Below are 72089 nucleotides of genomic sequence, written 5' to 3'. Positions count from 1 at the left end.
CTGGACTTCACTGAATGAAGGTAACTGTCGAATCGATGGATTATGCGTGACTCTCCTCCGTCTTGTAACTGGGGGTAGTGAAGCAAACATTGGTTGTCCTCTTACAAGATCCCCAAATCGGTAAAGTCGCCTTACTCGGGTCCAGAGTGCTTGGAGGGTAACAGACTCGTCTGAAGTAATAGTGAAAGACTACTTTGCAAAAAGAAAAGCAAAAGAAACAAAAATCATAAACCACACAACACCTTGGCTCAGACAGAAACAACATGCAGTTGCAATCACAAGCTGGAGAACTGTACTCAAACACTGATTTCTGCTCCAAAACTGATACCCTCAAACTGACATCCAGACTTGCAACTAATACATACACTCCTGCAGAGTTTCACTCTAAAAGCACGTATCAAGCAAATGAGAGCCAAAACACCCCCATGATGGGGTAGGGTTACCTTGTCCTAATTCCGTTAGGAACTAGGGGTTTACTACGCAAACAAGTGGTTTCATACAATCCTACACTCGGGTGAGCAACCTATCCTAGTTTAGAACAATCTTTACGGCTTCTGATATGTAACTAGGTCAATTGGTCAAAAAGGGTACCTCAGCAAGACTACCTAATATACCTCTCACACTTGACACGGAGAAGTGAAAGGAGGATCAAACGGTACAGCGGTAGTCCAGATCCAAGGGTTGTGTTTCCATCGTGGCAGAGCCTGCAGCCGGTTAGCCTTTTGGCCAGCTTTTCCAAGCAAGCTTCCGGCAAACTGCTCAGGAATAGTAGATGGCAAACACTACGACTTAAATGCACCGATGCAAATGTAAATGCAAAGAAACACATAAGTGTAGATAAAATAACATTTCATGAGTTCGAGTCAAGTTCTCTAAATCCCCAGCAGAGTCGCCAGAAACTGTGGACTCGCCTTTTTCCGCGCCCCACCTTTCAGAAAGGGTTTGAAAAGAAGGCCTCACAGATCGGACTCCCGTGGTTCTGAATCCAGTTTCACAAGTGCAATGTGAAACTAATAAACACCAAAGAGTCCAAATCTGGTAAACCTTTTTAGAAAATCAATTTTAAATCAAATAATGCCAGAATTGGACTGCTTTGACAGATACAGAGTCGCCATCTAAATATTTTATTTTGAGAAATTTTAGGAAATCCTGTCTCATGCCAAAGGCCACGTGTCCGTCATTACCAAAGTTGCGTCGACTCGGGAACTTAGGTACAAAAGGGGAAGGTCATGAAATGAGCACCCCCGCTCGCCCGATCAAAGGATCGGCATCTACTAATCATGATATGATGTTTTATAAACATTATGTGTTCTTATTCCGGTTAGTGAACTAGTTTTACTATGTGACGCACACAAGCAAGTATAGACTAGTCGCAAGACTTGGAACAATTCAACTCATGTTTGTTTTCGAAAATGGTTTGAATTTGCCACTCTCAAGTGGGCTTAAAAATGCGGATTTGCCACAATAAAGTGGGCTTAAAACGCACATTTGTTGAATCGATCCAATTCAAGTAACAATCCTACATCCACAGGCATTCATGCAACTTAGCAAGTAAGCACATAGCCTCATGGCAAACATACGAAACATGGTAATATGCAATCACACTCATGCAAGTATGCTAAAGCATAAAACTTACCGAGTACTCCAAGCCAAAACAGAAACTAGTTAGAAAGATGTATGATCCTAACTATATAAGATGTCAAATGCAACACATACAATATACAATTAATAGGCTTGGCTACTAATATGGCATATGATTCAATTTGAACAACATGCGATTTAAATACGTATTCAAAGAAGATATTGAAATGGCAATGCAGTTTGAATGATGCGCCGAGCCTCGATGCATGCAAGACAAATGAATAGATGCAAATATGCAAGCATAAGGTATGCTAATTGAAACATGCCCCTAATTTAACAATCAAAAGCGATTAAATAAAAGGGAGAAAGACGTGGGGTTGGAAGACATACACACACGCTCACACACTTATTACAACATTACGCCCTCGTGAAGGAGGGTCCAAATGAATAAGCGCTAACTAACTAGCTACGCTAATTAAGCTAACCAATACAACACTTGAAATGAATTAACTAACTATTTTAAGCTAATTAATTATTACAAATCGAAATCGAATAACTAGTTACACTAACTAATTAATTACAACACTTGAATTAACTAGCTATTCTAAGCTAACTAAAGCAATTAAATGATTAACCATCTAAGCTAATTAATAATTACAACACTTGCATGAATTAGCAACCACTAATCAGCTAAGCAAAGCAACTAAATGGCCTCGGGGGCAAAGGACATATGCATGCTCGGTTGGTTTCCATCCGAAAATGCCACTACCTCACTGCTGTAAGACTCTGTTTGCACACTTGAACACCAAAGAAGCTACCAACTTCCAGAACACCTCTGCTCCCCATTTCCATCACATTGAGCAATTTTCTTCATTGATGGCAGGTCGGCTACCAATAGTGGCCGTCGGCTACCGCTGTCCAAAACTTCCCCTTTTGTTGCAACAAAGAGCAAATAGAGGCAAAGAAGTGTATTCTCAATGAGTGTTTATACTGCTACCCTCCTTATCATCACACAAGCTCAAATGAGTGTAACTCTTGGCCCTCAAACCATCAACCAAGCAATTTCTATGCATGATGGCTAAGGAACCAAGTTTGTACAAACTTAATGAATGAAAAAAAAAGACCGAAAAGCCCACCACCCTATCATGCATGATCAAGGATGATGGTGACCAAGGAAAGTGGCACATTTCTTTACTTTGAGTATGAATATCTCATTTTCCTCGTGTTCGAATTAACGTCCGATTCGAACACTTGCAATGTAGCACAAAAGGTGCTTATCATGCCTTTTTTACTTGTTCATTTTGTTTATTCATTTACATTACCGATTCATTCTTTAATCTATTAAGTCCAAAAGTGAGTGTCCTCTAACGGAAAGAGGGCTTAAACCAAAGGTGCCTTGGGCATGAAAGAGACCTTATGCCGTTGGTAATGAACCCCCAAAGTGATTAAACCATTAAGCATAAATGTCTCAATTTCACTCTTAAGCAAACAAGGCGTTCAAAACCACTTTCAAAGCAAACAAAAGGGTGAAGACTTGAGGGAGATTGCAAAGATTAAAGTGCTGAAATTAAGTGCAAAACAATACTAAAATATGCTATCAACTCAAAGCCATGATGAATAAAGCACTAAAACATCAAGTTAGTGAAGGAAATTGCACTACAACTGTGCCATAAAGGGCTCAAATGACTTAACTAGCCCAAAACAGAGCTAAAATAGGTCAAAACAAAAGCAAAAACATGCTGGACTAGAGCTAGGTTAAGCTAGAAAAACATGCTAACATGTGAAGCTAACTAGACATGCAAACAAGACACAAGGAGGGGAGGTTAACCCCTCCAATTTTGGACTTCAAAAGTTGATTTTTACCGCTGAAAAACCTCTGAGATTTAGTGGTTAAAAGGTCCAAAAAAATTGATTTGAAAGTGAGGAAAAATAACACAAAAAGCTTAACAAGCAAATGAGCCAAAGGGGTAGACAATCCCCTAACTCAAAAAGGCTCAAACCACCATTTTTAGGTCACAAAAATAGAGTTTTTTACACTTCAAAAATAGCCTTAAAATGGTTGAAAAGGATACGAAAGTAAGTATGCACAATAAGCTTAAAATAAGGTAAGTGCTCTACCATTGAAACAAAGCACAATTTAGGCACAAATCCAAGCTCAAACCTCCTTCCAAAGATCAAACAAGACTCCAAGGGACCTTAGCTCAATGGTGGTCAAGTTTGGTTAAGGTTGGTGTGCAAAAGTGTGGAGAAACTAGGCAATCAAGCACAAAATATCAAGTGAGAGAGAGAAAGCTAGAGAAAGAGAGAGACATTTTTGGTTTAAAATCTTCTAACCCTCAAAATGGGGGAGGAACCACCCTATTTATAGAAAAAAGAAGTCTTGAGCTTGTGAACATCTCACCATACACGTGTATGAAAATGCAGCTTAGTGAGCAACAGTTAGCACAATTGGCAACAAATATCTAGAAAATGAGACGAATGGTCGTCAACTACCACTGGTAGCCGACAAGCACAAGCCATGGCTGACAAATTCTAAAGCTGGCCAACAGGTCACCCTCTCTTCCAGGCTAGAGGCAACAAGCACTTGGTCCAAAAACACGCACAAAACAGATAAGGTTTAGAGGCTCAAAGACAAGGCGTTCCAACAAGGACTTCGGGCACTCAAAATGAACACAAAGAAGCACAATCATCAAGTGCACAAACGATGACGTCCAAGTGTTAAGGACGGTCCATAATGGGGTGTTTGCACTCGGTTTTTGGCCCGAATAGACCTCCGTTTTGCTCTCGAAAGCCTCTGTTTGCAGGGTTGAGCATATCCAGAACCTTCCTGCTCCATCTTACCAAATCTTTGTTGAGATTTACATCAGTGGCCTGTTGGCCATGGAGGGATGCTGCCGACCAAAGAGGTGTCCACCCGGCTAGAAACAATGCACTGCAGGCCATGGATGGTGGCCTGCCGGTCACTGATGCATTGGATCACTATGCTGCAATAGAGCACAAACAGAGCAAAAAGGGGGTTTTTTTTCTAAGGGTTGTCTGCACAATTCACCTCTCTTTTTCATGGACAAATCCAAGGAATTGTGAACTTAAATCACAAACCACCAATCAAAGCAATTTCATTGCATGATTGCTTGTGCTTCAAGGTGTGCAAGCTTAATAAATGCAAAGCCAAACACTCAAGAACTATTACTCTATCATGCATGATCAAGGGCAATGGAGACCTAGGAAAATGGCACATTTCATCACTTTTTAGTATGAAATGTCCCATTTTCCTTGTGCTTAAACTAACGTTCGATTTGAGCATATGCAATGCAACACAAAGAGATGCATATTTTGCCTCTTTTACTTGTCAACTTTGTTTACACATTTTAATTACCAAATCATTCTTTAATCAGTTTGTCCATTGGTGAGTATCCTCTAAGATGAAGGAAGTGTCAACCAAAGGATAGTGTAAGGCAAGAGAGAGATCATGCATTTGATAATGAACTCTCAAAGAGGATTACACCATTGAGCATGACCTCAATCTCAAGGTTAAAGGATCCCAAGTTTGAAACAACCTTCAAAAGCAAATGAAAGAGTGAAGCAAAGAGGGAGGTTGTAGAGATTTAGGTGCTAAAATTGAGTGATAAAAGCACTAAAAACATGCAACCAAGTCACACTAATGATGTTTAAAGCCTTGAAACAACAAGCTAGTACAAGGATTTACACTACAACTACACAAAACAAAGTTCAAATGAACCAAACAGCCCAAAATAGAGTTAAAGCGGGCTATTTCAGAGACTAAAACATGCTGGACTTAAGCTAAGTTAAGCTAGAAAAACATGCTAACATGTAAGGCTAACTAAGCATGCAAACAAGACACAAGGAAAGGAGGCTAACCCTTCCAATTTTGGACTTCAAAATGAGATTTTTTGCCACTGAAAAACCTCTAAAATTCAGTGGTTAAAAGGCCAAAAAAGGTTGGTTTGAAAGTGATGGATAAAGGCACAAAACTTTATAAACTAAGAAGTAAGAAGGGTGAATCACCCCCTAACTAAAAAAAGGCTCAAACCACTATTTTTAAACCACAAAAATAGAGCTTTTAGGCCCCGTTTGTTTTGGGTGAAAGAGAGGGTAATGGGATTGCTAATACCAAGGTATTAGTAATAGCCTTGTTTGTTTTGGGAGAAGGCCATGGGACTATTAGTCCCTTGGTATTACTAATACCCTTGGAGAGGGGATTCGTAAGGAGGAGGTAGAGATGGCATTAGAAAAATAGTGAGGGGATTAGAAATTTTTTTATTTTTTTTTATTTTTTATATATGGGAAATTTTTTTTAAATATAATTTTTAATTTTTTATATTTTTTTATTTGTTTTATTATTTTATATAAAAATAATTTAACAATTCCTCACTACTAATCCCCTCACTATCAATCCCCTCATTAATAATCCCCTCACTATTAATCCCCTCACTATCAATCCCCTCTATTCTATCTCCCAAAACAAACGGGGCCATATAGTTCAAAACTAGCCCCAAAAACAATTGAAAAAGATAGAAAAACAAGTATTGAAAACAAGATAACAAGACTAGTATTCTACATCTTGAAGCAAAGAACACTTTAGGCACAAGTTCAAGCCAAAACCACCTTCAAGAGCTCCAAGAAGGCCCCAAGGAACCTCAGCTCAAAGGTGAGAGGATTGGGTTTAGGAGAAGTAGGCAAAAGTGTAGAGAAATTAGGCAAACACACACAATTTTGCAAGAGAGAGAGAGAAATCTAGAGAGAGAAAAATTTTATGTCTCAAATTTTTCTAACCCCCACACATGAGAGAGAGGGGTCCTATATATAGAAAATAAAAATTTTCCTCACAAACATCCAGCCATACACGTGTAGGAAGATGCATGAATTTGTGCAAAAAGCTGGCACAAAATATCACAAAATATCTACAGCATACAACGGTGGCCGGCAAGGCTTCATTGATGATAGGCAATGCACATCAATGGCCGGCAAAGGAGAAGTGGTGGCCAGCAACCTTCAAGGATGGCCGGCAGGCCATTAGGAACATCAGGCTGAATAGACCTAGGCATGGTCCAAAGATGAGACAAAATAGATGCGGGGTTTGAAATGCTCAAAGTTGTGGCATTCCGCTAGAGACTTCGAGCGTTCGGCAATCAAACAGACTCATAATCGGATGTACCTACAAGAACATCCAAGTCTTAAAGGGCCATAAAAAATGGGGTGTCTATAGGTCGCTCGAGCGGTCCGTAAACATTTGCAAAAGTGCTGGTTGCTTGATTTTTTCACTCGACGCTCGCTCAACACTCGCTCAAGCGTGAGAGACATGCCCTCGTTCGAGCGCAACTTTTGTCGCTCGAGTGGCCTGCAAAACATAAGAACTTCTGCGAGCATGCATTTCACGCTCAAGTGGACTTCTGGTCGCTCGAGCAGAAGTGCACGCACTTAGAGTGGTCGCTCGAGCGTAGATTCCTTCGCTCGAGCGTAAGAGCAGAATTCTAGAATATCCAGATTTGCTCAAAACTCAATTTCAAAACCTTCAAAACACATCCTTTTAGACCAAAACTTTGTAAAATATTGAGAAACTCATAGTACATGATGAATTACAAGCTATTTTGCAAAATAAAGCCCAAAAGCTATGCCAATTGTAGTAAACAAAACTTGAAACTTAGATCACATAACTTATATGTAATGTCATGAATTCCAATCTTCCAAAACATGATCAAATGAGTCATTAAGCTAAAAAACAAGTTGAATTTTTTGAACAAAACTAAGATATGAACATGCATGTGAGGATTCTTGTAAAAACAACTTCAAAACTTCATGATATGCATATACATGTATGATTTGAGTTACAATTCTTCAATCCTAGCTCATTCTCATGTTAGTTCACCTCCTTTATTTGAATTCTTAGAAAAACTAACTCAATTAGACAACTAAGGGTTAGATTTCTTACCTAGGCTTGTCAAGATGAGAGCTAGATGCTTAATTCTTGAGTTTCTAAGCCAAACTTCCAAGTTCTCTTAATTTCTTCAATCCTCTAGTTGAATCCAATCTTCTTTCTCTCTCTCTCTCTCTCTCTCTCTCTCTCTCTCTCTCTCTCTCTCTCTCTCTCTTCTCTCTCACATTGAGCTTAAAAGATGAGGGAATGAGGGTGTAAATTGTGTATAAGAGATGTTAAGGGGTGGCCTTATATAGGTTTGTTTAAGGAATTAATTAAACTTGCATTAATCTAAGCAATGACTACAATTTATTGTAATTAATTCGTTCCGAACCGAATTTCAATTAAATCTACCATAAAATTCTAAAAAACCCAAATAACACATAAATCAAGTCAATTTCTGAATTGGATGCCGATAAGGTCTTTAATTCGCAAACCGAAACAAAAACATGAACAAATCTTTCTACGTTAAACAGATATAAACACATATAAGGTAACACATGATGCAAGATTTCATTTTAATTACTTATTAGGCATAATTAAGCATGGATTAACGTTAATCAAAAGTCGGGGTTGTTATAAACGCTCATGCAGATTTGGCAACCGCTCGAGCGGAATCAAATAGGGGTTTTCTAGGCAAAACTGCTCGTGCGGATTTGGCAACCACTCTAGCGGATTTTGGTAATAATTTATGGGTCTTCTCTGGAGCAAACTGCTCGTAGAGCATCAGATCTGCTAGTGTGGATTTGGAATTCCCCTTGTGCGGAATTTGAACCGCTTGTGCAGATTTCGGTTCATCTGTCTCGAATTTTGAGCCATTTTTCTCAAAACTAATGCCAGAAACGTGTTTGAGACACTTTTTCACGCCTCACTTTCTCTCTCTCTATATATATATATATATCCATCTTTTATCTTCCTTCTCTCTACAAACACACCCAAATCCAAACTTCTCTCTAAGATTTAGCAAAAATCTTCAAAAAACTGAGAGGGCCTTTTACACCAAATCGAAGAAGGCGATAAGGGCTACATTTATACTGATTGAATCGAGTTTTCATCAACGTTGAGTTCTAGGGTTTTTCATCTTCTTTCTCTTCCAAGCTTAAGGTAAGGACATTTTTAGAGTTATATATATGTTTTTGCAAGTTTGTCCTTCTTTGGGGTTTTTCTTACATGTTTGGACTATGTTTTTGGGTTAATGAACCCTAGATGATTGTGAAAGTGGATTTTCTCTATTTTTCCCAAAACATTTTGAGAAAATGAGCTATGTTCTAAATTGTGGGTGTTGTTTTGAAAAATTCTTTTCAAAAAAGGAACAAATTCCTTGTCACGCCCCAAAATTCATGATTGTAAAAAAAAAAAGGGTACAAAATACAACTCAAACAGGATAGATAACCAAACCATCTTAATATACGCATACAAGCAGAGTTAATACCATAGTTAATTCATTTGTGTTCCGCAATAAGATTACAAAACATTGTCACGCTAAAAGTCAAAGAAAAAATAAAAAACTGCTAGTCTAAGTTTTCAAGTGAACCACGGCTCCAACACTTCATCTTGGTTGCCTTTGGGATAACCTTCACCGTCGTAAACTGCTTCCCCATCTGGCATGACATGCCATGAGCTTGGAATGCCCAGTAAAAACACACACACTCTCATACCTTCTATCAATCAATCAACCATACACAAAACAAACTAGGTAACATAGCATACAACAATACAATTAGGTTCTGTGAATTAGTAGTTAGTCTAGACATATAGAATCCCCCAAAGAGATCCTTCTACTCAACCACAAGGTTGAACACTGGACTATTCAGAACTCCCCCTTTTGCTTCTTTGCAGACCTTACCACCTATGCCCATCTCCCGGTTATTTATCGGTCAGTGACATTGTTAGATCTCAAAAGGGATGGCCAACAAGCGGGCTCACTTACACCCAAATCGTGCTTAGGGCTCGCTTACACCCTGCACATACCATACCAAAGGGCTCACTTACACATTGAAACCACTATGTAGAGTCTGAATACATTCGTGTCATCTTAGGGGTTCGCTTAGACTGCTTGCGCAAGACTTAACTCATTTGGTATTAATCCCATCATAATTCATGTCATTCATATGTATAAATTATTCCGAAACACTAATGTGAACGTCACCCGTTGCCAACCCCTTATCATTTCCCGTTTATTAGCTCTTTTGATAAATAAGTTAATCACATTCGGTAATATAAAAGAGCATGAGCCAACATAAGAAAGGAAATATAACCCATGATAAGCATACATAAGTATGGTAAAGCAAGCAAACAACATTAGGAATGCTTTGAAACACTTAGAGAAAAATAACACAATAAAACACCATTTCCAGCACCGTTCAGTTCTGCAGGGCTAACAATAATGCTTTGGTAAAAATACTTCTAGGTCTAATTAGGGGCTGAAATGGCACAAAAAACAATCATCAACCTGTCTAGTTTTAGTTCCAATTCTTAGAATTCGCATAGAACCTCCAGAAAATTCATTTATAAGCTCTATTCGAAAACCTGTCCAGATTTGTCACCCGTTGGGAAAACTAGCTTTCCTCTCAATCTACCCGATGATTTTTACCCAAATAAATTCTGTTGGAAAGAGGACTCAAAATTATAAATTTTGACAGAAGAACCAACAAGAGATGATTTTTCTAGAAGTTTATAAAATTGCAAGAAGTGGACTGTTTTTCAAAAATTTAGGACCAAATTTTTAAACAAATTATCCAAGCCCTAAAAACACACAATGAGGGGCTAATAAAATTATAACAAGCTCTAAACACACCAAATATCCTACATTAAATTCATATTTGAGATATAAATGGATTTGGTATTTCTTTTAAATTAGAGAAGTTGCAGCAGTGCATAATTTGACAAATTTGTAAGGCAAAGTCACTAAATCATACCCACACTTTCATACACATCAAAAACCCTATTTACCATTAACATGCAACACAAGAGGACATCTAGACAATAGGATAAGATGGGTGAAAGAATTGGAGAAGGCAAGGGAGAGGTGTGTTCTTACCTTGACTTAAGAAGGCACCCTTTTCTTCCTTTTCTTTTTTTCTTCTTCTCTACTTCCCTCTAATCACACTCTCCTTCTCTCACCCTCTCCTTGGTTGCTGATATGTGTGTGTGTGGAATTGAGACAAGGCTCTCAATTTATAGGAAATAAGCTTGAGTACTAGCTTAATGACTAAGGAAGGAATAAATATCTAGATATTTTATTTTTATTTTTTTTCAACCAATTTTCCACCAAAATATTTTTTTTTATAATACCTATGTACATATCCAAATAAATAATGATATTCAATTCAAATAAATATTAAATATTCAAATAAATAATAAATGAAAGAATAACAAAACAAAAATAGAAATAAAAATAAAATGTATGAATTAATTTATAAACTAGGAGGTAAATAAATAAAAACCAAGTTTTAGGGCATTTTCAATTATAAAGTAGTGTTCTAGGATTTAATTATGATAATATGTAGGAAAATTATTCTTTATTGGGCCATTTTGTAGACTTTTACAGAACTAGGGGCTAAAATGCTATTAATCTAAGGCTCAGGGTTTCGTGTGTAATTACCAAAAGTTAGGATCTCTACATTCCTAGTTTTGGTGAAAACCCTAGAAATTTGGAGATTTTGGGAAAGATGTTAAGATATTGTGATATTTATGCTTGATAAATTATTATGTGAATAAATGATGGCAGAAATTTCTATAGTTGTACCAAATAACGAAATTTCATGAGAAAATGGGAATTGTTGATTTGGGAACCTTGAGGAGTAACTTATTGTTGTTTGTCTTGGAAAGACCAAATTTTAAAAATGATGCTTAATATGTGGAAAATGCGTGAATGATGATATTGTTATATCATCTCTTGTGAAATATATTATGATGTTGCATTAATGAAAGATGTGAAAATTTGATCACAATGGAGGATTGTGTTGTAGAATTAAAAACGGAACTACATTAATGCATTGTTATATTTTGTATTGCCATTTCATTTTATCATTGTCGCAATTCATTTTGAATCTTGCATTGGAAAATTATTGCTTTGAGAAAGGAATTGTTTTGTGAAACATGATCATTTTGATTTGTTTTGGGGTAAATATACTGGTAAGTCCGGATAGGGGGTGTAGTTGGTATTGGTTAAGCTAGTCTGAGTGTTCATGGTGAAAAATCAAAACACACGCGGATGAGGTACCATGTGCCTTTTGGTTAACAACGGGTAAAGTGGTGATTGGCAATTCTTGGTATGCCAACTTGCAAACACTAACCTAGAGATTACCTGAATCGTATTTACTACTCCTTGAACTACATTGAAATTATTAAATTGTTGTGTTTTCAAATTGCATTGAGCAAAAGATTTTCAAAAGATAGAGATATATGTTTTGAGCAAGACATGTTATATGCATTCATCTTAGGAGATTATATAAAATGTAAATACTTTGTTAAGATCTTTCTATTAGGCTTTGTGCTCACCCTATGGGATTTTGTGCAGGAAAGAATGTGGTGATCCCGCTGAGTTAATGATGTGGAATGTATTTTGAGAGCACAAGGCTCTATTATTTTGTTATAATTATTTTTGATAAGCCAAGGGCTTTATATGTATGGATTCAAAAATCATTTTTGTGTAACCGGGTATAAACCTTGGAATTTGTAGCCCTTGATGACATTAATTTATACTTGACTTATTGTGCCACATGCTATGGATTCATATTCTAGGAATGTTGAATGTATAATCGCCTATGGAATATTTTTTATAAATCTCTAGAGTTTTATGATTACAAATGTTAGAGATTGGTGATAATGTTAATGATGAGGCCTTATATTCCGTATACTTTAAGCAATGGAAGTTATTAATTTGAAAAACAAGATTATGTTGTTGGAAAATAAAGATTCTATTTGTGTTAATTTCTTTGGGGCGTTTCAAGGCCCTAGTCCAAGCTCGTTGGCTTGGCTAGCCAGCCCGTCCGAGGATCGAATACCCCATGGGCCTAGGCTCAGGCTTGATTTTCTAACCCGTAGGCCAGACCATACCGAAATTTTACGGGAGCCTACGCAGCCCGAAATGGGCCGGCCCGAATTTACACCCCTACCCACAAATATGATGTTCGATTACTTTAAATTGGACCAAATGTAAAGAACTTCAAAACAAACTATTCACCAAACATACATTTGCTCATAAAAATTCTTACAGTAATAATACAATTCCAAATTTAACTATTCAAAAATTATTCAGAATTATTATCTTGTGATTTAGATTTATTCAACATATAGACACCACACTACACAAATTTAATCTCTATCACACAACCATCCACCAAAAAAAAAATCTAAATAGATAAATCTAGGACAGTAAACGGTCCCGTTGAAAGGCACAAGGATTATTGTGCCCATCATTAGGGTTTATTAAAAATATATTTTCATAATTCAAACTGTTTATTTTTTATTTTTTATTTTTAGAGTCTATATCGAATATTATTTATATAAAAAATTAAATTGATTGAATTTTGCTACTCACATGAACAAATCACACTTGACTTTAAAAAAATGATCAATTGATTCTCCAAATTATGTGTACCATTCATTTTTTAAAGATAAATATAATTTGATCATCCAATTATTAATGTTTGATATTAATTTTTCACATAGATGGTCTATTCTATCGAATTTGTAAGATAAACAATTTGAATCATAAAGATGAGTAACAATCGTAACCGGGATCCCCTGCTCGAAATGGACAGTTTATTCGAGTCTTTGAAGACAAATACATCCCAAGGATTGATATGCCTCTCAATTCCTTCCTACCTTCTATGTTTTGGATAACAGGACTTTTGAGAGGAATGAGATTCACTCTCTTTTGTTCAGAATTTTTAAACACAGTTTTTGACGTTTTTATTTTTTGTGTTTTGTTATATTTAATGATTTTTTTTTAATTACAACAAATTTTTTATTTTTATTTCTTAAATGGACCTAAAACTTAAATGAATTTTAAAAGTAATGCTCTCATACTATGATAAAAAAAAAAAAAAAAGGAGACATAAATTTGTCATCCCTATGGTACTTGCGACTAGTAGACATCTTACCTCTAAGATACAACAATCACCAATTTGAAACTTGGGATTTATATATACAGAAGTTCTCCTAGTTTTCCTATGTGGGACAAGAGTTAAACCCCAACTCGTAGGAAGTTTACTAAACAAATATCATGTTCATGAAATTCATCTTGGCGTCAATTTCTCATTTACTTACAAATAATTTTGAACAACCAATCACATATGAAAAAGAACACACCACCATTCGGACCAACCCAAATGGATGCATTAGTCCCACTTAATTTCAATTTTTTGAAAAATCATAATTTAAAACTATTTCCCCTAACAATCATCTAAACGCTTAAGTCATTTGAAATAAATATACCTTTATTATTTATGTACTCAATATTTATCATATCAAGCCAAAAAAATATGAAAAGACAGAAATTTTTGCTTGCAAATTGATCAAAGAGAGTTTCGGAGTTCCAATCTATAAAAGGTGCCCTTGATAAGTGTATGGATAATTCTATTTTCACACACCATTTGCTTTACGTGCACAGATTTAATGAATTAAATTTTTATTATGATTTTATCATTAAATAAAATGACCAATATAGACATTAATGCACACCCAAACATTTTTTGAAGATGAAAATTCTTAGAAGATATCTTCTTTTCAAAAAAAAAACACACACATTCGATCGAAAATATGTAAACAGAGAGGATAAAAGAAGAAGAAGAAGAAGAAGAAGAAGAAGATGATGAAGATGAAAAAAAAAACTCATTTGGAAATATATAACCGAAAATATGTAATAGTTTAGAACTACATAGCTGAAAAAATATAAATTTAATTTAGAATTATAGAACCCAACACTTTTCATTTGTTCAATAATTGTATGTTGAAAATTTATATTTATTCAGAAATACAGAATAAAAAATTTATTGTTTTATTTAGCTGTTGATTGCCGAATGTTTAAAATTTATTCGGATAACCGGTATCAATGGTTTTCATTCTCCTTCCTAGCCAATTCAGAACGAATAAGAAAAATAATAAAATAATATCCTAGTTTTACAGAATAATAGTAAAATAATAATTGAAAGTTGTTGATTTTTGAAAATCGTTTGCCTTTGCTTCAAATGCATTTTTATTTTTTTTTAATTCGTTGGAGTATTGCAGGAGAATGTCGAAAAATGCCATAGGATTATGTTTAGGGATGTGGTGTGGATTTATGTTTTTTTGTGATGTGTGTACATAATATGTTGGGTTTTGCGTTGATGTGTGCACACATTATGCCTTGGATATATATTTGAAACATTAATTTAGTGTATGAAATGAGTAAAATAAAAGATAAGTAAATTTATAAGTGTGTACTGAGAAATGATGTTCATATAAAGTAAATTGTGTGTAAAAATAAAATTATACAAGAACATCAAAAATGAAAAAATTCTTCAGTAGCTCAAGGGTACCACATGTTCATACTCTCAATCAATTACCAATTGTTATACCGCTTGCAATTCCCAAATCACTAACATAATTCAATGGGTCTCATTTATTTTTCACTAATCATATTCGAGTTGAGACACCACATGACCATATCCGGGACATTGAATAACTTTTTCTAGAATTGAGCAATAGAGCTCCAAAAATAGAAGCAATGGCTGTTTTTCGTTTTTCTTCATCTCCACCAAGCATATGAACTCTCAAATTGTATTTGAATTATGAATTTAAATAAAAATTTAAATATATAACAAAAAAGATAGATAAAATATAATTCCATTTTATTTTTTTTTTCTTTCCGTTCAAATTCATCCCAAAATCTATGACCTAAACATAGGCCCCGTTTGGTAGAGTTATGAGAAAGCGATTATAGATTATACCTTAACAGATTATAACTTATAGCTGTGAACATAAACTAGTAACCTGTTTGGTGCAACTGTGGGATTATGGATTTAAACAGCAGAGTAGTGTTTGGTAAATAAGCTGTAAAAATAACTTTTTACTATGTAATTGTCATTTTTGCCCTTATGAACATTAAAATTGTAATTCTTTTTCTACTTATTTTCTTTTCGCTTCTTTCTTTTTCTTTTTTTTCTTCTCTTCTTTCTATTTGTTGACTATGATTCTGTTTTCATTAATTTTTTTTCATTACAATTAATAATATAACAATTGTCATTACAATTAGTATTAATTAGTATTAATTAATATAAAAATTGAGACATTTGATAAAATTATTTCATTATAAATTAATTAGTGCCAATTAATGCCTTATTTTTATTTTTTCATTATAAATTATTTTTTTCATTTTTTCATTATAAATCAATTAATATAAAATTATTTCATTATAAATTAATTAGTGTCAATTAATGGCTTATTTTTATTTTTTCATTATAAATCAATTAATATAAAATTATTTCATTATAAATTAATTAGTGTCAATTAATGGCTTATTTTCATTTGTTCATTATAAATTATTATTTTCATTTTTTCATTATAAATCTATTAGTATAAAATTATTTCATTATAAATTAATTAGTGGCAATTAATGACTTTTTGTAATCAATTAACACTAAAATTATTAATTAGTATTAATTAATATAAAAATACTGAAATTAATGCTAAAATACTAATAATACTGAAATTACTAAAATAATTAATACTAAAATCAATCAATTTTAATAATTAATACTAAAATTTTTAATAATAATGGCTTAATTATTATTATTATTATTTTATTAAAAAAATACTAAAAACCTCTAGGAAAATAAAAAAGTGAAAACCCTAGCCACAGAGAGAGAGAGAGAGAGAGAGAGAGAGAGAGAGAGAGAGAGAGAGAGAGAGAGAGAGAGAGAGAGAGAGAGATCTAATCGGCGATCGCGACGTGGGGCACGACGACGAAGGTACAGCGGTGACGTGGCGATTGCGATCTGCCACGAACAACGCCAGAGAGACAGAGAACTGCTGTGATCTCGAAGAAAGAGAAAGAGAGATTTGCTGTGATCTATCGAAAATCGCCACGTACGCGAGATAGACGACGAAAAACCCGAGGTACGGCACCATGGATGTAGCAGAGAGAGAGATGGAGAGACAGAGAAGAGAGAGATCTCTGTTTCATCGCCGGAGCGAGGGAGACATCGCTGGAAATCGCTAGGCATTGCCGGAAATCGCCAGACAACTTCATTAAAGAGACAAAAATGAGATTTTTTAATTTTTATACATGGTACACTTGTAATTATTTGAAATTGTGAGGGACATTTAAGTCATTTTGCCCTTCAAATTGTAGCTGCCCAGTTAAGCTGTTTTGGGAAGCACCTCCTCCCCCACTCAAACAAAAGCTCAATTTTCACTTATAAAAAGTTATAATCTACCCCCCATAAATCACACCAAACACTCCAAAATTACTTATTTTAAATTATAAGTGGATTTACGTTGAACAAAAACTATGCCAAAAAGAGTCATAGTCGAGGAGAATTTGAAACCTTCTGAGAGCAGTCATTCATATAGAGAATAAAGAGTTTGGTGCTTTGGTCTTTTGTTGGACCCCAAAAAAAATTAAAAATAAAAATAAAAATTGGAGATGCAGATTCCTTATTATCAAATCCTAGGTCAACGTGCAAGAATTTATGCTTGCGTCGAATTGACTATACATGGTGTTTGAGAGTATATAATATAAATAATAAAATTATTCTTATTTTAATAGTTTAAATTTCTAAATCAATTGATGATCAATAATTTAATATAGTAATATATTTGAATTTTACCGTCTACCCAATAATAACAAATAACAAAAAATAAGAAGTAAAAAAATATTAACTAATCCCTACAATATTATTATTATTTTTTTAGAAATATGTAGGGTTGAGTATGATCAATATTGGTTCGGTTTAGGATAAAATCAGAACCAATTCATTGTCTATAGTTCTATAAAAATTAGAACCAAATCATTCTATTTAAATCATGCAACCAATCTGAGAAACCATTTAAGCACGGTTTGCTCAGTTTAGCACCACAGTTTTACATAATCTGTTCATAAGAAAAATTATATAACATTATAAATAAATAAAAAATTCAACCTATTGTAAATTTTAAAAATAATAAAACATACCCACCAAACAAAACATAGCATTAAGCAAACATTGTTCAACATTAATTTATGATTTTTATTATTACATTAATCTGAAATGTTATGAATTAGGGTTTAGTTTTATATATAAGAGGGCAAGATTGTATACATCAGGGTGTATGGTATGTATATAGTTTAAGTTATACATGGTCAAATTCGGTTCTAATTCGGAATTGTGAACTTAAATCTGGAACCGATCTGCAAAGACTGGTTCTCCAATTTTCCAAACCAAAATCGAACCACGGATTCAAAAAATCAAATCAAACCTACCGAATTGGACTGGATCAGTTCGGTTTGTGAATATTTTGATTTTCTTGCTCAACTCTAGAAATATGTAGCGGGTAGTCATTGTAAACCTTCCTTTTATTGATGGATGGCGTGGTTTTTAGAGAAACAAATAAAATTAAATTAAACTAAAAAGTAATCTATACTATTATATAAAGTAAAGACCTCATTTGGTATCTTAAAATCTTTGTTTCTCTTTCTTGTATGCCAAATGTCTCATTTCTCTATCTAAAACAAAAAATTCTTTATACGTGTCTCATTTCTCAATCTAAAACAAAAAATTAAGTAAAGAAAATGGTGGGAGGACTCAAGTCTAAGAATTTAGATGTGGCAAAGAATGTTCTTATTATTTGAATAACACTATAATGATTCTGGTTTAGATCCGACCAATCCCATTTCTTACTTTTGAATCCAAGAACCCATGTACCTTACTGTTGTTCATCTCATTTCCATCTTGTTGTTAGTTGAGTTTGGCTATTGGGAGTGTTGGTTGCATTTGAAACATGTTGGGAAGTTAGTTTTTCAATGAGTTATTACCTAGATTTTTGCATGTTCGCTCGAGCGGTTTTTCTTGTGCTCAAGCGGTCTTTTACAATCTGCAAAACTACTAGAAATTTGATATCTTAGATACTAATTGGATCTACAAGTTTCAAGAAGTCATGTTAAAAGAACACTTGATCACTGCTATTTCTAACTAGAACTCTGGTAATGTCGCGGGACAGTCACTATCTAAAAAGGAAGTTCGTTTGTGTTTACGTGATTAGGTGCCTATGTAGAGTGAATTATTTTGTTGTCCACCATATTAGGACATGAGTGAATTACCTTGGATACATTTGTAAATGTGCTAACCTGTTGTGTTACCTTTATTGGATGCCAGGATATGGAAGTGACGGTGGTAGGTGTGGTTGGCCTTAGCGGCAATAGGTGCCGTTACCGGATAATTTTCCGATGCAAGAGGAGGGAGTTGGTCATGCCAATGTGGCCGAGCCAGCAAGTCAGCAAGCTATGGGTGTGTTGGCCAATGAAATGATTGGTGCTTTACGGGAATCCATGAACATTCTCAAGGTTGGGAATCAAGTCCAGGCCCATGCTGTCGAAATATGGTCGTCCTTTCTGAAGAGGGAGTTCTTCCGGTCAAATCTGGATGAGCTTTTAGGGGATCCTAAATAGCCACTAAAGGTAGATGAGTGGCTTAAGCAGATGCTGAAGACATTTGAGATGTTTGGAATTAAGAAGGATGGTTTGAGGGTGACCTTGGCATCTTTTTAACTGAAGGAAGATGCGGGTCAATGGTGGAAGCATGCACGTGGGTGCATTAGAGTGACTTGGGAGGCCTTTGTCAGGACAAGTTCTCGCCTTCCACTGCTAGGGAGAAGTTGAGGGATCAGTTCTTGAAGCTTAAATAGCTGAACACACCTATAACAGAGTTTGAGGCTACTTTTACTAGCCTCTCTAGGTTTGCACCGGAACTTGTGACGACAGAGGAATGCCGTTGTATGGGGTTTGAGAAGAGACTGAGGATCGAGCTCCTTTTGAAGGTGGTCGGGTCTATGATTAGGGATTACAATCGTCTTGTGGAGGCGACGGCTCATTTTGAGACCATGATTCAAGCGGATGATGAGAGGATAAGGAGCTCCAAGTAGAGGAGTCAGGAGGTCCAAGGAAGAGACTCAAGACAACAAGAGGTAAACCCTACAATAGTCCCATGCTGCAAAGTTCAGATCCACTTTTCCTGTATCGAATCCTGGTTCAAGGAGAGGTAATCATGGTGGGATCACTTGCTTTAAGTGTGGTCAGCTGGGCCACAAGTCTTCAGTTTGCCTACAGAGAGGATGTGGGCAACAGTTTGCACCATCTTCAGCTTGTCTCAAAGCCAGAGTCAAAGGAGAGGGCAGCCGCCTACCTGTTATCAGTGTGGGAAGTTGGGTCACTTGAAAAGGTTTTGCCCTCAGACAGGTGGCACATGTGGTGTGTCTGGTTCGAGGCAAACATAGGGCCATCAACCGACCTAGTTAACACAGGTCTCGAGGGCCACTCAAGGAGCCTCTTCGGCTCAATCAGTTTATCAGTCTTATACTTCGAGGAATGAGTAAGTGAAGCAGAGACCTATGGCCGTGTGTATGATATTACCACTCCAGATCTATTACTAGCACCCTTTGTTTTGAGAGGTAATTGTATGCTGTTAAATTATATTACCAATATGTTAATTGATACTGGTGCATCTCATTCCTTCATTTCATCTACATTCGCATTAGTTTTGGGGTTACAAGTGGCTCAGTTAGCATCTCCACTTAGGGTAGGGTCACCAATTGAGGGTAAGGTTGACTTGGATCGAGGGTGTCGCGGTTGTGAGATTGATGTTATCAGTCACCGAATTCCTTTTGCTTTTGTATTGTTAGACATGTCGGGTTTCAACATCATTCTGGGCATGGATTGGTTGTCTTCGTACCATACTGTTATAAATTGTTATCGTTAGAGAGTTACGGTGTGCACCTCAAGTAGTAACAGTTTTTATTTTCTGGGGACTGAGTTGATAGAGTCTCGTCGCCAGCTTATGACTTGCGTGGTCAAGGTAAGCTTAGTTGTCTTCTTGCAGCTTTCTTGGGTAGTGAGAGTGATGTGGTCGATGTTGAATTGCCGAGGGTAGTTTGTGAATGCCCGGACGTCTTCCTGAATATCTTACTAGTTTGCCACCCCACCGAGAGATAGAGTTCTCCATTGACTTAGTGCCTGGCACGACACCGATTTCCATGGCACCGTATGGATTTTCACCTGTCTAGTTGTATGAGTTGAAGATTCAACTCCAAGAGTTGTTAGATAATGGTTTCATTTGCCCCAGTATATTGCCTTAGGGAGCACTGACCCGCTTTGCTAAAAAGAATGATGACACTTTACGACTGTGCATTGATTATCGGAAGTTGAACCGGGTAACTGTTAAGAACAAGTACTCACTATTTTGTATAGATGATTTGTTTGACCAGTTGAAGGATTCTTGTTACTTTTCTAATATTGACTTGAGATCGGGGTTATCACTAGTTGAGGGTAAAGGAGGAGAATATTTAGAAAACGACATTCCGTATGCAGTATGACCACTATGAGTTCTTAGTGATACCTGTTGGGCTAACCAATGCACTAGCTTCATTTATGGATTTCATGAATCGAGTCTTCCGTGAGCTCTTAGACCGTTTTATGGTTGTCGTTGTTGGCAACATCTTGATCTACTCACCCTCTGAGGCGGAACACGAGGAACACTTGCAAATTGTACTTGAGTTTCATCGAGCCCAATGTTTATATACTAAGTTCAAGAAGTGCGAGTTCTGGTTAAAAGAAGTTAAGTTCTTAGGTCATATGGTATCCCAGAAAGGGGTAACTGTAGACTCTTCTAAGATAGAGGCAGTGCAAGATTGGGAACAACCTAAGAATGCCTTTGAGATCAGGAGTGTCACGACCCAAACCGCCCCTGTAGGCTTAGCGTCGTAACCGGCCAGTAATCTAAGATTACCAAAGGCCTGCTTAACAGTAAACAGTAATAGGGGCTGACGGAAGCCAATAATAAAATAAAATCGTCAAATGAGCTGTGAGACTTACTTGGAACAAAACAACATTATATACTATAGACAGATATTCACATAAGCCAACTCATACATGAGTACAAAAAGATTTACATAACCTAGGGAATTAATCCTCATTAACAACATTAAACAAGATAAAAGTTCTAAAACCAAAACTTCATAACAATGACCACAATGCAAAAGGGTAAACTCAAAAGCCTTGACACATAACAGCTTGGAACCTCGTAGTGAGGCACAAAAGTTAGCTTGACAAAATAAGGCTCGGGTCAACGCCGCTAAGTTCATTCCAGTGCTTGATCACCTACATTTATATAGTAAAACAACGAGCTAGAGCCTAGTGAATAACAATTATGTAAAGGGGTTTATGAATGATGTCTTACAGTATTTAAAATAGTGAGTTTTAGTAGTGAATCAGTTCAAAAAGCAGTATTTCATGCATTTAAGAGTCATAATGAAATCATAGCAGTCATACGTGGTACATCCAATAGCAGAACAGTACAGTGGGTCTTAAAGACTAAACAACCATTTGATGACCATCAATACAGTAACCAGTAGTTCTCAGAATTGGAACTGGTAGAGATCACTGTAATAGTAATAATAAACAGTAACAGTAACATATGCTATAGATGACACGAATACAGTTCATAAAACATGACAAAATCAGTAAACATTATAGTTTGAGAAACCGAACTTCATAATATCATTCAAAAAATAATTAGAACTTGAACATAGCTTTACAACATTGTTACTCACAGCTGGTTCCTTGGAACATGTGGTTAGGACCCGGCGGTTGACCTATACAGACGCATGCAAGCACAATATTTGTCATAACCTATTCGGTCTATTTGCTACTTAGTCACTAATATTTTCTTTTCATTAATTTCCATCGTGTTCATGAGATGCATATGCACGTGAAAAATACTTGAAAACCGTGCAAATAGAGTCCTGGAAGTCAGAAAAACAAGAAGAAAAAAAAAACTGAGCCCGCGATGTTGACTGTACGTGCGGTGGCCTGGGCTACTCGTGCGGTGGCCCAGGCCCTTCGAGCGGTCTGGGTTAAAACCTAGTCCAAAAGTCTGCTAAAAATGGAAATTTTTTCCTTTGCAAAAACCAACTTGAATTTGATGAAAATCAAGGCTCAAAACTCTCAAAAACATCATCAATTTCATAACTCTAACTTCAAACAAAATCATTACTTTAAAACAAAACTCATTTTACCACCCTCAAGATCAAAAGCTTGAATTTGAAAAGAAAGTCAAAAATTATGCATATGGTGAGTTCCGAGTTCAAAATCCATGGATATTTCCTTCTCAAATCTCTAAAGTCATGCAAGAAGCAAGTGGTTGAACAAGAAGAATGCCATGTACGACACAATCTTTAACTATTTCTTACAATTCCTCCCTTTAGGGTTTTGACATCAACTTACACCACCTAATTCCTTAATTCAACCTAGTTTCTATGATTTCATGGTTAATACAACTTCAATTCATGAGATTAAAGGAAAATTCTTACCTTCAATGGTTGATTTGGTGAAGTTTTGCTCAAATCCCCTTTCTTCGTCTTCTTGCTCTAGGGTTCTTTATTAGTCTCTAGAACACTCTCAATTCTCTACAAAACCTACTTAGTCTCTCTTTTAGTTTCCCCTTTTCTTTATTCAAATTGATGAGTAGGAAAATAAGTCACTACTAATTATTCAAAATTAGATGAACTCATTAATTCCAAGTTTAGATTGATAAATCAAGTTTACTTCATTAATTCTGTTCTCATCTCAAATCACATAAAATTAACTTTATCATACTACTGTGAATCAGGCTCTAATTTCCTATTCCAAATATTTAACTTTCACCTTATAATCTACTGATTCAAACAAGTTTATTTCTTATTCTCCATACATCTGTTCATATCATCACAAGACAAATAACACATGGTAATTACTGAACAGATAAACACATAATTAAGGCAAATCACATCATTAGCAGTTAACTATGGAGGTGGTTGTTACACAGAGTTTCTTGGGCTTAATTGGGTATTATCAACGTTTTGTGAAAGACTTCTCTAGATTGGCCTCACCATTGACTAGATTGACGAGGAAGAGGGTGAAGTTTGTGTGCAGTGAGACTTGTGAAAAGTCATTCCAGGAGCTTAAGGTTAGACTCATTACTACTCCAGTATTGATTATTTTGGAGAGGAGTTTGAGTTATTTAGTTTATGGTGATACGTCTCGAGAGAGGTTGGGTTGTGTATTGATGCAAGAGGAAAAAGTTGTACCATACAGTTCGCGGTAGTTAAAAGCACATGAGAGAAATTATCATACTCGTAACCTAGAGCTAGCGGCGGTGATTTTTACCTTAAAAATCTAGAGGCATTACTTATATGGTGAGAGATTCGAGGTGTTTTCCGATCACAAGAGTTTGAAGTATCTATTTTCACAGAAAGATTTGAATTTGAGACAAAGGAGGTGGATAGAGTTTATGGAGGATTATGATTTTGAGTTGCACTATCATCCCGGGAAGGCCAATGTAATGGTCGATGCCTTGAGTAGGAAGTCAGTAAGCAGTGCAGTTAGTATTGCCATCTGGGAATGGGAGATGTTGGGTGGCATTGGTGAGTTCAACTTGTATTTTAGCGAGTTTGTTGAGTCAGTCGTGTTGTTCACTATAGTTGCACAACCTACACTAGTGAGCTGAGTTAAAGAAACGCAGAGCGGAAATCACGAAATAGAGGTTATTAGAGGGAAGATAGCCAGTGGAATGGTGAAGAAGGGCCTGAACGTGTATTCTAACTTGAGTGTGAGGTATTTGGGCCATTTTTTCGTGCCAAAATTATGTAGAGAGCAAGTACTCCGAGAGTTCTACCATTCACGCCTTGCGGTACACCCGAGAGGCACAAAGATGTACCATGAACTTAGTAGCTAGTTTTGGTGGAGCGGGATGAAGAGAGATATGGCCTTGTTTATTTCGAAGTGCCTTAATTGTCAATAAGTAAAGGTCGAGCACCAATGAATAGCGAGTTTGTTACAACCCTTACCCATAGCCGAGTGGAAGTGGGAACATGTCACGATGGATTTCATTGTGAGTCTTCCACGGACTCAACGGGATAATGATGTCGTGTGAGTGATAATCGACCGATTAACCTAATCAGCACACTTTGTACCTATGCACAGAAGTGACTCGGTAAATTATCTTGCCGACTTTTATGTTGGGAACATAGTTCGACTTCATGGTGTCCCTATGACTATCGTTTCAAATAGAGATCCTCGTTTCACGGCTCGGTTGTGGCAAAGCCTACTGTAGACGCACCCGTGGGCCTCACTACAGTTCGGACTCGATTTGTGTCATGGTTCTTAATTTGAACCAAAGAGTCCAAATCCTTCAAATCGTTTTGAGAAACAAATTTTTGAAAAGAAGTGCCAAACATGGACTGCTTTGCCAGATACAGAGTCGCCACCTAAATATTTTTTATGGGAGAATTTAGGAAACCCTGACTTGGTGCCAAAGGCCACGTGTCCGACATCCCCAAAGTTGCCTCGGCTCGGGAGCTTGGGTACGATTGGGGAAGGTCAGCTATGAGCACCCCCTCTCGCTCAATCCGAAGATCGGCCTCTACTAACCGTGATATCCGTTTTTGAAAACGTTATGTGTTCTTATTCCAATTATTAGCTTAGAATTACTATGTTGTGCGCACAGCAAACAAGTATAGACCAAGTCGCCTAAATTGGAACAAAACATTGCATGTTCGTTTTGAAGATGGTTTGCTACTCGCAAGGCTAAAATGCAGGTTTTGCCACCCTCGTGTGGGCTTTTAGAAAAGATGGTTTTGCCACTATCGGGTGGGCTTAAAACTCGCAGTTTTAATGAATTATCTCAATTTAGGCAATTCGACCTTCATCCACAGGCATTCAAGTAGTTATATCACATAAGCAGCTAGCCTCATGGTAATCATGCAATTATGGCAACACTCACACGCATGCGGCATGCTAAAGCATGAAAGCTCACCTAGTACTCCAAGCTAAAACAGAAACCAGTTAGTAATCACATGCATGATCCTAGTTCATATTTGAAATGGCCAATGTAACACATGCAAAGATGCAATCTAAATAGGCTCGGCTATCCTAAGCATGGCATGTGAAATGCTGCAACTAACAAATACTCAACTTGGAATTGAAATACGAGTGCAGTTAGCATGATGTACCGAGCCTGGTGCATGCAAGACAAATGTATGAATGCACGCATGCATAGTATAAGGTATGCTAATTTAAATGTGCCCTAGTCTACCATCATAAGCGGGTAAATAAAAGGGAAGAAAGACGTGGGGTTGGAAGACATGCACACACGCACCCACACTTATTACAAATTTGCCCTCGCTCGGAGGGACCGAAAGAATAATACAGTCCGAATAACAAATCAACTATCCTAGCTAATTAATTATTACAGACCCTTAATTAATTAACCAAATAAATGCAGACAGAAGGTGGCCGCAGCCGTGCCTCGGAATGCGCGAATGATGCATGCTCGGTCCATTTTGCCAGGAAACCCATACCATGCCACTGCTGCCTCTGTTAATGCTGTCCTGCTCCTCTGAAAATTGCCAAAGGCTCAGGGTATCTTCAATGAGAACTGCATAACACCACCGGCTAAGTGAAATGACCACCGGCCATGGGAAATTTCCACCAGCTTCTTTCAAGTCCATCGGCCTCATATCCTTTGCCGGTCGGCATTCTTCAGTGCCGGTCGGCAGAAACTTCCTGCAGAAGCTGGTTTTTGACAGCAACAAGGACAGACAGTGCATGGCATAGAATTTCAAGCAAATGTATGCACCAACCACACTCCCTATCATGCAAGGGACTCAAGGGAGCATGGCCCTCGACCCTCGGGCCATCAATCACGCATTTCAATGCGTGATGGCCCAAAAGCCAAGTGTACAACTTCGATATCAAATGAAATGCAAGCACAAAACACATCAAAGGGCCCCAACCCCTATCATGGTTGATCAAGAGGCAAGGGATGCATGCACAATGAAATGCAACCTAGGCATGTGAGCTAAGTGTGCAACATGATCATGCAAACAACAAAACCATGTGCAATAGGCACATGAACCAAACAAGTAAGCATGCAAGGCATATAACATCAATGTTAATGACACACATGCAATAACATGAAAGGCATAACACATGTAAATATGCAAAGCAACTTAATACAAGAAGCATGCCGAATGCGATGACACTTAAGCATACAACATGTAAATAGGCTAAGTACCTAAACATACAAACATGTATAGCATGCAACAACATGCCAAAGGGATGGTCTCAAACGAATTTGGACAGCTATCTACTAGGTCCAAAACAGCGGCCAAATGTCATGGAAATGAGGGCCAAAACACATACAAGCATGCATGCACACAAGGTCCAACACTTAGGCACCAAAGAGCAACTTCGAAGCGCACTTAAAAGAGGATAAACATGGATACATGGCATGCATAGAAAGCTCTGAAATCATGTTATAGAAGGTGCAAAACCAAGTAAACATTTCAAGCTAAGCATGCAACGATGGTCTAAAACTCAAGGCAAGGCGAGGGGGGTTACATGGTAGCTATACAAAGCAAAGCATGGATGACCCGAATGACCCAAAACAGACCTCATGAACACTAAAACATGCATAAAATCTTCACAAAGCTAAGCCAAAACAAGTAAGCATAGTGGTCTAAATGCTAGATACATGTTAAGGCAATTTCATGGCATTACAAGACAAGTATGCAAAGCAAGCATGGTGTGTCTAAACCAAGTAAAAACAGTGCTATATTATGGAAAAATAGGCACAAATAACACTTAAGACATGGCCAACATGAACTTAAAAATGGTGCTCACACATGGGGCTAAAATGGCACTTTTTGAAGACAACAAGGAGAGGGGATGGCCCTCTCCTTCTTAGGACCTTAAACCACCATCCTCACCACTGAAATCCCTCAAGATTTCAGTGGTGAGGAGGCCCAAACAAGGTGGTCCCGAAACTCACCAAAAATAGCACAAAATGGGGCCAAACAATGCCTAAGAGGGGGTAAACGACCCCAAACACAAAAGTGGTCTTAATGAAGTGTCTTAAACACAAAAAAAAAGAACTTTTTTATGTTATACACAAAGCCCAAATCCACAAGAAAGATAGGCTAAAAGGGTGTGCAAAAACGGAGAATAAAGAGGGTAAGAAGTTACCTTTGGAGACCAGCAAGAACCAGCAGCCTTTAGGTCTCAAAAACCAGTCCTCAACCTATGAAAACAAGCTCCAAGAACCTCCAATTGATGATGGAAGTGTGTGGCTATGAAGTGGTGTGCAATAGGCCAAGAACAAGCCCCTTTTGAACCCTCTAATCCACACAAATGTAGAGAGAGAGGGAGATATAGAGAGGGAGTGATATATATGTGATATATCAGATTTTTCTAACCCCTAAAATAGAAGGAGAGGCTCTCCTTATATAGAGAAACCAATGGGGCAAAGCTTCTCTTAGAAGCTTTGACCAAAAAGGCCAAGCTTCTCTTAGAAGCTTGGAGCAAAAGGGCCAAGCTTCTTGGAGAGGCTAGGCAAAGGGGTCAAGGGGTCAAGAGGTTCAAGCTTCTTGGAGAAGCTAAAAAAAAAAGGGTTCAAGCTTCTTGGAGAAGCTAAAAAAAGGGTCAAACTTCTTGGAGAAGCTAGAAAGGTTCAAGCTTCCTCAAGAAGCTAAGAAAAGGTTCAAAAGGGTCAAGCTTCTTGGAGAAGCTAAAAAGGTTCAAGCTTCGTCAAGAAGCTAAAAAAAGGGTCAAGCTTCTTGGAGAAGCTAAAAAGGTTCAAGCTTCCTCAAGAAGCTAAAAAAGGGTTCAAAAGGGTCAAGCTCCCTCAAGAAAAGGTCTTGGCCAGGAAAAGTGGCCGATTGATCAGAAACAGTGGCCGGCCGACCAAACACAATGCCGACCGACCATCAATAGTGCCGACCGGCCATCACCAATGGCCGGTGGCAAGGAAACAAGGCCGGTGGCCTCAAGCCATGGCCGGTGAGGTGTGGGGATGGCCTACAAGCTACTTCCCACCCTCAGAAGCAAAACAACAAGTGTTTGGTGCAAAACCAGACACAAAACATGTCGAGTTGAGAGATCCTGAGGCAGGGCGCGTAGCCGAGACCTCCGGGAACTCAAGACGAATACGAACAAGGATGATCACCGAGTGTTCAAACGATGACGTCCAAGTCTTGAGGTCGGTCAAAAATGGGGTGTCTACACCTACAGAATGCATTAGGCACTAGATTGACGTTTAGCATTGTCTATCATCCTTAGACTGATGGGCAATCCGAGCGAACCATTCAGATCTTAGAGAACATGTTTTGGGGTTATGTTTTGGATTTTAAGGGGTCGTGGGAGAGATATTTTCCTTTAGTGGAGTTTGCATATAATAACAGTATTCAGGTGTGTATTAGTATGGTCTCGTTTGAGGCCTTGTATGGCCGACCATGTAAATCTCCAAAGTGTTGGGCCGAGGTAGGTGACGCACTTATGTTAAGTCTTAAATTAGTTCGCGAAATGACTGAGAAGGTTGCACTTATCCATAAGAGGTTGGCTTCGGTTCAGAGTCACTTGAAGAGTAATGCTGACCATAGGAGAAGACCTTCGTCCTTTGAGGTAGGAGATCACGTGTTCCTGAAGATATCATCGAGACATGGTTTAATGAGATTCGGGAAGAGCGGGAAGTTGTCTCCTACATTTATTGGGTCTTTTAAGATTCTAGAGTGGCTCGGGGAGATAACTTATCGTCTGGCCTTGCCACACCAACTTTCTGGGGTTCATGAAGTGTTCCATATTTGTATGCTCTAAAAGTATGAGCCTGATCATTTACACATGTTGCATTGGATCAAGTTAGAGGTAGATGATGATGCCTCGTATGAGGAGAGACTAGTACGGGTAGGGCTATGCAAAATACCGCTCAATGTACTAAAACCGCACTGATCCGCATCAATCCGCACCGTTCTAACCGCTAACCACGGTTTAAACTTTAAAATTTATAATCCACCAACCAAACCACACCACTCTACTATAGTTAATACGTATATATTTTTTAATTTTCAATGAAATATCAATATAAAAATGAATGTTAGAGAAATTTAAGATATGCAATTTATTACAAATTAGTGGTTATATATATGAAAAATATTATGTAAAATTACTTTGTGTTATATATCTAAAAAATATTATACAAATTAGTATTATGTATTATGCAAATGTATGATAATTAGCTAAAATATTTTTCAATCCGTCAATCTGCCAAAAACCTCCCAAACCGCAATTTGTCAATCCGCTAATCCACTAACCCGCCATTTGGTTTGTAATTTTACTCTCAAACCGCCCGAACCGCACCGCGCACACCCCTAAGTACGGGTTTTAGACTCTCGGGACCAAGTCTTGCGAGGCAAGGCTATTCCATTGGTTGAGGTATTGTGGCGACACCATAGCGTTGAGGAGGCAACTTGGGAGCGTGAGGTAGAAGTCCGTGAGAAGTATCCAAACCTATTTGTTGATATTTGAGACTCATGTTGAAAATCTTACATGTGTTGTAATATATAAACATTATGTATGTTTTCGGGAATTGAACTGTAATAGTTGGTGCTGAAAAACTCGATGTATCCTTGTTATAAGTCTAGATAATATACAATTTGTTTTACTTTTAATGAATGCTAGTTGATTTTAAATTTCAGGGACGAAATTCCTTAAGGATGGAAGATTATAACGATTTCAATTTAGACCTGACCCATTTCTTGCTTTTGAATTCAAGAACTTATGTACTTTACTGTTGTTCATCTCATTTCCATCTTGTTGCTTATTGAGTTTGAAACATGTTGAGAAGTTAGTTTTTAATGAGTTGTTGCCCAGATTTTTGCCTGTTCACTAGAGCGATCTTTCTTACGCTCGAGCGGTCTTTTACAGTCTGTAAAACTACTAAAAGTTTGATATCTTCGCTCGAGCAGTCCTTCTTGTGCTCGAGCAGTCATTTGCAGGAGCAGGTCATTGTGTGCTCAAACAGTGTTTTGGTTGCTCGAGCGGTTTGTGCGTATATTAGTATAAGAGAAGACCTTTTTGAATAAATTTTTCATCACTTTCTCTCTCTAAACATTTCCAAACCTTAAAATCCTTCACACTCTCTCTCTAACTCTTATTTCTAGCTCAAAATACCACTGCAGGAAATTTAACTTTTAGTGGCATTTAAAAAACGACGCTATAAGTGCTAAAAACGCCGCTAATTATTTTTATGATGCTTAGCACCTAATGCCGAGGACGCGGCCATCACTGTAACATTGTGGCACTTTAGAAATGTTGTTAATTTGTTATAGGCGGCATTTTTTAAACGTTGCTAAATGTGCTATATAAAGGCCAAGTGACGTCATGACAATTTTTAGCGGCACTTTAGAAAGTCGTTAATTTGTTATAGTCGGCATTTATAGGCGGCATTTAAAGCCGTTAAATGTGGTACATAACGGCAAAGTGACGTCATGACTATTTTTAGCGATGTTTCAAAAATGTCATCATAGCTTTTTTTTAAAAAAAAAAAAAAACTAACCGTTAGCTAATATGGTGGGGTTTTGAAAAATGCCATTATATCTTTATTTTTTCAATTGTTTTTTTTTTTAAATTGTGCTAATCTATGTGGTTGAACTAAAAAAATACTTGTAATAAAATTGAAAAGTAACACCAGTATGAAACAATAACTCCCATTTCCATTCAAATGAACATTTGTCAAAAGATAAGCCGGTTATATGAAAGCCTGTCAAGTAGCAAATACATCATTAATTCACTTTCCCATTCAGTTTAATATTCAATCACCATTAACTACAAAATAACATATCCACAAATCATATTTTAACATTCGCTAAAAAATAATAGGAAAAACATCAAGACAAACCCCATGAGTTATGATTTAATTTAATGCCTTGTCCTTGTTACTAAATTCACTAAACTCAGCTGATATAGCATAGAATCTATAATCTTCACTGGTCTGGATACCTGCATCAGAACATGGAAGCCAAATCAAGTAAAGTGCATAAATCAATAATAGCAGAAGTGTTACAACTATAAAGCATAAAATCTACATTACAACTCACCATCTGTTGAAGAAGGTTTTGTACCTAGAAGAACAATTTAAAGAAATCAGTCATTTCTGAGGCTTTGAAACCGCCAAAAAAGGCAGAAAAAAATATTTTAACACACTTCTATCAGATAGAGTAGTCCCCCCCCCCCCGCAATCTTGTTTCTTGCAAACAACAAAACAAAAGATTATGTACAGTGGGATGAGCTTTATCAATATTGGGCAGACATACACATCCAAGGAGATACAAAATTGAATAAAGAATGCCAATTCTCAATATCTATATATATATATATATATGTGTGTGTGTGTGTGTGTGTGTGTGTGTATTATGCATTTGAACTAAGGAGTTGTCGCAACATGAGAAAAACAAATCCAAATCCAAATATGAATAACTATAGGAATAGATAAACATATCAACTAAAATTGTTATGTGCCTTAAAATAAACAAATCACTATTTTAAAGAATTTGAACTTGTAGCTACTCTACGAAAACAAATGAAAACCAATATGACAAATCCTAGAATCACAAGTCCAAAATTAAGGAAACTCTCACCAATACTCAAAAAGAAATGAGGGTATATGCATTGGACAATCGAGGAAGTAGATACATAAAAACCTTTTGCATTGTGGTGATCATGAGAAAACTACAAATACTCACCCTCAATTACTCAACAAAGTAGCCAATACTCTTTTGTTTTTCCTCTAAAAACCATATAAGGAAAAAAAAAAAACCTTGGTAAATAGCATAAAAGGAATAAATAAGGCTCTCCGAGATTAACTACAGGTTGCCATGGATCACTATACCTGTTAAGTAGTATTGAAATGCATAAGAATAGAAATCCACAAAATTTGACGACCTTTTGACCTTTAACAGAAGGAAGAAAAAAAAGAGAAATGTGAATTATCAATATTTATTAATTCTCTTCCTATCCAAGGGAAGGCTATTGAATCAAATGTCAAAGAAATAGGCAACTATGACTCACAAAACTATGAGCCAACATAAGTGGAAATTTATACATTCGACTTACTAGGCAGAATCATGATATCAAGCTTGCAATAGAATTCTCATTAGTTAAATACAAAAGAATTTGTGCATTGTATGATCATTTCCTTATATCATCTCTTTTAAACAAATATTCACTAATGTTTAACCTATTATTCAAAATTCCCACGAGCATTATAGATATTCACTTCAAAATATAACTAACACATTATTAGTTTTGTCCCATAATTCTTTTTTGAACATGCATCCATTTATTGAGGGAGGTTCATCAGGTACTCCCCAATTGTTTAAATGATCAAACGACTAGCTTTAGAATGAAATAAACAGTATCACCTGAGTGGAATCAAATTAGGTAGCATTAACAATATATTTTATGCTTAGTAAATCTGAACTATATATAAGCTATAGGATTTCAAAGGATTTGGCTTCAAAGGATTTTAAAACCTAAAAAGCCATTCATTTGGCTTCAAAGGATTTCAAAATGTGACAAGTTGAAGGATTCAAAATGAACTTAATTTACTTTGATTCACACCAAGCCACCTGCCTCGGAAAGTTTGTCACAGGTATGTCTAGATCATTTCACTCTATGTTGATGCTAGTGTTGATTCTAATTTGCCTCTTCTTTGCTGTTTATTCATATCACTTTCTCAAAATGTGAATTCCGATGTCAGGTTAGTCTTCAAAACTATTTTTTGTATATTTCTATCAAAGTTATTGAATGGTCTCATCATGTTCAAATTTTTGGATGTATATATTTTGTTGCCTAGAAATCTAGTGAACCATAATGTAGTTAATTTCTTTTTGGTTGTTGTCTATGTGTTTTATTAGTTTATTTTCATGTCATACTCATCTAAATGGATTGTTGCGTTGTTTATACATTATATTTAACTTCACAAAAAATTGGAACTAAAACTAAAACTGAAATTACTTGTAATGGGCACTAGGTTAGCACTCTATATAAAGCGTGGATGTAATTTCAGCCCCATGAAATGTCTTTTACGATTCTACAATGTTCTGTTTTCTTATGCTTGAGCATAATAACAAAAATCATTATGTATGTTTTCTATTGTGGTTTTTAAACAGGAAATCTATGAAGTAGAGTACTAGAATTGGGTTTTTCTCTTCAATGTGGGATTTAGAAAGAATGATTCAGATGAAAGATTTCTATAGACGTCCCCCGAACGCCCCGGGGAGGAACGAGTCCCCCGTTCCGTTCGATATTGGGCTCACTACAGTTCGGACTCTCAATTTGTCACGGTTCTAAATCTGAACCAAAGAGTCCAAATCCGGCAAATCGTTTTGAGAAAACAGATTTTGAAAGAAGTGCCAAACATAGATTGCTTTGCCAGATACAGAGTCGCCACCTAAATATTTTATTTTGGGGAAATTTAGGAAACCCTGACTCGTTTGCCTAAGGCCACGTGTCCGTCATCACCAAAGTTGCCTCGGCTCGGGAACTTGGGTACGATTGGGGAAGGTCACTTTGTGAGCACCCCCGCTCGCCCGATCAAAGATCGGCCTCTACTAACCATGATATCTATTTTTGAAAACATTATGTGCTCTTATTCCGGTTATTAGCCAAGACGTACTATGTGATGCGCATAGCATACAAGTATAGACTAGATCGCCTGAATTGGAACAAAACATTTCATGTTTGTTTGTTTGAAAATGGTTTGATGGTGCTACTCACAAGTAGGCTAAGACGTGGATTTGCCACCCTCAGGTGGGCCTAGAAAACATGATTTTGCCACTATCTAGTGGGCTTAAAACACACAGTGAATGAATTGTTCCAATCCAAATAACCCAACCTTCACCCACAGGCATTCAGGCAGTTATATCACATAAGCATATAGCCTCATGGTAAGCATGTTATTCATGGCAGTCACTCGCACACATGCAAGGATGCCAAAGCATAAAGCTTACCGAGTACTCCAAGCCAAAACAGAAGCTAATTAGAAATCCATGCATGATCCTAATTATACAGAAATGCCTAATGCAACACATGCAAAAGTGCAACTATAGCAGGCTCGGCTATTCTAGACATGGCATATGAAATGCTACAGCTAACATGTATTTAACTTGGAATTGAAAATTCAATGCAGTTAGTATGATGCGCCGAGCCCGGTGCATGCAAAACAGATGAATGAATGCAAACATGCTATCATACTGTATGCTAATTGAATTATGCCCTAATCTAACCATCATTAGCTGGTAAATAAAAGAGAGAAAGACGTGGGGTTGGAAGACATACATCACACACACGCACACTTATTACAATTATGCCCTCGCTCGGAGGGTCCGAAAGAATAATACAGTCCCAAATGAATAAATAATACAGTCCAAATAATTACAAAACCCCTAATTAATTAACAAATTAAACTAAGAAAGCTGTAAACTAGCATGCAAGCTAGGGACTGCCTCGACTCTGCTCCGGATGATGAATGATGCATGCTCGGGTTGCTTGGCACGGAAATCCACTGCGATGCCCCAATGAGCCTCTGTTTGTGATTGATGCCGAAATGCTGTGCAAGGTCTTTGAAAGGCTACTGATTCTTGATTTGCTGCAACAGAGAGCAGGAAAAGGGCATGGCACTGTATTTTCACAAATGTATACATGTCTCGATCCTCGTGTCACCAATCACGTATCTCGATGCATGATGGCCGAGGAGTCGAATTGTGCAACTCAATATAGAATGAATGCATATAAAGACACAACAAAACCTAAACTCCATCATGGATGATCCGGAGTGTCGGTGACTGGGAATTGAGACACGTTCCGTCACTCGAAGTATGAAACGTCCCTCGTTTCCCGTGCTCGGGCTAACTCCTATCCCAAGCACGATGCAATATGCATGATATGCATGAAATGCAACTAAGATACAACCTAGCATGCACAATGCTATGAAATGGCATGCACGATGCACGAGGTAACATGGCATACACAATGCGCTAACATACAACCTAGCACACGCAATGCTATGAAATGAAATGGCATACACAATGCATAATGGGCTTACACCAACATAAGTGGACCTCAGCCACACTAACATAAGAGGCCAATAGATGAAAATGAGATACTCGAAATGCGTACACACGTGCACGCAAACCGAGGACCGAACCTAAGGCACGAATGCCACCCTAACAAGACATGGCAAGGCATGGAATATGACATATAAACATGCAAGTTTCAGCACTGAAATGCGATGCAAAATGGTCCCGAAACATGAAAACATGGCACCCGATGCATGGAATGAACCCGAAACACAAAATTAGGCACACGCAATGGCCTATAGCTATGCAAAGCATGCATTATTTGAACATGAAGTGTGAATACAGAATCAAGACAGTCCCAAAACAAGCATATTTAAATTTTTAAGAAAGGCCAAAAAATAACACAAATAGGACTAAGCTAGCATGCAAAAATGGCCCCGTAAAAGAGGTAATGAAGCAAGTAGCAGCTGCTGGCCCTAAATGGCCAAGAACCCTTCAACAAAGTTGAAGAGGGGATCAAAATGAAGCACTTTTCAGTTTAAAACAAGCCACAAAAACAAACACAAGTATGGCTAAACTATTGTGCAAGAAATGGGCCAAAACGGAGACAAAGAAGCAAGTGATGGTTTCTAGCTTCAAACAAAGGAGGGACCTTCAACAAAGTTGAAGAGGGGTCCAAAATATGGTATTTTACAGTTAATGACCAAACCCAAAACAGTGCACATGCAAGCCTAAAATACTATGCAAAATAAGGCCTAAAAAGAGGTTTAAACACAAAGAGCAAAAAGGGAGCCTCAAACAGCAAAGGACCCTTGATCAAACATGAAGAGGGGGTCAAAATAAGGCTATTTACAGTTTAAAACAGAGCCCAAAAATATAAGAATAAGGGGCTAACAAAACATGCAAAAATGAGGCCAAAAGAGGGATAAAGAGGCAAGTGCCAAAAGGAAGCCTCAAACAGGGAGAGGCCCTTAAACAAACATGAAAAAGACTTCAAAATAATGCTATTTTCAATTAGGGTCGGAGCCCAAAAATGGAAGCAAGTAAGGCTTAGAAAGAATGCAAAAGAAGCTCAAAAAGAGGGAAAGTATTGCTCACCCTTGTAGACCAAACTTCAACAGCCTCTTGGCTTGAGAAGAGGTGCTCCTTGCCTCTGGAAAACAACTCCAAGTGGCTGGAAAGGATGGTGGATTGGTTGGCTTGGAGATAGAGTAGAAATGGTGTAGGGTTTGGAAGATTTTGAGGGTTGGAGTGTAGGGTGAGAAAGATACAATATAGGAGGCTAAGAGCAATTTTTTGTAACCCTCAGATGGGAGCTGGAGCTGCTGTTATATAGGCAAAAGAGGAGGAGAAAATGGGGGAAAAATAGGGGGGAAAGAATTCAAGTTTCCCCCCAAAAGTGAAGCCCCCCCGGATACAAAATCTGGGGGGAAAAAGAATGTATTTCTGTAAAGTGCCTGGAGATAGGAGCATGGCCGGCTGGTTATTGAAGTTGCAGGTGGCCGGCCGGCTCTCCCCATGGCCGGCCGGCCAAGGGTCAAAAGGTTTAATCAAGATTAGTGGCCGGCCACCCCAGATTGGTGGCCTCCGATGTGTGCACAACACAAACATGTGGTCAAAAACTGGAGAAAATGAATCAGGAAAGAGAAAAGGCCACTTTTAGGAGGAGTTCAAAAGGGTCAAACACAATTACTGGCCGGCCATGTGATATTGGTGGCCTCCCAGGTGTGTACAACACAAATATGTGGTTTAGGGCTGGAAAAAGTGGCCTTAGGGTGGTCAACATTGGCTTTCAAGTGAGAAAAACGGGCGACGGAGGGCGATGGAGGGATAAAACTGGTTGTCAGAACAATTACTGGCCTCCCACCCTTCTACGACCTTTCTATCAATGAAACAGAGGTCCCTGCCAAAAATGAACCCAAACCGATGCAAAATGAAGGTTTGGGGGACCGAAAAGCGTAGCCCGAGGCCCCGAAAACTGACTGTTAGGCACCGGAAGTGGTGTTCGACCACGAAGTTGGTTTTTCGAGCCACAGTGTCCCTCAAAAGGGAGAAAATAAGATGCATGCCAAAAATCGGGGCAAACGGAGGTGGTTAAGCGGTCCCGAACCGAGGCACACGGCCAACGGCTCCGAAAAACCAGAAACCGGACTCCAAACAGGCAAAATGGCCTACGACCACGAAACGTAGCCTACGGCCACTAAGAGATGATCTACGAGACCTCTCCCTCCCTTCAGGAAGAGAAAATAGAGAAAACAGAGCCTGGTTTGCAAACCGAGGCAAAGCATGAAAGAGTCCGAAAGTCCGGAGGCAGGGCTCGTAGCTGAGACTTTGAAACTTCTGAACGAGCACGATATGCAACATCACCAAGCGCTCAATTGGTGACGTCTGAGTCTTAAGGTCGGTCAAAAATGGGATGTCTACAGTTGCCCCTCTTTGACAGAACTCGAAAGTCAAGAAGTGACGGGAGTGAATGTCAAAACCCAGAGACGACCCATTTTTGACAAGGCCAAAGACTTAGACAAACATGCAAGACAACAAAGATGTGCCCGCAGGCATGCCCGCAGGCAGGGGAAAAATGCAAAATGATATGCACAAAGCCGAAGTTAACTCAAGGATCATGCGAATGCAGCAAGCTTTAATGAAGCACATATTCACAATAGATGCAACAGTTTTAAGCAAGAATGCAAAGCAACAACTACATTTCATGCAGTTAGGAATGCAGAGAATTTTCCAATTCTCGCCACGTCTCACACGGAGAAAATACAATACTTGCGTGGTTCATCTGGTCGCACCAGCCTCGAATGAACCGTACATACAATATCGTGCCTGCAAAGTAAAGAAACTCAACAAGCACAACATATCTAACAGCATATGTTCAATGTGATATCGAATGCAGACAATAGCGGTGTTGATGAAAGAGTGCATCGCAATGCGGGAAGAAACGCGCGTGACAATGCGCGTTTAAGCACGGAGGCTCGGTGATATCAAAGAGACGTGCATAACAATGCAAGTATGTGCATGAGAATGCAAGTTATGTGCATGATAACGCAGAACAAGCATAAACCAGGATGTATGTTTGTCACAAAACAACGAGCAAAGAAATACGCGTTTCGGCGAGGGCGGCTCGATCGCGGCCTCCGGTTCACCTCCCGGAGGGGTTACAACATGTTCAAAATGATACATCTCACTTTCGACGAGTAATGATGAGACACACATCGGAAATTGAAGCTGAGGTTCCGGCGGAGCGATTTCACGACAAAAAGTGCACTTCTCTTGTACTTTTTCAGGTCTCGGGGACTCCAATCCTCCCCAAAATTTGCAGGGACCTTGGGGGGCATGTGGGGAACACCACCAGCCAACTTTATTGGGAGAGGGAGGCCACCGCCCAATTTTTGAAAATGAAATGGCCGGCCTGCCAGAAAAAGTGGCCGGCCGGCCACTTAGCCCAGATTCGGGGCAATTTCGTCTTTTCAGCCCCTTTTCTTTAAATACACCCATCCAAACACTTCGTGCTCACAAGTGCAGCTCCAAAAACATCTCCTCTTGCTTCCCAAACCATTTTCTCCCTCAGATCTGTACTCCATACGCGTTTTCCAACGTCCCACGCAAGTTGTTTTCGCAAAATCTTTCAGTTTTAAGCACTTTGAACCAATTAAATTTTGATTTCGGGGCTTCTTTTCTCATTTTCGCCACTTGAGGTGAGTTTGTCTCAATATTTGGAAGATTTTCTCGGGAGTTGACTTTTGTTGACTTTTTCATTTCCCGAGAGTTGACTTTTGTTGACTTTTTCTAATTTTGGCTCATTTTTGCTCATTTTGGCCCCTTTTGCAGATTTCTTGACATGGCGGGTCAATTTCCCTACGGCGGAGGTTCTCCAGGCACCGGAGGAGAGCCTGACATCATGTCTTTGCATCCGAGGGTTCGCCTCTTTATCCCCGAGAGGTACGACCCACCGGCACATGTTCTTCCACGGGCTGTTTTCTATCACTTCACCGATTTTGACGAGCGAGCACCCGGGGATCTCCTTCTGCGGGAGCCAGAGTATCACCTCTCCCATGAGGCACAAGAGGTATTTACTTCGTTTTTACCTTTTCTATAACATATTATGAATTTTTCATGCATTCTGTTTGCACTTTGAAAACACGGTTCAATTACTTGAATTCCTGAATACTCAGCCCATAAATTGATTGTGAACACACGGCACACATTGATTGAAAGTTGAACACGCAGCCCAAACACTGATTTTCTGAACACACAGCCCAAATTGATTGTGAACACGCAGCCCACACTGATTGAGAGTTGAACACGCGGCCCAAAACACTAATTTTCTGAACACACAGCCCAAAACACTAATTTTCTGAACACACAGCCCAAATTGAAGGTGAACATGCAGCACACACTGATTGAGAGTTGAACACGCAGCCCAAACACTGATTTTCTGAACACACAGCCCAAATTGAAGGTGAACACGCAGCACACACTGATTGAGAATTGAACACACAGCCCAAATTGAAGGTGAACACGTAGTACACACTGATTGAGAGTTGAACACGCAGCCCAAATTGAAGGTGAACACGCAGTACACACTGATTGCGAGTTGAACACGCAGCCCAAAACATTGACTTTCTGAACACACAGCCCAAATTGAAGGTGAACACGCAGCACACACTGATTGAGAGTTGAACACGTAGCCCAAACACTAATTTTCTGAACACACTGCCCAAATTGAAGGTGAACACGCAGCACACACTGATTCTGAACACGCGGCTCACTTACTTTACTTTGCACGCAGCCTATTCATTTTATTTGCACGCAACTTATGTATCCATTCTGAATGCAGGTGACTTCTCGCACTGTGTGGGGATATAGCTCTACCGCGGCGAGAGATAGGTACACCGAGCTCCCGGAGGCTGTTCGGGATTTGGTTGACTTGGCAGGGTTCGGGCCCTTCTGTACTGGGCTATCTCGTTGTCCTGCCAGGAGGACGTTGATGGCCGCCTTGGTGGAGAGATAGTGGGACACCACCAACTCCTTCCATTTTTCTGCCACGGGGGACTTGACTATGACCCCGTTTGACTTCGTCGTACTGACTAGCCTTGACGTGGGAGGTTGGCCTATCCCTTACGACGAGGACATGGGCCAGTGGGAGGCCACTTGGATATATTTGCTGGGGGTTCGCCTGCCTGCTGATAGAGCTTCGGGGAGAGTCCGATACACCTGGTTCTCTTCCCATTTTCGGCGGGTGGAGATGGAGCCGGGACTCCTGATGAGGCAGCACAGTATGCCCGCGGCTTTTTGATGTTCCTCTTCGGGACCACTTTGTTTGCCGACAGGGGGAACACTGTTGGGCTTTATCTGTTGAGTGCTTTGGTGGACCTGTCACAGGTCAGACGGTATGACTGGGGTGGGGCCGGCTTGCCTACCCTTTATTGCTACATGAGCGCGACCTCCCGCGGAAGGGGGGACTTACTTGCGGCTATTGGAGAGCCTGGGAGGTACTTTCTGCCCTCTTGATTTACATTTCTGCTCCTCATTACTTGCATATTGCACACACGGCAGACTTTATACTCTGTATTGTGCACTTTGCCCTCAGCACTTCGTATTCTGCTTTGTTTTCCACAGTTGTGGGTCTATGTGTATTTCCCGACATTGGCCTCAGAGTTGGTGATAGAGGGACCTCTCGTGACTCCGTACTCACTTGTATTTGAAGGCCAGCACCGACCAAGACCTCGGGAGTCTCTCCTTTATCTGCGGCAGTACTTCGACACTATGCGGTCGATGGAGGTATTTCAGAATTCTCAGTTCTTTCTGTTTTCATCTTTGATTTGTCCTGTACATTTTCAATTTCTGCTTGGTTTATGCGTCTGTTATCCGCAGATTACATGGCAGCCCTGGGCGCCTTTAGGTGAAGGTCTCCGATTCCAGTTTGCCGGAGAGTGGGGTGCCACCCGGTACAGGCTCCTGTTTGAAGGGCCAGTTGGTAGGGCCTGGTTTTTGGGGGACTGCTTCTTGCGTCAGGTCTGGGGGAACACTTCTCAGGACCCTCCCTCAGCACCGCCAGTTGATATGCGGATTGCTGATAGGCTCTCTTCCCGGGATGTTGTTAATGCTATGCTGGGTACTGATGCCTTGCTACATCTTAAGGAGGGGGATTACGCCACTTACCATCACATATACCTGATGCCTCCATTGACGGGGGTTCGTACTCCGATGATGAGGCCCGCTGGCATGCCATCTTCGAGCCAGGCCCGGGTTCGGGCTGCAGACACCCTTTCCACCAGCAGGGCTGGTACATCTAGAGGTGGGGGTGGATTGGTTCCCCCGATTCCTCCGACTTATCCTCATCTTGGATGGCCGGACATGCCGACCGAGTTGATGGGGTGGCAGTATGTGACTACCTCTCCGATTCCGATCCCGATAGAGCCTCCGATGCCCGGCCATCAATATGACAAAGACCCCGACTCACCACCGGTATGTTTTACGGCTTTGATTCATTACTCAGATACTTGGACGTTCATTCCTTTATTGATACCTTTGCCTTTGCATTTACGGCCCCCTGTTGAGTACATAGATCAGGTGCTCGAGATGGTAGCCTCACTTGAGGGGATGGTCCAGCGGAGGGAGGCGCAGTTGTCCATCATGGGCTTCCAGGTACCCTTTAGTTTTCTGGCATTTACCATACTTCTGATGATATGCTGATTTCTGCTGCATTGATAGGCTATTTGTGTAGAGCATATCTGACACACACCCCACTTATATACTGTGTTTACATGTACCCACTCCATGTAGTTTTCTTGTATCTGCATCTGATGTACATATTTGGACTGATGTATTTAAATTGAACTGTTTATTCTCAGATGCCCCCGGTATATGCTCAGCCGTTGGCCGGGCCCCCTGGGCCTTCTTGGGGAGGTGGACTATCTGGGCCTTTTCGAGGAGCTGGGCCATCTGGGCCTTTTCGAGGAGCTAGACCATCCAAGCCTTTTCGAGGAGCCGGGCCATCCAGGCCTTTTCGAGGAGCTGGAGAGAGGGGGTCGTCTCGTAGACGTAGGGCACACATTATAGAGGAGGAGCCCGGTGAGGATGAGGAGGAGGAGGAGGCTACAGATCATCAGTCGGAGACATCTGCTGACAGAGAGGACGGCTCCGGTCTTGGTTCCGGGAGTGGAGGCGAGGCTGAGGGGGATCCCGAGGATGACGACTCCGATTCAGATGATGATGATGGTGATGGTGGCGGAGAGTCCATTCCGCAGAAGAGGACGAAGAGGGCCTCTTATTCCTGCTCTTGAGAGCACAGATGCGGCTGTTTCCTATTTTATTTATCTTTTTTTCTAGTAGTTGTAGCACATTGTACATTATCGGGCAGTTTTATTCTTTGTAAAACTTGTGCCTTAGCCTATAAAATGTTGTAACAAGCGAGGCACAATGGAATGAAACAGCTTTTGAAAAAAGTGTTGTATTTTAAACTCTTAGCATCATATCGCATCATTTTGCACCATAATGAGAATGAATGGAAATGTGCATTTGTGCATTTTGCCCAGTCAGGTAGTGAACCGACGCAACAACTTAACCTTCTAAGATATAACAAAACATTAGCAAGTTTACAACTCGATAAGCAAAACACAACTCGATAAACAAGACTCAAACAAAAATTGTTTAAACAAAGAGTAACAACTCAAAAACACGAAACACGACAGCTCGACAAACAACTCGATAAGCAAAAACGACAACTCGATAAACAAAACAACAACTCGATAAACAAAACTCAATTAAAGCATAGTGTACTTCGGACGATCTGGGTGACGGAACGCATCCGAAACAGAGGGAAATAGAGGCCTTCGACACACCCGTTGCATGGAAATGCTTGAAACTTTCTCTTGGAGGGTAAAACAGGGCCAAAGACACACATTGGAGCATGGCCGGCTACTTTTGGGAGCCGGCCGGCCAGGTTTATTGCAAAGGGGAGGCCACCGGCCAGGTTTTGAAAAAAGAAATGGCCGGCCTGCCAGAAAAGGTGGCCGGCCGGCCGGCCACTTAGCTCAGCAACCGTCAAATTTTTGACACTTGTCCCCCGAATAATGTCTTTTTCTCTTTAAAAGCCTTAGCTCCGTGATTCATTCAGCTCATCTTAGTTTTGCACCAAAGATGGAGGCGTTTCTCATTGAAAATCTCACAGCTTGGATCGCTTCTCTAGATGGTTCGGAAAAGTTGAACTTCCGGGGTTTCGGCTTGAATACACTGTTCGCGCTGAGTCGCACTCCGCTGCACCTTCCTTTCCTCCATGCCGCGGCAAGGTTTTGGAACCCGGTGACGCATGTCTTTAGCTTTGGCAGGCAAGAGGTATGTCCAACTTTTGAAGATTTTCAAGTTTTGATGGAATCTGAATGTCATGAAAAAATCTTCCCCCAGTACCGCTTTGGCCACGCCCAAGCTTTAGGGCGGATGTGTGGACTCACCGCGCATGATGCTCGGTCTCTGATCTGTAATGGGGAACTGGATATTCTTGGTTTGATTCACCACTTTTCTGACGCTAGTGACCGTGGCAACCATTATTGGCAAGGTTTCCGGTAACGAGCCCTTTGCTTGTGCCTGCTGTCTCACTTTCTGCTTTCCCCGGGCTTTGGCGGATTTAGCATTCGTCTGATTAAAGTTGCTCAGGGCTTGAAAGAAGGAAAGAGCTGCATCGCCATGACCTTGGCTGAGACACTGAAAGGCTTGGATTCTATCTATCGCTGGGAGACGACTAGATTTGCTGGGAGTCCACTGTTGCTGTAGGTAATGTTTCCCACCCAATCTTACATATGTATTTGCTCACATCACTCGGCCCTCAGGCTCGGTTTTTCTCACAAAAAAACCCTTTTCTCACTTTTCTCTTACCGTACATCTCTCTATTCTTTATTCTCTCATTTTTCATCCCTCCCCAGGTATGGTTGATGGACAAATTGCAGGTTGTGGACTCTTGCCCAGCCTACTCGGCTCGAGGCTATTTCTTTCGACAGCGCCTAGTCGATGCCCCTGATGAAAGGTGGTGGTTTGACTGGATGTGCAATTTGTCTGCAGATCGCATTGCTTGACGTTGTCCATGGCTCAATCTCCCGGCAATGAGCTATAGCATGTCCCGGCTGATCGGGATCCAGTTGATTGGTCTAACCCACTGTGTGTTCTACTTTCCGTTCCGGTTCCTGCACCGGTTTGGTCATGATCAGATCTGCCCGCCAGAGGGGATTGAGTACCCGGCTGCTTTCTCGGTCCGAGGTGCACAGCTTGCCCGATATGCCACAGCATGGAGGACTAGAGAGCTTCTGGCCCCCGCTCCCACTTTTAGTTGCACTTTGTCTGACGAGTGCTTGGATTGGCTCAATGAGGAGGCACAGATTGGGCCTAGCTTGGCATCAGAGGCTTCGACCAGCTCTGGGAGGGGGCGCAGGGATACTTGACTTGACTATGCCCCGGATTTATTGCTTTATTAGTACTTTCAAGTTTTCTTTATGAATATAATAAAAAGCAACCTTGATTGTATGCAAGAGCAGGAGAACTCTGTTTTGAAATCAATGAAATTGAAGGTTGTGGTACTGAAAATTTTCCGCTTTGGTCCAAAAATGGTCTTAGTTGTAAAGAGATTAATTTGAACAAAGTCAACTTTTATTAAAATTTTTCAAAACCATTTTCGATATGAATCAGAACTGGACACGCCTAAGATCTGTCACTGAGATGCACAACCCCAGATCCCCGCAACTGGAAAGTTGCCCCTACTCTGAAGAGTACCGCGGCACTGCATGGCAACGGAAAGTTGCCCCTAGTCTGAATAGCACTGCACCGGAAATTGTAATAAATGCTGATAGACAAAGATGACTGAGATGGTCAAAATGGACAAAGTTGATCGGGGAAAAGTTTATGGCTGAACATCAGGATGAAGTTGCCTACGTATCCCAAAGATGGGAATCAAGCCTTACGTAGTTCAGGCTTAGGTTCACTCGAGTATTTTCACTCTCCTTTTACGCTCTAACTTTTGCCAAGGTCGCCCTTTGCGGGTTTTCAACCTTGCGACCTCAGTTTTTATATTTTCTAATTTTTTTGTGCTCTAACTTTTGCCTAGGTCGCCTTTTTGGGTTTTCGGCCTAGCGAGCCTCTCAGGGGTAATATTTCTTCAACTTGTCCATGTTGATCAATTGGGAAAATTCCAGGCCATCTAGGTCCATCAGAACCACAGCTCCACCTGACCAGATAGCTTTGATGATATAGGGACCAGTCCAATTAGGTCTGAACTTGCCCCTTGGGTCGTGAATGGGAGCTCAGTTGTCCTTGAGCACCAAATCTCCTTTCTTTTAGATTCCTGGACTTAACTTTCTTGTTGAAAGCCCAGGCAATTTTGCGCTGATAACCTTGAACATGGTACAGTGCTTTCAGTCTCCTTTCATCAAAGAGCATGAGTTCCTCAAACCTGCTCTGCTGCCAATCTGCTTCGGCTATTTAGCACTCAGCTAATACTCGTAATGACGGAACTTCAATCTCGATAGGTAGAACGGCCTCCATCCCATAAACCAATGAATACGGAGTTGCTCTGGTAGAAGTTCTAATTGAAGTCCTGTAGCCCTACAGAGCAAACGGCAGCTTATCTGGCCAATCCCGGTAGGTTTCCACCATCTTCTGCAGTATGTGTTTGATATTCTTGTTGGCAGCCTCGATCGCTCCGTTGGTTTGCGGCCGGTATGTGGATGACTTATGAAAAGCCACGTTATATTTCTCCAACAAGTCAATCACTTCCTTCTTAAAGTGGGAACCATTATCTGAAATGACCTCGTTTGGGACCCCATAGCGACAGATGATGTTATTTCTGATAAACTTTGCAATGTACGACGCCTTCAACACCGCATAAGACTGGGCCTTAACCCACTTTGTGAAATAATCTATCGCGACCAGGATGAACTCATGCCCATTCGACCCCTTCGGAGTGACAGCCCCGATCACATCGATTCCCCAAACTGAAAATGGCCATGGTGAAGTCATGTTGTACAGCTTCGACGGCGGGGTATTCATGTGGTTTGCATGAATCTGACACTTGTGACATCGCCGAACAAAACCGATACAATCCTCCTCCATGGTGGACTAGTTGTAACCCTGTCTGAGGATCTTCCGTGCTAGCATTACTCCGTTCATATGCGCACCGCATTCTCCTCCATGGATGGCCTCCATCAGGCGCTTCGATTCCTCGGCTTCAACACACAGCTTATGCATTCCTAGATGACCTCTTTTATACAGCTTACCCCCACAAATGATGAACTGAACGGCCATTCTTCTTATCACCCTTTTATCCTTGGCATTTACCCCTGGCGGATATGCTTCCTTCTCCAAGAAATTCCAAATGTCGTAATACCAGGGGTTTTCGTCCTGAACCTCATCTATAGCAGCAATCGACTCGTAGGCTGGCGCAAATTTCTGGTCAATGACGACTGGACGCATCCGGATTCCAAACGGGATGTCTATCATGGAAGATAGAGTTGCTAAAGAATCTACGAACCTGTTGTTCTCTCTTGGAAGATGAGCAAAGTTTAGCTTTTCAAACCAAGGAATTAACAAGTCCAAGGTCTGGTGGTACATCATCATCTTTTCTTCTTTGACTTTCCAGTCTCCTTTTGCTTGAGACACAACAAGGTTTGAATCTCCGATGATGTCCAAACGTCTTGCTCCTAGTTCCAGGGCTGCTTCTAGACCGGCAATGCATGCCTCATATTCTGCTTCGTTGTTCGAGACTTTGAAACGGAGTTTGAAGGCTAGAGGGATACAGGAATTATCGGGTGCTATCAGCAACACTCCTATCCCACACCCATATTGATTTGACGCTCCGTCAAAGTACATCGTCCAATATTCGTCGTCGATATGCAAAATGGCTTCATTTAGGAATAAGTATTCAACTGCTTCACCTCCTTCGACTGGATGACCGGCTAAGAACTCTGCCACTGCTCTTCCCTTGACTGACTTGCGTGTTACATATTTCAAATCGAATTCGGAGAGCAACAGCAGCCAACGAGCTAGCCTACCCGTAAGTGCTGGTTTCTCGAAAAGATATTTGATGGGATCGAGTCGTGAAACCAACATTACGGAGTGAGCTAACAAGTAGTGCCGCAGCTTCCTGGTAGCCCATACCAAAGCTAAGCAAGCCTTCTCCAGCGGAGTGTAGCGGGTCTCGTAATCCAACATCTTCTTGCTCAGATAGTAGATGGCCCTCTCCACCTTATCCTCTGATTCTTGTGCGAGCATGCAATCCATTGTAGTCTCAGTCACTGAAAGGTACAATATCAATGGTTTCCCCGGCTCTGGTGGCGACAACACGGGCGGGTTCTGTAAATATTTCTTGATCTATTCAAAAGTAGCTTGGCACCGGTCGTCCCATTGGAATTTCTTCCCTTTCTTCAGGAAACCAAAAAGTGGTGTACAAGTCAAGGTTAATTTCGAGATAAACCGTCTTATGAATTGCACTTTACCCAGAAAGCCTCGCACCACATTTTCAGTCCTTGGTGGTGGCATTTCTAAGATGGCCTTGATTTTTGAAGGGTCGACCTCGATGCCCCTTTGTGTAATCAGAAATCCCAGCATTTTTCCTGCTGTAACACCGAACGTACACTTCTGAGGATTTAGCCGCAACCGGAATTCCCTGATCCTTTGGAAGAACTTCTGTAAGGTGGTGTAGTGGCCCTCTCTTTCTTTGGACTTGACAATCATGTCGTCTACGTACACCTCAACCTATTTGTGGATCATATCATCTAAAATTGTAGTCGCGGCCCGTTGATACGTAGCTCCAGCATTCTTCAACCCAAACGGCATTACTCTTTAGCAGTATGTCTCCCACGGGGTGGTGAATGCAGTCTTTTCCCAATCTTCAGGTGCCATTACTATCTGATTGTACCCTGAGAAGCCATCCATGAATGAGAGCAAAGCATGCCCTGCTGTGAAATCCACCAACTCATTAATATGCGGCAAGGGAAAGTCGTCCTTCGGACTAGCTCTGTTTAAATCCCTGAAATCCACGCACACCCGGATCCTGCCATCCTTCTTCGGCACTGGAACGATATTGGTCAACCAAGTCGGGTATTCGGACACCAGTAGGAAGCTTGCATCGATTTGCTTGGTGACCTCTTCTTTAATCTTGAGAGCCCAATCCGAGCGGATCCTTCTGAGTTTCTGTTTGACAGGTCAGGCCTCGGGGTCAAGGGGGATCCGGTGCTGTACAATCTCAGGATCGATCCCAGGCATGTCTTCGTAGGACCACGCGAAAACATCTTTGAAATCTTTTAATAAAGCGACAAAGCGCTCGCGTTCCTCCAAAGACAACGTGGACCCGATCTGGACCAGCCGCGGGTCCTCCTCAGTACCAATATTCACGGTAATGATTTCATCCGTTAAGGGTTTGACAAATCTCTCCTGCTCCTGCTCATGCTCAATTAAACGTTGCAAAACCGGAGGAATTCCTTCCTCGTCGTTTTCATCAAAATTTTGAAAGTTTGAGTTTATGCAATAAATTAAGGGCACAGAAAAGTACTCAGAAACCATAGTTACTTGATTCTCATTAAGCACATCCAAATCGTCCGAATTCTCGGTTACAACAGACTCAAACGAGAAAGAAAAAGACGACCTGGACATAACTGTGGCATCCGAGTTATCATCCCCAGGATTACCAGACTCAGACTCAGTCGAGCTGGAATCTGATTCCGACTCACAGGACTCGGTGGAATCAGACTTCGGATCACTACCTGACTCGGCATTGCTGGACAAAAGCCCCTCCTCGTACTGCCAAATGAGAGAGGGTGCGATAGATGCATCCAAAATAGTTGCTGGCGGGACCGCAACCGTTCCATTCCCGATCACACATACCGAGAAGTTATCCCCCAAGTACTTATGGTTGATCGGAGGATCTGAGAGTAGACTTGCCAGCGCTACCCCCATTTCAATTTCAGCGCCTTCAGAATCCATTGCCTTACACTGCCCATTCTCAGCTGATGGGTCTGTCTGCTCTTCGACAACGTCATCCCCGGATAGTTACAGGTCAAAGAAAATCTCAAACCCTGGCACGCGCTTCCTCTCCGCGTTCAGCCACAGTTCTGGGAAGCCGCAAAACGGAAAGTCCTCCCCTTCCCGGACGAAGCGTCCGTTTAGGGTACCCTGAATGGGCCTATGCATTAATTCGAAAAGCTTCCCAGCCTGCTTTGCTCTGGCTCTTCCAGCCATTTCCTTTCCCTTCCTTACCCAGTTCTCTTTGGTGGGCAGATAACCCAAGCCAAAGGTATGAGAGTTGTGTGGCACTTCGGCCAATGCTGCGATGCCCTTCCGGCTGCTCCTTCCTAATCCCATCCCGGGGATGTGTTGTAACTTGTTTATGAGGTAGACGGATTGAGCACTGACGTACACGCCCTCATTCACAGCCATAATATTCTGTACCACTCGAGCCTCAGCCAAAGTGAACCCTGATAAGAACACATCCTCAGTGCCATGCTCGATTTCCAAGACTGGTGTGGACACTTCCGGTGGCGGATGGATTGATGAATTCCCAAAGACAATAGCCACCCCCTTCCCGTGAGGGTACTTCAACATCTGATGTAAAGTGGAAGAGACTGCCTTTACTTGGTGCAACCACGGTCGCCCCAAAAGTAGGTTAAAGGTTGCGGGAACGTCCAAGACATGAAATTCAATGTTGTGTTGTCCTGGACCAACCTGGGTCTGAATTTTGACAGTCCTCATCACTTCCCTGTTAGTGTTATCATAGGCTCTGATCACTTGAGTAGTCGGCACAAAGTCTGCGGGCTTCAACCCGATTGCATATGCCGTCCTTGACGGGCATACATTAATGGCAAATCCCGTGTCGATAAGAACCACTGGCACCCACTTGTCTCTACATTCCACGGAGATGTAAAGGGGTTTGTTATGATTTGCGCCCTCAAGCGGTAGTTCTTTGTTAGAAAAGGTCAACATCGAGGAACCTCCTCCCGGAAAAACCAATCCAACTAACTGCTCTGGCGTGGTGTCTATAGAAAGCTTGGCTTTGTCCATGGCTGAAAGGACAGCCTGTCTGTGCACTCGTGAAGCCATAAGCAGTTCCCAGATGGAGATGTCTGCTTTTATCTTCTTTAACTATTTCAGTACCGCATCTTCTTCGATTTGTTTTTCTTTCTGTCTCTCAGCTTCTTTATCCTTCCCAGATGCCTCTGGCTGGTCCAGGTGCGGGGGCTTGAAATACCGCCCGCTTCTCGTCATATGGTCGACTTCTCCGACATACCAGGTGTCATCTGGCTGGTTACTTCCCCAATCCTCATTTGTGTGGGCAAGACATAAATCATCGTCTTCCCACCACATTCCGTCAGCAGCCGACAGACACCTGTCCGGCCCCGGTATGATTGTGCTCGCTGTACCTTCAGCCCGCATGCCCGTGGCATCTTCTGTTCTTGTGCCCACAGAACCCTCGCCCCCTTCATGGGCTTTTTCCTTCCTGATTCTCTCGGAATCCCAAAACTTTTCTTGTTCTGCCTGTGTCAATGTGGCTTGTTGTTCAACTTTCTGTGCATCCTTAATGCTCAAGTCCCGAGCGAAATTCTTCGTACCGGCGCTCTCCGGCAATGTCACCTGACTTCCGGCCCTTTCGGCCACAGTTGATACTCTCGCCCCTGCCGGGCCCTGTTCTAGTTGGGATTCTTCCACCACATCTAGTTGATCATCCAGCCATCCAGTGGCCTCTGCCGATTCCTCATAATCAAACCAGTTGACTGCTGCGCCCCCTGATTCTTGGTCATTGAAAAACTGTAGGTTGGCAAAGTCCTCTTCCACAGCCGTCAAATCGTTTGCCCCTTGCCTAAATCCATCCCCCTGGATCACACACAGCTCTTCCTTCTCTGGCAATTCTATACCCAGCCCAATCTAGCCTGTTGACAACATGTACCCACTCGGATCATAGACTTCCCCAGCAAAACTCTCAGGCTGTTCAATCCCAGACTCTACAAATTCATCCTTTTCTGAAGTCTGCCCTGCCCCATCTTCGATGGTCACCACCGTTGGCTCTGGTTGGGTTATGGAGATGTCTATCATGCACAAAGAGTCGGTGCAGTCAGGAAGGAGCACCTCCGGCTTGGGTAGGTGGGATGAGGTGATATAAATACTAGGATCGTAAGATGCAACCCCAGTTTGGATGAAATTGATCCTATTGGGAGGGGGAGCTTGGTTATGCGGTGGGAGAGGATTGGTTGTGACATTGGGTTTGTCGGGAGGCGCAATCACCTGCTTGTCAATATGATCCTGGATCTCGTGATGCAATCTAAAACAACGGTCGGTGTCGTGACCGTGTTATTGGTGATACGCGCAGTATTTTGCTGGGTCATGAGAGGGAGGGAGTGGATTTGGTAGTGGCCTCGGCTCCAGGGGCTTCAAATGGTTTTTCCTGATTAATACCCCTAGAGCTTTGGACAGGGGCATGTATAAGGGTGTGAAGGTTCTTTGGCCTCTGGGCTGGTATTTAGTGGCTTGGGTATTACTTCCGAATGCATCGGAGAAGGGCATGGCTGCCATAGGTCTTGGAAGGGGAGGGGGAATGGTGGTGACCATGCTCACCTCTGAAGCTCTTGCAGTGGTAGCGCCACTCGGGCCTGTATTGTTGTTACGGTTGAAAGTCCTCCTCGGTTGCTCCCTATCTTAGTCGATCAGACCCTGTTTCGTTGCATTTTCGATCTGTACCCCCATCTCGTGCAGATCTGAAAAAGTGGGGAAGGGGAGTACAATCATCTTTTGCATTAATTTTGGCTGGAGATTGCGCACAATCATCCTGATTTGGTCCTTATCAGTGGGCCTCAAAGTCATCATCGATGCCTTCGCCCTCCACCGAGTTATGAAGTCTGAGAAAGTCTCTTTGGGCTCCTGCCTCGTTATTTCGAGATCACGAGTTGTAATCTCGATCTGGGTATTGTACGAGTACTGTGCGACAAAGGCCTCGGCCATCTCATCCCAACTTCTTTTTACCTCATCTTCTAACTTCGCGTACCAGATAGCGGCCACACCCGACAGGGTTCGGCCGAACAGCGAAAGCTTTTGTGGTCGGGTTAGGCCCATTGGCCGCAGTATATCTGAGAATAACCGGAGGTGGACCATGGGATCCCCGGATCCGTCGAAACAATCAATCTGCGGCATCTTGAATCTATCTGGCAACGTTACGGCCACATCGGTATACCCGTCCTCGATATCCGGAATAGCCTTTACTTCTTGTGATTTCTTGAAAAGCTTCTCGAGCTTGCTCAGTTTCAGAGCTGTTATGGTCTATTTCAAACTCGAAGGGAGAGTCCGGGTGGTTGGGTGTATGGGTCTTGGACAGTTGAGGCGGAAGCGGGGGCGGAGCTGGCCCTGTTGGAAGGTCCGTGTCCTCTTGGATGTTCTGGAGATTGGGTAAGGTGTTCTGGGTGTTTGGCAGGGTATTCTGGACAGTAGGTGCCAGCTCGGGTAACGGGATCCCTGGTGGGGGAGGAACTGGATGTGAGGCTGACGCTCCGGCTTGCTGCTGGAGCCGGGTAATTATCTCCGCCTGTTGGGCCATGATTGCGGCCTACTGCTTAGAGAATTTCGCTTGGCGGACAGCATCCTCCTGCATTTGTTTCATGCTCTCTTGAAGCTGGCGCATCATTTCTTCCATCCTGGCAATATTCTGCTGATCTTGCTGACTGACTGGTATGTGTATTTCTATGGCAGAAACTAAAACCTCAGCCCGACTGTTCACTGCTAGGGTAGACCACTGTTCTGGTAACCTCTGCTCAGACACACTGCGTCTTCTTGGCCTTCTTCTGATAACTGGGGGTAGAGAATGAAACACTAGCTGTCCGTCAACCAGATCCTCGGTTCGATTGAGCCGGCGACCTCTTGTCCAAAGTGCTTGGGGAATATCTACTGGGTCAGAAGCAATTGTGCTAAAACTGCCCTAGTAAAAAGATAAATAAAGCAATAAGGAAATAAATAAACAGATAAACGGACAGCATAACAGCTTAAAGTAAATGCATGACACACAGCCGGGCATAACAACACACGGTCAATAAGCTGAATACACACTGTCCTCCAACACTGACCATTATCCCTGAATCACTGCCCCTAAAACTGAATCTCTGATACTCGCAGATAACTGATTCTCAAATACTGACTGATGCACGCAGGCCTGATGCCCCAAACTCATAAACTGATACATGCATTTCCCTCTAGAGACACACTCTAACAGCACATAACAGATAATTGAGAGCCAAAACACCCCTATGTTGGGGTAGGGTTTTCCCTGTCCTATTTTGTCAGGAGCTAGGGTTTCACTACACACGCAGCGGTTTCAAACAACCTATAAACGGGTAAGTAACCTGTCCTAGTTTGGAATGGTTACTATGGATCCGAAAATACACTAGGTCGAATGGCCAAAAAGGGTGCCCCGGTAAAACTGGGGTTTGTGTTCCCATACTGGCAGAGCCCACAACCGGTCAGCCTTATGGTCATGCCTTGACAAGACAAGCCTCCGGCAAACCGTTCAGGAATAGCAGATGGCAAACACGGTGTCCTAGGCCCACCAATGCAAATGCAATGCAAAGAAACACATAACTATAGTCAAAAACAGATATCATGAGTTCGAGTCAAGTTCTCAAATAACCCAGCAGAGTCGCCAGAAACTGTAGACGTCCCCCGAACGCCCCGGGAAGGAACGAGTCCCCCGTTCCGTTCGATATTGGGCTCACTACAGTTCGGACTTTCAATTTGTCACTGTTCTAAATCTGAACCAAAGAGTCCAAATCCGGCAAATCGTTTTGAGAAAACAGATTTTGAAAGAATTGTCAAACATGGACTACCTTGCCAGATACAGAGTCGCCACCTAAATATTTTATTTTGGAGAAATTTAGGAAACCCTGACTCGCTTGCCTAAGGCCACGTGTCCGTCATCACCAAAGTTGCCTCGGCTCGGGAACTTGGGTACGATTGGGGAAGGTCACTTCGTGAGCACCCCCACTCGCCCGATCAAAGATCGGCCTCTACTAACCATGATATCTATTTTTGAAAACATTATGTGTTCTTATTCCGGTTATTAGCCTAGACTTACTATGTGATGCGCATAGCATACAAGTATAGACTAGATCGCCTGAATTGGAGCAAAACATTTCATGTTTGTTTGTTTGAAAATGGTTTGATGGTGCTACTCACAAGTAGGCTGAGACGTGGATTTGCCACCCTCAGGTGGGCTTAGAAAACATGATTTTGCCACTATCTAGTAGGCTTAAAACACACAGTGAATGAATTATTCCAATCCAAATAACCCAACCTTCACCCACAAGCATTCAGGCAGTTATATCACATAAGCATATAGCCTCATGGTAAGCATGCTATTCATGGCAGTCACTCACACACATGTAAGGATGCTAAAGCATAAAACTTACCAAGTACTCCAAGCCAAAACAGAAGCTAATTAGAAATCCATGCATGATCCTAATTATACAGAAATGCCTAATGCAACACATGCAAAAGTGCAACTATAGCAGGCTCGGCTATTCTAGACATGGCATATGAAATGCTACAGCTAACATGTATTCAACTTGGAATTGAAAATTCAATGCAGTTAGTATGATGCGCCGAGCCCAGTGCATGCAAAACAGATAAATGAATGCAAACATGCTATCATACTGTATGCTAATTGAATTATGCCCTAATCTAACCATCATAAGCTGGTAAATAAAAGGGAGAAAGACGTGGGGTTGGAAGACATACATCACACACACGCACACTTATTACAATTATGCCCTCGCTCGGAGGGTCCGAAAGAATAATACAGTCCCAAATAAATAAATAATACAGTCCAAATAATTACAAAACCCCTAATTAATTAACAAATTAAACTAAGAAAGCTGTAAACTAGAATACAAGCTAGGGACTGCCTTGACTCTGCTGCAGATGATGGATGATGCATGCTCGGGTTGTTTGGCACGGAAATCCACTGCGATGCCCCAATGAGCCTCTGTTTGCGATTGATGCCGGAATGTTGTGCAAGGCCTTTGAAAGGCTACTAATTCTTGATTTGCTGCAACAGAGAGCAGGAAAAGGGCATGGCAATGTATTTTCACAAATGTATGCATGTCTCGATCCTCGTACCACCAATCACGCATCTCGATGCATGATGGCCGAGGAGTCGAATTGTGCAACTCAATATAGAATGAATGCATATAAAGACACAACAAAACCTAAACTCCATCATGGATGATCCGGAGTGTCGGTGACTGGGAATTGAGACACGTTCCGTCACTCGAAGTACGAAACATCCCTCGTTTCCCGTGCTCGGGCTAACTCCTATCCCAAGCACGATGCAATATGCATGATATGCATGAAATGCAACTAAGATACAACCTAGCATGCACAATGCTATGAAATGGCATGCACGATGCACGAGGTAACATGGCATACACAATGCGCTAACAGACAACCTAGCACACGCAATGCTATAAAATGAAATGGCATACACAATGCATAATGGGCTTACACCAACATGAGTGGACCTCAGCCACACTCACATAAGAGGCCAATAGATGAAAATGAGATACTCGAAATGCGTACACACGTGCACGCAAACCGAGGACCGAACCTAAGGCACGAATGCCACCCTAACAAGACATGGCAAGGCATGGAATATGACACATATACATGAAATTTTCAACACTGAAATGTGATGCAAAATGGTCCCGAAACATGGAAACATGGCACCCGATGCATGGAATGAACCCGAAACACAAAACTAGGCACACGCAATGGCCTATAGCTATGCAAAGCATGAATTATTTGAACATGAAGTGTGAATACAGAATCAAGACAGTCCCAAAAAAAGTATATTTACAGTTTTAAGCAAGGCCAAACAAGGAACACAAATAGGACTAAGCTAGCATGCAAAAATGGCCCCGTAAGAGAGGTAATGAAGCAAGTAGCAGCTGCTAGCCCTAAATGGCCAAGAGCCCTTCAACAAAGTTTAAGAGGGACTCAAAATGAAGCACTTTTCAGTTTAAAACAAGCCACGAAAACAAACACAAGTATGGCTAAACTATTGTGCAAGAAATGGGTCAAAATGGAGACAAAGAAGCAAGTGATGGTTTCTGGCCTCAAACAAAGGAGGGCCCTTCAACAAAGTTGAAGAGGGGCCCAAAATATGGTATTTTACAGTTAATGACCAAACCCAAAACAGTGCACATGCAAGCCTAAAATACTATGCAAAATAAGGCCTAAAAAGAGGTTTAAACACAAAGATCAAAAAGGGAGCCTCAAAAAGCAAAGGACCCTTGATAAAACATGAAGAGGGGGTCAAAATGAGGCTATTTATAGTTTAAAATAGAGCCCAAAAATATAAGCACAAGGGGCTAACAAAACATGCAAAAATGAGGCCAAAAGAGGGATAAAAAGGCAAGTGCCAAAAATAAGCCTCAAAGAGTGAAGAACCCTTCAAAAATGTTGAAGAAGGGCTCAAGATAAGCCACTTCACAGTTTATAATCAAGCTCAAAACAATTTAAAAATAGGCCAAAAATACTATGCAAGAAAGAGGCATACAAGAGAGGTAAAGAAGAAAGTGGCAAAAGGAAGCCTCAAACAGGGAGAGGCCCTTAAACAAAAATGAAAAAGACTTCAAAATAATGCTATTTTCAGTTAGGGTCGGAGCCCAAAAATGGAAGTAAGTAAGGCTTAGAAAGCATGCAAAAGACGCTCAAAAAGAGGGAAAGTATTGCTCACCCTTGTAGACCAAACTTCAACAGCCTCTTGGCTTGAGAAGAGGTGCTCCTTGCCTCTGGAAAACAACTCCAAGTGGCTGGAAAGGATGGTGGATTGTTTGGCTTGGAGATAGAGTAGAAATGGTGTAGGGTTTGGAAGATTTTGAGGGTTGGAATGTAGGAAGAGAGAGATACAATATAGGAGGCTAAGAGCAATTTTTTGTAACCCTCAGATGGGAGCTGGAGCTGCTGTTATATAGGCAAAAGAGGGGGAGAAAAGGGGGGAAAGAATTCAAGTTTCCCTCCAAAAGTGCAGCCCCCCCGGATACAAAATCTGGGGGGAAAAAGAATGTATTTCTGTAAAGTGCCTAGAGAGAGGAGCATGGCCGGCTGGTTATTGAAGTTGCAGGTGGCCGGCCGGCTCTTCCCATGGCCGGCCGGCCAAGGGTCAAAAGGTTCAATCAAGATTAGTGGCCGGCCACCCCAGATTGGTGGCCTCCCATGTGTGCACAACACAAACATGTGGTCAAAAACTGGAGAAAATGAACCAAGAGAGGGAAAAGGCCACTTTTAGGAGGAGTTCAAAAGGGTCAAACACAATTACTGGCCAGCCATGTGATATTGGTGGCCTCCCAGGTGTGTACAACACAAATATGTGGTTTAGGGCTGGAAAAAGTGGCCTTAGGGTGGTCAACATTGGCTTTCAAGTGAGAAAAACGGGCGACGGAGGGCGACGGAGGGATAAAACTGGTTGTCAAAACAATTACTGGCCTCCCACCCTTCTACGACCTTTCTATCAATGAAACAGAGGTCCCTGCCAAAAATGAACCCAAACCGATGCAAAATGAAGGTTCGGGGGACCGAAACGCGCAGCCTGAGGCCCCGAAAACTGACTGTTAGGCACCGGAAGTGGTGTTCGACCACGAAGTTGGTTTTTCGAGCCACAGTGTCCCTCAAAAGGGAGCAAATAAGATGCATGCCAAAAACCGGGGCAAACGGAGGTGGTTAAGCGGTCCCGAACTGAGGCACACAGCCAACGGCTCCGAAAAATCGAAAACCGGACTCCAAACGGGCAAAATGGCCTACGACCACGAAACGTAGCCTACAGCCACTGAGAGATGATCTACGAGACCTCTCCCTCCCTTCAGGAAGAGAAAATAGAGAAAATAGAGAAAATAGAGCCTGGTTCGCAAACCGAGGCAAAGCATGAAAGAGTCCGGAAGTCCGGAGGCAAGGCTCGTAGCCGAGACTCTGAAACTTCTGAACGAGTACGATATGCAACATCACCAAGCGCTCAATTGGTGATGTCTGAGTCTTAAGGTCGGTCAAAAATGGGGTGTCTACAATTTCCTATTTTCAAGGGACTTCTTTTCTTTCATAATTTATTCTGAGTGTGCTCTTATAATTTCTCCTCCTTTCTCTCCTAACAGACTTTAGAAAAAAAAATTAAATATAGATATAATATAAGGGATTAAAAAAAAAAGAGAAAAAAACAAAAAAACAAAAACAAACAAAAGGCAGCTCAAATGATATATAGATCAAATTGAAAGTGAAAAATGAAGTCATGGTAGAGTCATTGAGGTTGGAATATCTAGAAAAGATTAGGAGAAACACCATGCAACAAAAATGGTATACAACAATGAAACACAAGCAAAAAAGCAATGCTATACAAACTAACCACAGTATAACGACCCTGACCTGATGAGATGACCTCAATTCTTCTTTCCATTATAGAACAAAATGATAATTGACACTTAACTAATTTCAAAAATCACAAGTTGCACAATTAAATATCCATTTTAAAGACAACTGTACATTATTCAAAAAGAGATGTCCCTCCTCAATTGATAAATATTATATTACAAATATCAACGAACACCACCAATGCAATTCTCTTGCACCACAAAACACTTAAAAACTAAACATGACCAAAATAAATAAATGAATTCAGAAGTGAAATCAAACAACTTACAGCCTTGAGATTGTATGTGAGACAGAACAAGATTCAGATCATTAGAAGGGAAGCCACAAAAAATTTGAAGTAATTTGAGAGGAAACTGTGAGAGAGAGAGAGAGAGAGAGAGAGAGAGAGAGAGAGAGAGAGTTAGTTTGGAGCTCACCTTAGAGAAATTGAAATTGCCGGCGCAGATGGTGGCGGTGATGGAGCTTCGAAATCGCTTTGAAATCATTGAATCTCTGAATCTCTGCAAATGAGAATCAAGTAAGAATGCCTTAAAACATTGATTTTGTGGATCTAGAGAAAGAGAGAGTGAGAGAGAGAGAGAGAGAGAGAGAGAGAGAGAGAGATGGTAGAGCTCGCTACCTTACTGGTGCAGATGGTGGTAGCGATGAAGTTTGGAAATCGCACCTGAATCTTGAAATCGCTCTGAGAATGATAAGGGTTTGGAGAGGGTTGAGATAGAGAGAGAGAGAGAGAGAGAGAGAGAGAGAGAGATCTAGAGAGCGAGAGAGCGAGAGAGCGAGAGAGAGTTCATATTCAAAATAAGGGTGTCAAAAAAGAAGGATGGAGGAAGCGCGTGAGTTCTACTACATTTGGAGGCATTTTTAAACGCCTTCTATTATAAAATGGTATCGTTTTGATTAAAGAAATATGTGGCGATTATAAAACGCCATTAAAAATTAACAAAAGTGATGTTTAAAAAAACGCTGTTAAAACCCATTTTTCTTATAGTGTACTCTCAATTCATTGGTTTTCTCACCCTAACCTTTTGGAGTAAAATATTGAGTACGTCGAGGGTTTTGTTCTAGTCGGTGAAGTTATTGTTTTCGGCGCCGCCAAGTTCTACCCTTTGTTTCCTCTTGTCTTCTACTTTGAGGTAGGGATTTCTTTGACCTTTAATATGATTTTTAATTTAGTTATTTGCTCTTTGAAAATGGGTTAGTGATTTGGAAATTTTTAGGAAAACCTAGGGTTTCATTTTGAAATCAAAAGAAGGGTTTTCTAAATGGGTTCTTGAAAATAGTTGTGGGGATGTGTGTATGGTTGAGATATGTTAAAATGGTGGACATCCATTCTTAAAATTTGTTTTGTAAGAAAATGGGGTTTTGTTCTAAATTTTGGATATTTGGATTTATGAAATGAAATAGAAAATGATGTTGGGTTTTATAAGATTGAAACAATGCTTATGTTGATAATGATGGTGGAGTTGAATATGTAATATCACTTCTATTGTAAATGATGAAATTATATCTCTTGATTGGAAACTATCTGTTGAATAGAAATATCTATTTTGAGTTATCGGTGGAGGATAGTCTTGATTGTTGTAGACATTGCATGAGGATTAGGCTAAATTGAAACTAATTTTCTCGCACATTGCACATTGAGCATCATTTCTTATTAAACATTGTAAATGTATTGATTTTGAGAAAAATTGGTGAATATTTTGGTAAATCTTGTTAGGGGGTATGGTTGTAGTTATGATGCTGGCTTGTGTGCTTTTGGTGAAAGTCCAGAAACCCATGCGGTTGGGTGTCAATCCTTCCAGTTAGTGCTGGTAAAATGGCTTTGGTAGTGCTTGTATAGCCTACTAACAGACACGTACCTAGAGATTCCCAGTGTTTTGTATCCACTGCCCTATTTTCTGCTATAAAAGGATTATTTTTATGAATTGATCTATCATTTGGCATTGCATTATTTTGGGATGAGAAAACGAGGAATGTTTGACAAATGGCATGTACGTGCATTTACCATAAAATTTTGCTAAGATTTATATATAATGTTAGAGTATTTCTACCGGACTTTAGCTCACCATGTGTGGAAAAAAACTTTCAGGTGCGGATGATATACCTCTACCAATGACATGGAAGGACTTGGAACAAAGGGTTTCATTTTTGTTTATTGATGTAATTATTTTTACTTAAGCCTCGTGTTTTCATTGTATTGAGTTAAAATCACTTTGTTGTACCATAGTATCGACTTGAAAAGTTATAGTGATTAGGGCATATAATTATTTGGTTTTAGTCTTACTTCAATTTTTGTATCTATGCAATATGTTATAAATTCAAAATTTACGATTTATGAATATATATTGCATATATAATTTTTTGTATTTGATCAAAGTTATAAATGGAAATGAAAGGTATGCTATTGTTGAACATTGTAAGAATGTTATGAGTTAGGTTGTTGTTATTTATTTTGAGATGTTACAAAGACGCAACATATATTAAGTTTTTTATTTTTATTTATTTATTATACTACACACGTGTTACATATACCAGCCGTTAATATTAACTAAAAGAAAAAAAGCTTGTTTTGCTGGCCCCTTATACAGCAGTCTTAACCTTATGATCTAATTTGTGCTCTAGGCCCCACGCTTCCGCTCTAGAATCGCGAATTTGCCTCAAATTGAAAATTTGCAAATTATATCAGGACCGTTTGCGACTTACCATATTGGTGGGGTAAATTCATAATTTGAGGTTAGTTTGGGAATTAATTATTTTAATTAATTGATTTTTTCAAAAATTATATATATATATATATATATATATAAAATAGACAAAATGATATAACAACTTGTAATGACTTTATAATTATTTTAGTCACTTCTCAAACAAGGCTTTATAATTACAACTTTCGACACCTCACGCATTTGTTTCAATTGTCCTTTTACATGAAATTTTATGGTGTGCACCCTTTTAGGAGTGCATATCATATGCATCGTATCACAAAAATTTATGACTTTATTATAAAATTTCGTAATATCAATCACAAAATGAGTAAACTCGTCACAAATTAACGTAACACAAATGTTTAAAATTTTGTGGTTAATGTTGTTAAAATTTGTAATTTGATTATGATATTTTTTGTTACGTCATTTTGTAATTGATGTTATGAAATTTCGTAATAAAATAATACACTTTTTTAGTATATGGTAGGGGTGTACACCATAACATTTTCCTTCTTATGGATTGCGAATAAGCAGTAGAACCCACATCATATTTTTAATAAAAAATTAAAATTAATAATTTTAAAAAAAATTAAAAAAAAATTAGAGCTTGACCTTTGGAAAAAAAATAAAATTTTAATTTTGTTAATTTAAACTGTAAATTTTAGATTTCTTTTCTTAAATTTAAGCTATCTACAAGAAAATTAGTATTTTAATTATTAAACTCAATGAAAAAAATTAGTATTTTAGATATTTTATGTAAAATTACATTAATATGAAGAAATCATTACAAGAAGTAAAAAATATAAAATATGAAAATGATACGGAGGCTTGTTATCCAATGATTCATCTGTAAGAGAGATGATTGGCCAATATATATATAAAAAATATCTAAGACTTTCTTTTTTTCGCATCCTTTTGACCCCCTTTCTCTCTCTCATTGGCTGAATTTTCTTTTCTTTTTTTTCTTTTTTTTCCTTGTCCTTCAATCACCACCCACCATGTGTGTGGGGTGGTGATCGAGGGTCTCTATCACTTCTATATATATATATATATATATGAGAGAGAGAGTGTGTGTGAGAGAGAGAGAGAGAGAGTTGTATTCGACATCCTAATTGATTGGTACCCAGATCTAACTTTTGGGATAGAATATCAATCCTTATAAAATATTGCTTTATTACTTTATGATCTAACAAACATAGATTACAACAAAAGCAAACAAACATTAGATAAAATATAAATTTATAATACAAAATAAAAGTTAGACTAATTACAGGAAATTTTCAATTAAATGGTACTTTTATCAATTTTTTTTAAAATGTAAAAATTACAAACTATGCATTATTGGGTTTTGTTTAATAAAGATTAATTTCATAAAATTTAATTTGTGAAATTTTTTTAATTTTATCATACACTTAGTATTTTTAACTTAGACATTATGCAATAACATAAAAAATAAATGAATTTGATTGATATTGAAGTAATTCTAACATAAATATAAAATAACATGACATAGTACTTCCGCAAGCATCTCATCTCCTCCGTTCCCCCTATGTCTGTTTTGGTGGTTGTTTTTCTTCTTTCTTCTTGTTGGTTTCTCGCTAATTCTGGAAATGTTAGCAAATGATAGAATTGATAATGTCTCTGCAACAGCAGCTACAGATCAGCCTATAGCTGCAGAAGAAGAGAAGTTGAGCTGTAGTTGAAGCCACAGAGCTGAGCTCCTTTCTGCAGCAGATTGATACAGCAGAAGCTATACAAATCTGTTACAGATCAGTTAGAGATAGTGGTGCATGTGTTACATATAGTGATGTGTTAGTTAGTTAGAAAGTTGTTATAACTGTACCTTAGGTTAGTTAACTAGTAACTATTAGATTAGTTAATTAGTAACTAGAGTTACATTTGTTGTATATAAAACTAACTGTATAGAAGCTATTTGGTGTAATGAAAATATTAGTTTCAGATTCTCTTTATGGTATCAGAGCCTTCTAGCTCTTGCAAGCATTAAAACCTTCATCTTCAATCTCTCAATGGTGAATCTTCCTCAAGAATCAGCAATGGCAGCTTCTTCATCAGGTATATCTACCAGTGCTTCTTTACCTTCCAATCTCACTCTGCTCATCTCCAATCTCAATTCGTTTGTTCCAATCAAACTTGAGACTACAAATTATCTGATATGGAGAAGTCAATTCCAAAACATATTACGAGCCACAAATCTACTTGGATTTGTTGATTGATCAAAGAAATGTCCTTCTTCCACAATTCTGGATGAGAATCATAATGCTGTAGTCAATCCAGACTACACAGAATGGATTACTGTTGATGCACATTTACTTAGTTGTATTACTGCTACACTGTCTTCATCCATATACACATCTGTTCTGCATTGTCTCACTAGTCATGAAGTATGGACTACATTGGCTACAAGATTCACCTCCTTGTCTAGATCACATGTACATCAATTGAAAACTAAGCTCAATTATCTTACCAAGAAGAATTCAACAATGGAGGACTATCTCTGTCAAATCAAAACTATTGCTGATCACTTAAGTCTTGCTGGCTCACCAATTCATGATGAAGATCTGGTTTTACTTACTCTAAATGGACTACCTGATGAGTACAATGTTTTTAAAACATCCATTCGTACCAGATCTGAACCTATCTCCATTACTGCCTTATCTTCCTTATTATGTTCTGAATCCATTCATATTGAAGGCTTTCTTAAACAAGCTCACACATCAGATCTTCCATTTGCTTACACTGCTACCAGACCTTATTCTAGAGGAAGTGCTCGAGGTTACAACAGAGGTGGATACAAAGGTAATAATTCAGGAACTTCAGGCAGCAGATTTTTTAAACATATGAACAGAGATGGAGGACAAGGTAACATCTATAGAGGTGGAGGACATACTAGCAATGGAGTACAAGGCAGATCATCTTTGCAGCATTCACAACTGATTTGTCAAATATGTGGCAAAGCAAACCACTCAGCCATGGATTGCTGGCACAGAATGGATCAATCTTTTCACTCCTCTTCTTCACAAGGCAGAGGATCACAGTCTAAAGCATATGTTGCCTCTTCTTCCACCACTTCTGCTGCTCCAGAATTTCAGTTTCAGTCTGCCTCTGCTGCAACTATCCCAGAATATCAGGCTACCTCTGCTGCATCTGTTCCTAGTTCAAATTGGTTCTTAGATTCTGGAGCCACCACTCATTTCACCAATGATCTTAATAATTTCACTCAATTTCAGCCTTATCAAGGCTCTGATCATGTCACTATAGGAGATGGTTCAACTCTGCCAATTCATCACACTGGAAATGGTTTGCTTCCTACACCAAGTACTTCTTTCTATCTTCATAATTTGCTTCATGTTCCTTCCCTTTCTACCAATCTTTTGTCAGTTCATCAATTCATAAAAGATAACAACTGCACTATTACTTTTGATGCTGATTGTTTCATTATACAGGACAAGTTTTCCAAGCAAATTCTGCATAAAGGTCATCACACAGCTGGTCTTTATTCTCTCTCAGCTTCATCTGTTGTTCCTGGAACTTCTTCCACAACTTGCTTCAAAACTTCCACTAGACCTTCTTCTTGCAGCAAGAGCACTTGGCATAGTAGATTAGGTCATCCTTCTAGTAATAAGCTACAAGTGCTTGTATCCCAAAATTTGTTACCCACTAATGTACCTAGTTCTAATGATAATAAGCTGTGCTCCCATTGCTGTGTTTCTAAGAGTCATAGGTTGCCATTTCATCTGTCCAATTCCACTGTAAATCAACCATTGGCTCTTATTCATTCTGATGTATGGGGACCCTTTAATGCATCTATTTCACATTTTAAGTACTATGTTCTTTTCATTGATGATTACAGTAAATTTACTTGGCTATTTCCTCTTACTTACAAAAGTGAGGTATTTTCTAAATTTGTTGAATTCAAGGCCTTTGTTGAGACTCAATTTACCACTAAGCTTCAAGTCCTTAGAAGTGATAATGGAGGGGAATATTTAGCAAATAAGTTTCAGCAATTTTTAAAAGATAAAGGCATTGAACATCAACTTAGTTGTCCTCATACTCCTGCTCATAATGGAGTAGCTGAGAGGAAGCATAGGCACTTAATTGAAACTACTATTGCCCTAATGCATCAATCTGCTCTTCCATTGACCTATTGGTTTGATGCTCTTGCCACCTCAGTATTTCTTATTAACAGACTTCCTACTTCCAAGCTTAGTAATCTCACTCCTTTTCAAACTTTGTTTCATCACTCACCTGATTACTCCTTTCTCAAAGTGTTTGGTTGTAGATGTTTTCCTTGGCTGAGACCTTACACCAGTCACAAACTTCAGCCTAGATCTGTCCCTTGTGTCTTTATTGGTTATGTTCCCTCTACCAAAGGGTATAGATGTCTTGATGTTGCTACTGGCCATATTTTTGTTTCCAGACATGTCATTTTTGATGAGAATACCTTTCCATTTCAGTCTTCATCTATGTCTTCTCCTCAGTCTGTTCCTCCTTCACTCTCTCAGTTGCAAACTTTCTTTTGGCCTGTCACTAATTCAGTCAATTCCTGTTCTGGTTCTCATCCTACAGGTTCTTCTCTACCTGCTGTAAATTCTATTTCCTCTACTCCAGTTCTGTCTGGTTCTCATTTGACTCCCTCTTCTAGTTCTGAACACCTTGAAGTTGCAGGTTCTGGTTCAGTTTCTGTCCCTGATGCAGTTGTTGTTTCTGGTTCTAGACCTGCTGACTCTAGACCTGCACCTGTTGCAGTTTCTGGTTTTGTTCCATCAATTCCCATTTCTTCCATCTCCATTGATTTACTTTTTCCTGCTTCTACTTCAAATACTCATCCCATGCTCACCAGGTCTAAGTCTCACTCTCTCCATGCTGAGTCTAAGTCTCACTCTCTCCATGCTGACTGCCTTCTCACTTCTTTTTCTCCCACTGAACCTGATACTTTTCAAGCTGCTTCTACCTCTCCTAAATGGCAGGCAGCTATGTTAGATGAGTTTCAAGCCTTGCAAAGACAAGGCACTTGGTCTCTTGTGCCTTTACCTCCAGACAAAATTGCTATTGGCTGCAAATGGGTTTATAGACTTAAAAGAAATTCAGATGGCTCCATTGCTCGGTATAAGGCTCGACTTGTAGCCAAAGGGTTTCTCCAAACTGAGGGCATTGATTATCATGAGACTTTTAGTCCTGTTGCCAAGCAACCTACAGTCAGAGTTCTTGTATCCTTAGCTCTACATTTTCAATGGTCTATTCGGCAACTGGATATATCTAATGCCTTTTTGCATGGTGTTTTAGAGGAGGAAGTCTATATGCAACAACCTCAAGGATTCATTGATGCTTCTCATCCTAATTTGGTTTGCAAATTGCATAAAGCTCTTTATGGTCTTAAACAGGCTCCCCGGGCATGGTTTTCTACCTTCTCTTCCTTTTTACTATCTTGTGGTTTTATCTCTAGTCATTGTGATTCATCCTTGTTTGTCAAGAAGACAGCAGACTCCATTACCATTCTCCTCATTTATGTTGATGATATCTTGTTAACTGGTAGTGATGGTGCTTATATCACTACTTTGATTACTCAAATGCATGGTGCTTTTGCTATGAAGGAGCTTGGGTTGCTTAATTACTTCCTTGGCATCTCTGTGTCCTCATCTCCTATGGGCTATTTCTTATCTCAGCAAAAGTATGCTTCTGAGTTGCTTGTAAAAGCTAATATGGCTGACTGCAAGCCATACTCTTCTCCCATGGCTCTTAAACCTTCTTCTTCTCCTAATGATCATTTACCTTGTTCCAACCCATCTCTCTACAGAAGTATTGTTGGAGGCCTCCAATACCTAACCATCACCAGACCAGATATTGCTTTTGCAGTGAACTTTGCTTGTCAATTTATGCACCAACCTCTTGTTCACCACTTTGTTATGGTTAAACGACTGCTCCGCTATCTCAAAGGCACTATTGGCTATGGTCTGCAATTTAGTCCTGGACCTCTTACACTGCATGCCTTTTCAGACTCTGATTGGGCTGGCAATTCCCTGGATAGACGTTCCACTACTGGCTTCTGTGTTTTTCTTGGTCCTAATTTGGTCTCATGGTCTGCGAAAAAGCAGCCTACTGTGGCTAGATCCTCCACTGAAGCTGAATATAGAGCACTGGCTCACACTGCTGCTGAGCTAAGTTGGCTTGGCATGCTTCTCTCTGAATTGCATGTTCCTTCTCCTTCTCCTACTTTATGGTGTGATAATATATCTGCCATATCTCTGTCTTCCAATCCTGTTTTCCATGCCCGAACTAAACATATCGAGGTGGACTATCACTATGTTAGAGAAAGAGTAGCTGCTAAACAACTTTCCATTTGTCATATTCCAACATCTGATCAGGTGGCAGATATTTTCACCAAACCTCTGTCTCTTTCCCGCTTTACTTATCTTCAGTCCAAGCTTATGGTTCTTCCCTCTCCCATCAGCTTGAAGGGGCCTGATAATGTCTCTGCAACAGCAGCTACAGATCAACCTATAGCTGCAGAAGAAGAGAAGTTGAGCTGTAGTTGAAGCCACAGAGCTAAGCTCCTTTCTGCAGCAGATTGATACAGCAGAAGCTATACAAATCTGTTACAGATCAGTTAGAGATAGTGGTGCATGTGTTACATATAGTGATGTGTTAGTTAGTTAGAAAGTTGTTATAACTGTACCTTAGGTTAGTTAACTAGTAACTATTAGATTAGTTAATTAGTAACTAGAGTTACATTTGTTGTATATAAAACTACCTGTATAGAAGCTATTTGGTGTAATGAAAATATTAGTTTCAGATTCTCTTTAAGAATGAGCTTTTTGGTGTCAACTTAGTTGAGATGATTTACCTTATTGTGATGCCTTTACATTTTTCTTTCCTTTTTTGATGTAATATGTTTTGCACTTTGTACTTCATTTTTACACCAATAAAGTTTTTTTCTTTTTCCGATCAAAAACAAAACATGACATAGTACATACTTTTGATTGGGGCCTTTAAATTTTGTTCAAATTTAAGACCCAAGGCGACCACATTGATCTTCTCATCTCAGGACCGGTCCTAAGACATGACTTTTTATATAAGAAAATTATGTTTGATTGTGGTGATTAATTTTTGTCTTGTTAAACTTCTTTCATTTTACAATGACAGGTTTAAAGTGATCTAAGACGTGACATAAAGACAAAAGTGGAGCATATCTTATTCTGCATGCCATGCTTGGATCCATGTAACGTAAACTATCCATGAAAGGCTTTTAAGGCGCCAAAAAAATATATATATATTAAATTATGTTTGAATTATGAATTTGAGTATAAATTTAGAAAGTAAATGAAAAATGTGGATGAAATATATGAATTGCAATTACATTTTATTTATATTTTTTCTTTTCTTTTTTAAATTCTTATAAAAATTCATAAACCAAAGACAATATAATATTCTGTTTGGATTATGAATTTGAGTAAGAATTTGACAAGTGAAAAAAAAAAAGGTGGATGAAATATATGTGAAACACGCTCATATCTTGCCTCTCTCATTTCAAATCTCTATTTAAATTTATAATTCAAACACAACTTAAGATAATATATGCTAACTGTGGAGGTTTTTTCACAATAAACGTGCAATGCATATGCACACGAGTCAATAATAGAAGCACATGATGGCAATGGATATTAAGAATGTTCAAATTGATTTTTGAATTATTGCCAATGGAAAAACAAGAAAGAGGAATAGAATCTGGCAATGGAAGGAACTGATTCCTTATTGAAAACATGTGCACATCATATAATGAGAACTACTCTGGAAGGTGTAGGTGTGATGCGGGGAAGGTAATGGGATGAACATTCAATCATCAAGAATAACTGATAAAAAGAGGGAGAATTCTATGGTACACACCATTCACCATATACACTTTTAGTTACTTTGCATGTTTCATCAATAAAGATTTATTTGTCGATCAAAAAAAATATACACTTTTAGTTATGTTATTTTCTTACTTTAATTATGACAAATTTTATTCTTTAATTATGATATTATTTTGAAATGTTTGGTTATTCCTCACGTAGTCTTTGGTTGTGATTTCTTTTTATTTTATTATTCTTAAGTTATGATTCAGAGGGTACGTTTGATTAGATGGATTAGAGCATGAGATTGAGATTATTAATCTGTGGGCCCAAGTATCCTATGTTTTTTTTAACATTTTGGTTTAGGATTATTAATCGAATGGATAATTAATCCAACAAATTTGTAAGATTATTAATAATGGGGTAAAAGTGAGATTATTAATCCTATGGATAATTTATCTTATTAATCCAATTGGATAGTAAATAGCACACTAATTTGATAGGATTATTAATACATCATTATTAGTTTTGTGAATCAAACATGGCCAGAAAGTATAAATTTATGGCATTTTGTTATTTAATTATAAGGTGTATATGGTACACACTCTTTAATTTTTTCCTAAAAAGAGATACTCTCTCTTGTATAAAATTAAATCTCCAAAATAATCCGTCTTGCCCTAAGGTTTGCAATTCTTATTTATAATATAACGAAACCTTAATTAAACAATAAAATAAACTGGAAAAGACAATATACCAGCGAATCAAATCTAAATTAAAGGAATTACGAAAACAATAAAAAATAGAAATATTTAGGTTAAGTTCAAATATGAAAACTATAATGAAAATAAAATAAAATAAAATAAAATGGACAAATTACACTAATAGTCCCTATACTTTACTTCTTGTGTCACTTTTGTGTTTTTAATTTACTCAATTTTGACCCTCAATTTTGACCCTCAATTTTTAATTTCACTTCATTTTAGTCCAATCAATAACCTCTGTTAAAAAATTTAACAGAAAATAATCATGTGCACAACATGTGATCAACTTTGAGGGGCAAAACAGACATTTCAATCCTATTCTTCCCTATTCCATCTCTGCAACACCCTTTGCTCTTTCCCCCCTCCTCCACCGTCTATCATCAATCTCACTCCACCACCGCCATGCTAAACAACACAACCACCACCATTCGCCACCAAACAACACCTTCTTCTATCCCAAAACAATGAAATTGAAGGCTAAACATTGCAATTTGACCGAAATCCATGATAGACCAAGGCAAAGTGAGGGGTATTAGTTGCCACTTTATTTTTCATGCCCCACCAAATTCTATGTCATTCCGAGCACATATCATCTTGCGTCTATTAGTGCATGTTGCTTGTGTCTTGTTTATCCTTGAGTTCCTAAAACTCTATGGCGAAACACTCTCTATCAATGTGCCATAATAATGATCCATTTCAATGGAATTCACACACATTTATATGTGCCTGACATATGCATTGTGACATCTTATTCCCTCATATAACACCTTCCCAGTTTGGTTATTGCAAATAGAATCAAACTTCAAAGACTTTCCTTCCAAACAATTCATTGGGAATCATTGTAAAAGGGCGACACTTTTGTTTTAGAGGATTGTTATGTATCACTGGAATATTTGATCAAAACTTTTCAACTCTTTATGTGTGTTATGGTGAGTTCCATTATTTTTTAAATATAGTGAATTTCACATGTACAACTACACTATGTTGTATGAACAAAAATAAAACTTGAAACAAAACTGTGAAATATATCCATAACAAATATCAATTCTCATAATTTTATATCTTCTTAAACTCTTTTTAACAATAAATGTCAGTGTCACCGATAAATAGAAAAGAACCAAATGAGTGGGGCGGGTGGGTCTAACCTTATCTCCGACTCAACCAACCAAAAAGTTTTCACACGATTTAGTTAAGAATACCACAGGATATCACCGTTACATCTCAAATATACTCCTCCCCCACATACAACCCAAACCTTATCTCCGACTCAACCAACCAAAAAATTTTGACACGATTTAGTTAAGAATACCACGGGATATCACCGTTGCATCTCATATATACTCCTCCCCCACATACAACCCAGTTCAAGTAGAATGCCAATGATCAAACTAGCTTATCTTAATTTTTCACACAGATTTCTACCTTTGGAATCTGATCCTAAAACACAATCTCGGACTCCAATGGCATGAGATAGGAACACCCAAGGCCCCCAACTTGAGGCCTTGACAAAAACCCAAAGTATAAAAAACCATCTCACCCATCCACCAAAATCACAAATTCATCACCAATTTTCTTGGGCAACAAATCAGCTTAACTGAGCTACGATTTCTTGTTTCATTCCTTCATCTTATTGAGGTAAGTCCCTCTACTTGGGAAATATTTGATTTTTGCTTTATTTTATCACTTTCTAGGG

This window comes from Camellia sinensis, chromosome 4 (genome assembly GCF_055761805.1).
Source record: "Camellia sinensis isolate YWXY chromosome 4, ASM5576180v1, whole genome shotgun sequence".
In the NCBI taxonomy this organism is placed as follows: domain Eukaryota; kingdom Viridiplantae; phylum Streptophyta; class Magnoliopsida; order Ericales; family Theaceae; genus Camellia; species Camellia sinensis.
This window is presented reverse-complemented; position numbering follows the sequence as displayed.